At 50.6% G+C, this 70,294-nt stretch overlaps 2 protein-coding genes and 1 long non-coding RNA gene across 4 annotated transcripts in view; all 3 read right to left on the reverse strand.

Annotated features, from left to right (window-relative positions):
* Positions 1-14,450: 14,450 nt before the first annotated feature.
* On the reverse strand, positions 14,451-17,535 carry ACKR1 (atypical chemokine receptor 1 (Duffy blood group)). The gene is made up of 2 exons (XM_032397173.1): positions 15,897-17,535; positions 14,451-15,491 (listed from the first exon to the last, which is right to left on the reverse strand). Exons 1-2 carry the CDS (start codon positions 15,918-15,920, stop codon positions 14,520-14,522), a joined length of 996 nt encoding a protein of 331 aa, XP_032253064.1. The 5' UTR covers positions 15,921-17,535; the 3' UTR covers positions 14,451-14,519.
* Positions 17,536-17,625: 90 nt separating this feature from the next.
* Positions 17,626-48,888, reverse strand: CADM3 (cell adhesion molecule 3). Of its 2 annotated transcripts, XM_032397171.1 has the most exons (10): positions 48,660-48,888; positions 31,402-31,503; positions 29,205-29,345; positions 28,550-28,702; positions 27,749-27,886; positions 27,260-27,430; positions 25,026-25,116; positions 24,437-24,606; positions 21,803-21,928; positions 17,626-19,728 (listed from the first exon to the last, which is right to left on the reverse strand). In XM_032397171.1, exons 1-10 carry the CDS (start codon positions 48,739-48,741, stop codon positions 19,610-19,612), a joined length of 1,293 nt encoding a protein of 430 aa, XP_032253062.1. In that variant the 5' UTR covers positions 48,742-48,888; the 3' UTR covers positions 17,626-19,609. The 2 variants fall into 2 exon arrangements, with proteins under 2 accessions (XP_032253062.1, XP_032253063.1); XM_032397172.1 differs by lacking the exon at positions 31,402-31,503 and having other exon boundaries at positions 48,660-48,886.
* A 15,942-nt stretch (positions 48,889-64,830) lies between these two features.
* The window catches only part of LOC116627502, a 7,527-nt gene continuing 2,063 nt past the window's right edge, over positions 64,831-70,294 (reverse strand). Inside the window, exons 2-3 of the long non-coding RNA XR_004298490.1 lie at positions 68,686-68,767; positions 64,831-66,673 (exon numbers count right to left, since the gene is read on the reverse strand). This is a non-coding gene — a long non-coding RNA (uncharacterized LOC116627502). The remainder of the gene's footprint in view (positions 66,674-68,685; positions 68,768-70,294) is intronic.

Raw genomic sequence — 70,294 nt, forward strand, 5'->3', positions numbered from 1 at the left:
TGCTCTGCCTCCAGCTTGCTTCAGTCCATCCCCTGAGTGTGGGTTCCTGAGCCCCTTACCCCCGGGGTGGTGATAGAAGAAAATTCAAAGCAATCCCTCCATCACCTTATTAGGTGACCAGGAGCATTTGCTGGGTGAGTTGAATTAGGGAATCTGCCATGTTGCTGGATCCATTGCACTGACTGAAAAATTGCGGGTGGTGTCTCTGAGGCAGTGGCCAGATTGCACACAGTGACTCTGAGTCCCCAGATAACAAGAATGGTCAGGGTTGCAGGTGTGGTCTGGCTCACTGGCCTTTGGGAGGATTGTCCCAAGCAGGTGCTGCTGGAATGACCCTCCTGCACAGGTCCTACTTGCAGGCAGCCTGCGCTCTTGTTCCTCAGCCCTGGCCTCTCCCAGCCCCGTACCCTGGCTCTGCTTTCCCAGGAACTCAGGTCCTGACACTTTTCCCTCTCTCTCGTGTCTCTCTTGGGCCCTCGCCTTTCTCCACATCTCCTCCAGCAAGGACTGATTCCATCCTCCTTACACAGTAGGGGTGTTGGCCCCTCAGGGCCCATACATTCACCTAAAAGCCTATTAAGGAGGTTCTGGTCTGGGCCATCCGCAGCTACTGGGCAATTTCTCCTGTCCAGCCTTTAAACCCAAAGATTGATCATTTTCCCAGTGAGGGGAAGAAGTGGTTAGTTTTGTGCCACAATGGTATCTCTCTAATTAAAAAGGAGTTGATGACACTTATTTACGATAGGGCATTGTGCTGAGCTTGAGGACTCGGTTGGGCATCACCACTGACCAGAAGCCACTCTGACCAGCAGCATTGCCCTCCCCCTCCGGCCGGGCCGGGCGCCACTCCTCTGTGCCCTGTAACAAGTGGGGAGACCGCTCTGACCCTGCATTCACTGCACTGAACTGCAAGGTCTCTTCATAGGCCTATGTCCAACACGCCTGAGTCTTGGAGAGCAGGGGCTAGGCCTCATTCACCTTTGTGATCTTTATCCCAAGAACAGTGCCCGACACATAGTAGGTGCTCAAGAAATGATGGTTGTGGTTTTGCTGCATTTCACTGACCTCCTTTGATATCTGGAATTCGTGAGAGCGCTGACCCATGCCCTCAAGGATCTTACAACCAATTTAACATTAATTATTACTACTATAAATAATGATCCTTTCCTGATATGAGGGGTAGATGAGACACCAAGAATTACTATGCAGATGGGAGACACATAGAAATATATTTAGCTAACCAACAACTAATAGCTCAGATCAGCTGAATGGCCAGCTGTGATGATTCAGCATCAGTCGGGGTTTATAATAAGTCCAGCAGGAGCCCAGGTGATCTCCCTTCTCTCCAGGGTTCTGGATGAGGTCCACACTTTGTGGAGGGGTGGTGAGTACTCCGACCCACAGAGCAGAGTCAGATACCAAAGTGATATCTAACAGATGCTCCTTTCAAATCAGCTCCGCGTCAAGGAAAAATCCTCAAGTCTAGATGAGAATTGATTTAAAAAACAAAATAAATCTAGCAGAGTCTAAGGGATGCACAAAAGTTGGTTAGAAAAGGGAGTCTTTTGGGAACTTTCATTCTTACGGAGGAGATGAGGCAGGCGTATGTGCAACTGGCATATAGATATCGCTCTAATCTCTTTTCTCCGAATTGCAAAAATTGGCAGAGAGGCAAGATCTAGTGGTGATGAGGGACTTCAACTAGCAGGACATCTGCTGGAAGTCTCATGCAGAACATCTGATGAATTCTTGCTTTGCCCTGCTGACAGCTTAATCTCTCTGTAGGTAGAAAAAGCAATGATGGGGAAACTGGTACTCAGGACTTAATTATGACCAGTAAAGAAGACCTGGGTCATGATGTGCCTATTGTAGGAAAGTGACTGGCATTTCCAAAAACTAATAATAAAGGGTAGGGTGGCCTCTTATAACAAAATATGACAACCACCTCAATTCCTTTTGGGAAACAGGCAATGTATGAATAAATTAATTAAAATATTCAGATCAGTGTACCCCAGACACCAGGAGAGCAGATTTCTAAAAGTTCAGAGCAAAGGATTGTGATGTTGTGACCCACGATGCAAAAGAGTAATGGAACTCTGTTCTTTAATGGGATGGGCACTTCTGAGACATGAAATCCAAATAAAATAATCATGAGTCATCCTGATAAAAAGAGAAGGCAGCTAACAAAACCCACGTGGCTTCATAAAGAGCTCTTTGATGAGCTCAGGTTGAATAAAGACCTGCACAAAAGATGTAAGGAGGAAAGCGTAACTCATAGCAAATCCGCAAGTTCAGATGGTCCTATAAGCACAGGAAGAACATTAATGCCCAATATTTACTGAGGATTTACTGGGTGCCTGGTACCGTTCTCAGCACTTTACGTATATTAACTCATGGATTCCTCAGAAGAACGTGATGAAGTAGGTGTACATTTTATCTTGTTTTCGCAGATGAAGAATCTAAAAAACAAAGTGGTTAAGTCACTGGCCCAAGGTCAAAAACCAACACAGAGCAGAGTGAACCCTAGCAAGCTGGCTCCAGGGCCCACACTCTTGACGGCACTTCTCAGGACACTATGAGCAGGTGAAAGGGCAGAATACGTCGGTCTTTGGCAAAATAGTCGCTTCATATGGCAGGGTCAGTACGTTTTTTATTTCTGAGTTCCATGCTTGTAGTCAATGTACCGCCTCTATCGCACTCAAAAAAGTCAGCCAGCATTTACTGAATGCCCGCTATGGGTCGGCCAGGACTTACGGAAGATACCCAGCAGATACTTGTTGATGGGGTGATCAGCAAATCTGTGTAGGAGAATGATGCATCTCTGCAATCGGTACAACTGTACTCTTGTTTAATTTATATGCTGAATCTTGAAACTCACAGGAATCATCAGCAGAGACCGTCTTTTCTCCGACTTCACAACCCGAAGAAGGGAAGTCCTGACGTTTTATTGCTTCTCAGACTCCTCTCGGTGCCAGGGAGAACAGCAAGGACCCAGCCTGCCCTCTCTTTCTTGCATTCTCCAACCACCCAGCCAGGCCTGCCGACTGTTTTACAACCTGGAAGACCAAACGGGCTCCCCTCGGGGTCTTGCCGGGCCTTGGCACCATTAAAACTAGTTGGGAATTAACGCCGTGTGAGCCAAACGGTATGAAAGGTGGTTCTGAGAAGGGTGAGAATGTAAGATTCGGGGGATGGACAGCCTGCTGCCTGACTTCCCAGCTTCGGTGCACACAGTGCGCATCCCGGGCCACTGTCCCACATGCCGGGGGGGCCGAGGTACTGCACGGGGGAAGAGAGAGCCACTCGCCCAGGGTCCAAGCAGCGAGGCTGTCCCCTTCATGTGAGCACAGCAGATGTGACTGAGCGGCGTGTTCCGAGGCTCGTGAGCTGCCCTGGCCGCCTCGCCTGCCACTCACCCCTGTGCCCTGCTGCACCCCTTCAGCCCCGTCCTTCCCACCACACTACGCGCATCCAGTGCCGGGGCTCGGCGCCTGTGGGCGGCGGGCGAGAAGGAAAGTGAGAAGAGCAAAATCTATCCCTGACAACCTGAAGGTGGCAATAATCACATCTACTTGAAAACTGCCTGAGAGTGAACTGCATGTTCTTGTGTGGATATGCAAACACATGCAAATATATGTAAATGCGCGACCCTCTTAACTATTTTCTCCATCTGGTTGTGGCCCCTTGTGGTGAGGCCAGAAGGAAGGGGCCTCCAAGGGATGGATTCTGTCCAGTTCTCCCCCTGGGCCGTGGGCGTGGTTGGAGAAACAGATCCTCTGTTCTGCAGGCTGCCTTTGCCCCCTCCCGGCGTTTTGGGGAGGGGGTGGCCTGGGGAGGCTCCTGTCCAAGAAATATCTCTTTCTCTTGATTCAGCTTGATCTGGGCCTGGAGAAGCGGGCCTTCTGTCCTCTGGCCCCTTCCTCATCCCCAGCCCCTCCATCCCAGCTGGCCCAGTCTGTGATGGCGCTATGGCCTTGCTGGGAGTGTCACCAGGATGGGGGAAGCCCCCACATCCCTGAGGCTCAGCCACCAGCTGGAGAACAAGAGGGCTGAGCTCGATTCACTTCTAGGTCCCTCCTAGAAGCTCAGATCTGAATGTCTGGGATCTGTGATGGAAAATATAGCAACAGGGCTGCGCTGATATGACTCACCACCAGCTGGATGCGAGAGAGGAAGGAACACACTTGAAAGTCATCCTGGAACACAGGCCTGGGTTCAAATCTTCGATTTTTCTGGTTCCTAACAATTCATACGTGACAAATCGCATAATTTCTGATTTAAGGGCCCCATTTTTCCCCTTCACTACTTAACCTCTGTCCTGCATCAGTATATACAACAGACTTTTAAAATGTATACTTTGTGTCCAGCCCTGGGCAAGGTTCTAGCAAGGTTGAAAGATAAGGAAACCATAGATTCTGTCCTTCAGACATCTAACCTAGGGGGGCCAACACCCAAGGACAGAGGTAAAATAACACCGGGTGCTAACTATGATCCCAAGATGCTTTGGGAGCACAGAGCAGGTACATCTAACTCCCCACCCCAGTCTGCAGGGACAGAGGATGGCTGCAGGTAAGGGGACACCTGAGGCAGGTCTTGGAGGACAAGTAGTCATTGGCCAGACAAAGGGGGGGTGTAGAGAGGTTTCCAGTCCAATGGAACAGCCCCACGCAGGGACACAAAGTAAGACAGAAGGCCTTACTTTGGGGAGCAGCTTGTCACACATCATGTCTGGAACTTGGCGTGATTGGCAAGCCCGGGGAGGCAGGTTCCGGGGAAGGTAGGGAGGGCCGCACGTGCCATGCCTAGGCCTGGATTTCCTCTAGGATGACGGGAAGCCAGTGACTCCCAGAGGACTGGTTGGTGTGTTTTTAGACTTTTTCTTGCAGCAGGTGGAGTGGTCTCGGGATGAGCCAGGCTGGAGCCTGAGAGGCCCATCAGGAGGCTGGAAAGCCTAGTTCCCCCGCTTGCCCTGCAGAAGGTGGATCTGTGCCAGCATCTTGCCCTGTGAACCAGACCTGCTCCTTGGCACGACCGTGAGGCAGGGAAAGATGAGCTTGGGGCCCCCATCTCTGCTCCTTCTTCCCTTTGGTTCCCGATCCACCTCAGCTGCCTGATTGTCTCCTATCAGCAACTTGACCTTTGACCTCCTTGCAGCAACGTTTCTGATAAGTGAACTTGCACTTATGGTCTATTATTTAATTCATGGACCGTCTTAGAGGAATTCTGTGTTGAAAGGGAACCCTGGGGCAAGGGGTGGTGTGTGCCAATGAGAGGCAGAGGTCCAACAGCAGGCCTTTCAGGAATCTGCGAGGACTTCCCACCACCCCCACCCACGCTCCCATCACAGGCTGCCTCCTGCTGCCCGGGGACAGCCTGCTGGGGTCAGGTCTATGCCACCAAATGCAGACGAAGCTTGGCCTCTGCGTAAAGGACATGGTGTCGAGACTCAGGGTCTAGAAGCTGAAGACCGTGTGGGGCTGCCTGCCTGCCCCAGGTCTGTGGTGCGTGGTGTGAGACCCTGGGTCCCACATGATGCTCTGTGGTCCCTTTGCTACCTAGAGGGAGTGATGCTTTTCCTTCCTGCGTCTCACGGCCAGCTCCTTGGCAACCCCTAGATGCTCAGTCATGCCTGATCTTGCACTCACCTCACCGCTGATCTACTGACAGTTTCCCACAATCACCCTTCCTGGGGACCCCCCCCAGCCTGAGCACGGGAAGGACAGAAAGGCAAGAAGGTTGCATTCTCCATCAACCTGCCCTCCGACTGGTGCCCCATGGGGGAAGATGTGAGGAACGTCTCTACTTTTGGGGCGGAGGGGGCCGGGGAAGGAACGGGAATGTGGTGGTTTTTTTTTTTCTCACTTTATGTAAAGCATGGGAACTAAGCATGTGCAGGGCCTGCCCCCAGTGCATGGTAATGCCTGAATTTTGAAGTCAAGTCTGGAAGGCAAGGAGACCAGAGAAGGGAAAAGTTCCAGGAACCAGGCCTTCACCTGCTAGGGGAGGGGTGCGGGCAGGGGCTCTGGATGAAGACAGCCTGGGTGAATAATCACCGAAGTGTGCGGTGTCCCTCACACTCCAGCTTTCAAATGAATTGACCAGGATCCTGTTAAAGTGCAGATTCTGATTCAGCTCCGGGTCTGGGGCAGGGCCTGAGAGTCCGTATTTCCTCCAAGCTCCCAGGTCATGCCAATACTGTGATCCATAGCCCATATTTTGAATGGCAAGAGTGTAGAATATGTGCCATTAATCTATGCCAGAGAGCTGGGGGCATCTCAGCATCTGCTGAGCAGACAGGTTCTCCCCACTGCACCACCTCCCACAGCAAGGAGCCTCCGAAGGACCCCATGTGCCAAGGGACAGAAACCACAGGCGACCATGTAGGAAGAGCTGGAATGTGGTCATTTTGGGGTCCCTGGGGCAAGGTTCAGTATCATAAACAGCAGAGGGTAGGGATTGCTGCTTTTTGGCAGTTGAAGAACATTTTATGCTGTGCCCTAAATAATACTGTAATGCAGCCAAAGCCAGCCCAAATGCCAGGAAAATGCCTGCCACAGCCCCATTATCGCCCTCGCCGGGCCAGCCTCTCTTTTAAAGGAACGCTTCCTTGGCGCTTCTTGTTAAGCTGTCTCGGGCACATTGTGTTAGCCTTTTGGTCCCTGGGCCAAGTGGAGACACAGGAACGGAGGTAAGCAGGGGACACCCAGCATTCCTGCTCCTTCTGGCGGAGTTTACGTGCAGGTGCAGTGAACGGCCCAGAAGGCAATGGATGCTTCCCCAGTTGCCTGCAAGGCAGACTCTTCTTTAATACTAATTGTGGTGTATGTCCTCCTAGCTGTAACTCATTTGACAGCTTCCACATCTGTCAGTTCATTTAATCTTCAGGTCAGATCTGTGAGGGAGGTGGGACTGGCATCATTACCTGCTCTTTCTCAAGTGGGAAAACTGAAGCCCGGAGAGCTAAGTCACAGAGCTCAGAACGCCTCGACCCAGCCGTCCAAACACCCTGCCTTCACACACTGTGTTCTTTCCCAGGGAACAGAGACGATCTTGGAATCCCTGGCTGGTGGCTGCGCATCCTGAAGAGCTGTCTATTCTGGTTAGGGGAAGGTATCTAAATTAACATCATCCAAGGCTTGGCAACGAGGGGCAGCGCAGGTGTAATTGGTAAGCAGGTCCTTAGTTCTACCACCTCTATTTCTTAACGCTGATTCTAGTGAAGAGCTTTCTAAAATACGTATTTCGGCTTCTCTGCGTTCCCTTCATAGTGCCCCTTCGTCCTCTTAGAGCCAATATCCGCTAATAATTTCGGCCAAACCTGGGTCTGGAGAGAAGGGGAGCCGAAGTGACCACTTTTGGCCACTAGAGGGACCCCAGGCACCAGCTACAGTTTTTTTTGCAGCAATTGGTGCTTGGTATGGTAGCCACCTCTTGGAAAGATTCAGGTCAGGGGCGTATCTGGCTAGGAATCCCTTCATTGTTCTACAGACCAGGTTTGGAAGAGACCAGAGTATCCTAGCTCTGAACCAGAGGACTTTAATTCAAGGATCCAAGCAAAGAGACTAAAATCATCACAAGTGGGACCCAGACACCAGAATCAAGGAATTACGCATTTTGGTCTAGCTCTTTCATTTAACATATCATCACAGGGGTTTCAGAGTCTTCTGGCCCCAAATATTCTGATTCAGAATATCTTGAATGGAGTCAAGGACTATTGAAAGCCTCTCCCCAGGCGATTCTGATGCACTGCCAACTCAGGGAAAAGCTGCTGGACTAGTCCTGGCTCTCCCAGTGCATGGGACATCCCTCCACTGTGTCTGATGATTCGCTACCGTTTAGCCTCTGCTTGAGTCCTTCCTGTAACTGTGAGCTCATAACTCAAATCAGATCTGCCCTCTTATTCTCTCGCAAGACGCCAGTTCTGTTCTCCTGTAAGAGCATTTAAAAAGCACGTGCAAGTTATCTGTGTGCTTAGTGTCTAATCTCTGCCTCTCACATTTGTCTCTAAACTCCCCAAGAGCGAGGCCATCCTCGGATGTGTTCACCGCAGTAAAACAAGAGCACAGAGCAGCGAAGAGCTCGGTGTGCGTGCGTGCGCATGCACGTGCGGGTGCGTGTCTGTGAGCATGTGTCTATTTTTTATAGTAACAAGAATGCCATAGCCCATCCCTGTCATCTGTAATCCAATTGTGGAAAGACTTTCTTAACATTCAGCCAAAATCAATCTGTTACTTCTCCGCCATCCATGTCCCTAGTTCTAAGGCTACAGCCGACATTTCTCTAATGCTCCCTTCACAGGACAGCCATTCAGCGACCTGAAGATGGCTGTGTGTTTTCTACATTTTCCTAGAATTGGGGTCCCACCTGCCTCCCCTGCTCCTTCAGCCCCTCTGTCGGGGGTGGGGGACTGTCATTTCGGCCACTCGCCTTTAAAGAGCTCTAATTTGTTAGTGTGGTCCCCAGAGCTGAGTCCTTGGTTCCCAGACTGGCCTGTGCAGGGCGGGAAGGAGTGGTGGGGCGTCCTGCCTTGTCTCTTACTGCAGCTTGAGTCTGCATTTGCTTCTTGGCCACCACACACACTGCGGAGTCATCTGTAGCCTGTGGCCGAGTGAAACCTCTAAGTTGTTTGTTTGTTTGTTTTTTGGTAAGAACTTCTGTCGAGCCGGGTCTCTTCCATCTTGTTTTTGTGCAATTGATTTTTTAAAACACAGGTTTTGCCTTAATTTCTATTAAATTGTATTTAATTTCTGCAATTCTTGCTATCCCAGTGGACTTCCCTCCAACTCTGTGCTCCCAGAGATTTCCATGGGTTGCTCTCTTGTCACCCAAGAACATGGCGGGAGCAGCCCCATCCTGGAGACTGAAGGAGTGGCCGTAGAGGAGAGACATGGCATGCTTTTGGAGCTTCCAGGTTGCTAGCAGAGACGGTCCACTTCTTCCTCACCTCTTCCTTGGGGGTCACAGACAGACAGGGCCCAACTGATTTGTAAAGCGCTTTCTTCCCCGAAGCTCCACACCCTTTCCCTCTTCTCTGGGTAATTGCCCTCATTGTACTGACTTTCATAATCCACCACACCCACCTTGGAAGAGTGTGGAGGGGAAAATGCCCTCCATTCTTCTATCTTCTCTGCATCTGTACATAAAGAACATTCCTGGCCACCACGGGGAGGCAGGACCACCTGCTGATGAGGGGCTTTGTGATTTGCTAATGGTCTTTGGGTGTGAAATAGAAGCCTGGACTGAAGCATCAAGGTGACCAAGGACCTTGTGGGGTTTCTGTATGTCCTGGGACCCAAACATGTGTAAGGTTATTAAGGAGAAAGCTGGGAAGTCCTGAGAACCTAGGAAGGAAGGGGACAGGAAGGGACCAAGTGGGTCCAGGGAGATGCTGATGTCTAGAATTGTGTCTGAGTCCTTTCTGTGTCTTCTGGGACCTCTCCCAATGTCCTGAACTTAGGAGGCACCCAATACATCCTTTAAGTGAAATGAGTTACACACCCTTAAGTGCCTTCAAGGGTTAACCTGACCAAGTGCCCAGAACTGCGTAAAGAATGGACTGCTGCGGTGGGTGGGGGTGGGCTCCAGAAGGCTAGAAAAGGAGCCAGAGGTCCAAGGTCTCAAAGGGGTGGTGGCAACGGGCAGTGGGGGCGCTGAGCTGAGCTGGCACTGAAGGAAGGAGAAGAAACAAGCAGCAGGGAGGCCAAAACGTCTCTTAGGTCCACAAAGAGTGTGGGCTCCCTCCCCGAGTGTGATCAAATCTGAGGAAGTGGCTGGACTCCAAATTTGATTCTGAGCCAGTGGAAGACCGTCTCCTTGAACTCGGGGGCATCCCCGGGGACTCACTTTTCCTCAAGTAAAGATGAAGGATGGCAGGCCTTCCAGCTCTCCCCCGATGCCCGGAGCTGTACCGTTCCGAAGGAGAGCGTGCATCACTCCTCCCACCTGTGACTCGGGGACTGTGGTGAGTCCCCCCGGCAGCAGCTGCCCAAGAGTGGACACAGAAAACAGGTTCCCCGGCCAGAAATCTTTTATTTTTTTTTCTTCTGAGACATCATTTAAATTCAAGTTAGTTAACACGGAGTGTAGTACTGGTTTCAGGAGTAGAATTCAGTGATTCATCGCTTCCGTACAACACCGAGTGCTCATCGCAACAAGTGCCCGTTTAATGCCCATCCCCCAGTTAGCCCATCCCCCCACCTCCCTCCACCCAGGCCAGAAATCTTGTGCTGACAGTCCTCCAGTCTTTTCAGCCCCCAAACGACTGAATAGCTGGGAGAGATGCCCTGGAGGACTTTGGGAGGAGGAGCTCTGGGCCCTGACATTTGTTCTGGGGGAATTCTGTGTTTACTTGTCCCAGGGGCCTGCAAACCCTCCAGGTTGGGACACCACACTTTATTCATAGGAAATTAATTAATTCACATATTTAGCACCTATTTCCTGAGCTCTATGTTCCAGTCACAACAGAGTAAAAGCTCCTGCATTCTTGACACTTGCTTTGTTGTGGTGGGGGAGGGGCAGATGAACAGGAAACTGGTCAGCAAACCAATGAAGAAAGGAGACAAATGATACACACCACACTGGAAACATCTCAGGTGAATTGGCGGAGAATAACTGGGTGCATGGAATGGCCGGGGGCCCCATCTCATTTGATGTCAGGAAAGGTGAGTCTTGGAAGAGGCGATATTTGTATTGAGACCCCGAGGATGAGAAGGAGCCAGGCATGGAAACTACACAGGGAAGAGTGTTCCAGGCAGAAGAGATGTCAAGTGCAAAGCCCAGAGTACAAATGGGGTTTTCCCATTCAGAGAACAGAAAGTTCTTTAGGTCCCTGGGCCTCAAGCTTCCTGAGCAAGGAGGAGACAAAGCCACCGTCCGATCACAGAAATTCCTGCGTTGAATTTAACTCCAAGGGCGGTGGGGAAGAACTCAATGCCAAATTGTGGGTGTAATATTCTATTTTCCTAAAGAGAGATTTCATCACTTTCACTGGATTTTCCAAGAGACCTAGGACTCCCCCTTCCCCAAGCATTAGTAATACCCGACTTCAAGGGAGAAGAGCAGGCTCAGGTCCTTCAGAAAGAGGCAGTTTGCAGCTGTAGACAGTGTATTATTCTTTCAGGATAGAGGGAAAGACTCAGGAAAAAAGTTCAAACCATAAGCCTTGAGCAGGACAAGGCTGGGACTTGGAACATTATCTGGGAATCTTAGGGAGTAGGCAACTTTAAGTGCCCCCAAAACATGGTACAAGGAAAGGCGGAGAGACATAGCAGTGTTGGGGCAGTTGGGGTTCTCATGCTGGAAACCCAGTTCCCAAACACATGGACGGGGAATTAAACACGTTTGAAAAATTGCAAAGACTTCTTCCTCTCGTTTATACAACTGCGTCGGAAAGATTTCCTAAATGTAAGTGTGACATAGAGATGGCTGAAATCCCCTACAGCTATGCCCCCCTCCCAGTTCCCCTAAACCAGTTTTTCAAGGGGGTCTTTGGAGATCCTGCCGCAGGTAGTCATGGGAGAGATGAAAGCTGACGCCCACTTTGGCTGAACTCATTTCTCAGCTGGCCCCACCCCCTGCGTGCCCCACATCCCTCCTGCCCAAATCACCCAGAAGATGTGCGGATTCGATTTGGAAGGACTTGGACTTGTTAATTAACCTAAACAGTCACATTCGTCTGCAAGGTGCATTATTGTTAATTAAAGCTGCGATTCTCCTTGTGCCCAGACGGCGGGCTGCTCTTGTCAGAATAATTAGATAGCATACGACGGTTTTCAGGCAAATCCCTGGCAATTAGAGCTGGCGAAGAATTGGGTTTGAAATCCCAGTGACGTTTTCAATCAGAATTCCTCAGAGGGCCACCTCTGGGGGAAGGTGATGATGGGGCTGTGGGGTTCAGACATGGGGGTGGGAAAAAGGGTGTGAGGACAGGTATCTGTTTCCTGCAACCTCTGGGAAGGGACCCCTGCCTGGAATAAATGAACTGTGGGCATCACTGTGATCATCAGTCTTCCCCGAAGAAATAAGTCTCCCCCCCTGGAAGCAGTGTGGATGGACCTTCCCCAGGGCAAGGTGAGCTCCCCACGCTTGCTTGCTCCCTGCTCTCATCTTTCGGAGAGGATTGTTCCTCTAGCCGGGAGGCCCACTAACTCAGACACAGCGAATGTCCCTGCCAACCCTAAGATGAAATTCTGAAGGGTTCTAAGGAAACAGGAGCTGGGTTCCTGAGGGGTTGCTGAAAAGATGCCAGGTTCAGACCAGTTTGGGGGAGGCCGGTGGCATGCGGTGGGTGGGTTAGATGGCTTGGGGTGACAACTTGGGGTGGGAGGACCCCAGGAAAGTCTTGAAGAAACGTCCAAAGTCAGGTTGAGGCTCACAGAAGAAGCATCCCTGTGCAGTAGACAGTGCAGGAAAGGGTCGCGGGGAAGGACTGGGGCAAAACAGCAGGGCAGGGGTGGGATGGGCAGGAGATAAGCCTGGAGAGGCCGCCCGAACCTCCCGGACCTCTTATCAGCCACCAGCTTCTGCCTCGGCCTTGGCTTCGTGAGAGATGTGATAGGGGCTGTCTGGGCTTCTCTCCAGCGAGACCCTGCAGACGCGGTTTGTGTCTAGGGGCTGGGGCCCCGGCTCGGGCCGGGGCTGGGGCCGGGGTGCAGAGCCCCGGGGGCTTGCCTACAGCCTCCCTAGTATCAGGCTGACCCTGGAGGTTTCAGGACGGAGAGCACCCTCCACTTCCCGTGGACTAGGTCAGCCTCGCTGCCCCGAGAGGGGGTCGGGGGATGTCAGGTAGGATGGAGAGGGGGCGGGGCTGGCGGGTTCCGAGGAGGAGTCTCTGGAAAGAGGATGAGAGAGAAATCCCTGTGCCGCCTTTGCGAACTGTGGTTGGAGGCCTTAGCATAAATTAGGTTTGTAAATTCTCTCTTTTTTCATTTTCCCTTCTCTTCTTTCTGTCTCAGAATGCCTCCCGCGGCTCCATGGGCCCTAAGTCCCGCCTTTCAATTTAGGATGAACCAATCAGCAGCTCCCCCGATGGTTGCTAAGAGACAGGAGGTGGGGGGGGGGGATTTGGAGGCTTTGTCACGCACCCACCCAGGAAAATTCCTGAGCCTCTCCGCCGCCTGCCCAGGATGTTCTAGCTCGTGCCTGCTCCTCTCCTGCACTCTCCTAGCTGTCTCCAAGCCCAGAGGCGAGCAGGAACGGTGTAGGGGAAAGCCAGGTTAGATCACGTCTTTACAAAACAGGACAGGCTGTGTCCCGATTCAGACAATGCAAGGTATCCTTCAAGTTTCCCCAGCTTTCAACTGGGTTGGAGGGAGAAACTCATTTCTGGGTGTGTGGCATCTTGGGTCGAGGGTGAATTTGCTGGTGGCAGTAGAAGTTGCGACCCCTACAGAGAGGGCTTATCCACTGTCCTTCCAACCATTACCCAAACTTGGAGAAAAAGCCTCCAGGACCATGACTATGCAACCAGAGCATCAGGGGGATAGCTGGGTTCAAAGGGGAAATTTGGGGGATTCTAAGCAGAAGATGAGTCAGGTCAGGCCCCTCCCCTTGAAGTGCCTCAACCTTCTCGACTTCTTGATTTTTGGTCCCCTGTATGCATCTCACACAGACACACAGAGAAAACCTGGCATAGATGCCAGGGGAAAGAAAACACATTTGGGTAGGGAGTGAGTCGTTAATCCTGATTCCACATTCTGAAAACAAGGATGGAGAGTGGAGCAAAGTGGAGGGAGGGTCTGAGAGAGCGCAGGGCGGGCACACAGGTGTGTGTGGTCGGACACTGAGGGAGAGGCACCCACACGCGGACTGGTGGTATTACATGCATGCACCCAGCATGGACGTAGGTGCCAACAGATGGAGACAGATGCACGCACACACACACACACACACACACACACACACAAGTGTGCACGCTCATACACACACGGGGATTAAGGTCCTGCCGAAGAATGAACCTCGGGGAGATGACTCCTAAGAAGTGGCTTTTCGAATTATCTTGATATGTTCCCTGGACTAAAGGAGCCCCCCGGGATGCTTCTCTCCCTGCTCTCTAAACAAAGCCAACAGGTGTCAGGGACATAGAAGGCAGAGAGGAAGGCTGGACAAGACAGACAGGGTGGGGAGACATGCTCTGAGTCCTTCTCTTTTTTCTGTTTTCTCTCTCCGGTTTCTATTCCTGTTTCATTTGCTTTCCGGAGCAGCTTCTCTTCCTCCTTCATGTCTTCTAGTTTTTCAAGTGTCCTGCTCCCCTCATACTCTGGCATCTCTTCTCCAACCCCCTTTGAGACGGCAGTAACCCCACACCTCTAGAGAACATCTGTGCGCCCTGAGGAAGTTTGTACATCATTCACTCTCTCCCCAGGCCGGCTAGAGAAACAGACACTGGCAGGAAGGTCTGGCATGAAATGCCTCTCTCTCCATGCTCCTTCCTCTCCTCTATGTCCCTGGATAAAATAAGAAACCATCAGCTTCATAAAAGCAGCGCAGACTTTAATTCAGGCAGACAGGTGGGAAGAGAGCTAAGACTTTGCTCCCGCGGTGTCCAGATGAGAAGGCTGTCTGAGCGGGAGGGGCAGGGAGGACCGGGAGGTGCGCGCCGTCTGGTGGTAGGACAGGGCCAGGAGCAGGGGTGTGGCCACGCAGTGCAGAATGGCCACGGCCTCTGCCAGGTGCTGTAGCAAGTCCAGGGCCTGCTGGGCCAGACATGTCGACAGGACCAAGGTCTTGGACCTCACGAGAAAGTCGAAGCCCACAGCCACCCCATAGGGCCACCAGAACACAAACCAGGCCCACAGGACGTTGACCCAGGGACACGGCCACCTGCCCAGTATTTTCATCAGTGCCTTGGCTCCTAGCAAACCCAGTGGCAACAAGGTGAAGATGGTGAAGCAGGCCATGACGTGTGACAGCTTCAGAAACCAGTGGCTCTTGCTGAATGTCACGGAGCAGAATCCACGGGAAGTGTCAGTGGCCAGGGTGACTGGCAGCCCCAGTAGGATAGCCATTCCCCAGAGTCCCACACTGAGCCCCAGGGTGATGCTGGGGACCTGACCTGTGCTCATTTTGGGGCCCAGGCAGGCATGGCAGCCTATCAGCATAGCCTGGGCAAAGGCTGAGCCATACCAGACCATGTGGGCCAGATGGCACAGCGCTGTGCCCTGGACACCGTTCAGCCCCGGTGCCAGGATGGGCACCGCAGTACTGAAGAGGGTGCTGCCCACGGCCAGCTGTACCAGGAAAGGCCGTTCGGGGCACACCTGCCAGTGGGAGAGAGGTCTGAGGAGCGCGAAGAGGACCGCCCCGCCGGCAAGGATGCCCAGGACGCTGGTGAGGATGAAGAAGGGCAACGAGGAGCCGTCCAGCAGGCTGCACGAGCGGCAGGGGGCAGCTGCGTCCACATTGCTGTAGTTATAGTTCAGGTCATAGGAATCATTAAACTCGTCCCAAATATCGTCTCCAAAGGGGAACTTAGTAGAGTCCTCATCCGCCACCTGGAGGACAGCCCCAGAGGGGACAGGCAGTCAGATCATCTGTTTACCCCACTGAAGAGTCCCTGGGAATGAGGGGGCGGGAGGGGGAGGCGGAGGGGAGGCTAGCCTGGAGGAGGGGACACAGGGGGACAGTGGGAGAGGATGGAACAGGGAGCCTGGGAACCTGGGCAGAAGAGCAGGGGAGGGGACCGGACAGGCAGCAAGAGCCGGACAAGGTCAGGGCCAGGGCGCTAGGGACCCGGATGGATGGGGGACCCAGGAGACCAGAGTAAGAAGGAGAAAAAGGAAACAGAGGGAAGGGTAAGAGAGGAGCGGAGAAGAGAAGAGGTGCAAAGGCCCCCGGGCAGACCGAAAGAGGTGGTGAGGCAAAGACATGGGGGACTATGGGCCTGGCCCCACACTCACCTGGTGCTGCAGACAGTTCCCCATGGCGCTGCTGGACTCGGGGCAGGCAGAGAGAAGGGCTGGGAACGTCCTATGGGCAGCTGCGGCTCCAAGATAAGTGCCAGGGGCTAATGAAGGCCATCAGTTCTGGGCAGGGCCATGGGATAGGCGGTGGGGGGAGCTGGGCATTCAGGAAGACTCCGTCCCACGCCCATGGCCTGCCTAAGCCTCAGGAGCAGAAGGGGCACTAGCCCGGGGCTTCCTGTTTTGAGGTTGGATTCCATTGGTGGGGACCTGTGCTCGGGAAAGGAAAAAGGCGGCCAGCAGATAGTGGGTATTTTCCCAAAGGTGGAAAGGGGGGCTGAGAAGCCAGGGGGTTTTCCAGCAAGGACGGAGTCTTCGAGCACCAGGAAGGAAGAGGGGCCAGGGGTGACTTGTGAGACAGAGATAAGAGACCTGCTGGGAAGGCGGAGGGAAGGGGCAGTTGATGACTCTCACTGAGTCTCCACCCCCTTGAACTGGATCCAGGGAAAGCTGGCTCCAGGGCGACATTTGTGGGAGGGGGTGTGAGTGGTGCCTGGGCTTGATCCGCGGGTGGCTGATGGCCCCAGCGCCCCGCCCGTGTGCGCCCCAGTCTATGTGTGTGGCTGTGTGTTGTACGTTGCATGCACATATCTGAGCGCTAGGTGGTAGGCAGGTGTCTGGGTGTTTCCGTGCGAGGACGGGAGGGGCTGGGGGGCAGCTTTCAAGGCTGCATAATGAAGCTCCTTCGGGGAGCGATTGGGTGTTCGTCTAGCCACCTATGGGCGCAATGAATGCATTTTCCATACCCAGCACAGTACCGGCCTGACGAGTTAAAGCAGGCTCTGGGGGACAATGGGGCAACATGTTTTAAAATGGGACGGTTGCCTATGGGGTAATCTCTATTCATATTTCTGTTGGGGGACATAAAGGTTCTGGAACGGCTGCACTGGCTGGCATCTCAGCGACATGCACAGTCCCTTACTGGGGTGGGGTCCTCTACTTCTCTCTGGCTGGCGAGCGAAAGCATGGACTCTGCAGACGCAGGGCCCTGAGCCAACACCTCTGCTCTTCTGCCGCACCCCCCACCCGGCTTCTGCACCATCTCCGATGTTTCCCTGCATTTTACTCTCTCGGGTGGGGAAACAGCCGGGACTTTGGGAGGGGTGAGTCATGGAGTCTCAGGAGCTGGTTAGGTGACACTATTTCACTCCAAGAGAGCATGGCATGTTTCAACTCCAATCTCACCAAGAAGCTCTTTTGCATTTAGGTAGGGGTGCATGGAGCCAGAATAGGGAAGCCAAGACACAAAAGGTGGGCGCCTTACGCAGATCTTCACCCCCTTTCTTCCCAGGATGCCAACTCCAGTTTCAGGTTCAACGTGAGCGGCTTAGACAGTGGTCCCTGGGGAGGGTCTGTCCTGCACTGGGGCTGGTGGAGCCTCTGCCTTCATTTTAACCTTCTCCAGCACTGCCTGGCGATGGGCCACGGGGAGCAGTCAGACTACCCCTCCCCAAACACACTGGAAAGCAAGCACCCGGCCAGGACCCCAAAGGGGGCTAAACACCCTTCTCTCCCTTGGAGAGTTCTGTGGTCTCCATACAGGGATGCCCTTGGGAGGGGGCATGGCAAGGCACACGGCCACCCCCAGAGGCGCCGGACGCAGGGGACACCAGCAGGACCACCCTCACACGCACACGTCCCAACTGGAGCAAGAAGGAGGCAGCCGGACGACACGGATAATCCAGATATATTGAGGGTGGCCCCTCTGAGATTAGCACAGGAGAGTTAGAAAGATTATAAAGATACACGATCCCCTCCCTGCTCCCCTCCCCCCCCCCACAGACAGACACACACAGCACAACGGCCCCTCCCCCCCGCCCCCCGTACAAATATGGCTTCTGTGTAATATGGACAGAGTGGTTCAGCTCAAAGAGGAAAGGTGCTGGGAGACAGGGAGCCGACAGGCCTGGGGCCCTAGGCTGCCTTGCTGCTGTGGGGGGGGGCCCTGGCTGAGGTGGGGGGTGCCTGCAGTGCCCAAGGGCCCTAACCAGTGGCTGGAAGATTCACGAGGCTATGACCTGAACGGAGGGGGTGGGCGAGCCTGGCGGACGCAGCAGGGAGGATGTGCCGGAGGGGTGAGCGGCGCCGAGGGGCACCCTGGCTCAGGGAGTGTGGGCAACCTCATCTCCACGGCAATGAAGGAAGACAGAAAATCAAAAGCAGGAGTGGAAATGGGAAGGAGACCGAGGTCTCACCCCCAGCCCTCGCCGCGCAGGGGACAGACTGTAGGGGAAAGAAGTGACAGCGGTCCTCCCAGGGTCGGTGCCAGGGAGCGGCCTGAGGGGTGCATAGCAAAGCTGTGGCACGGGCTCCGTGGCTCTGAGAAGGGAAACTGAGGCAGGGCTTGAATGCTCTGTGTTTTAGGGAGAGACGAGATGGACAACTGAGCAAAACACATCCTGGGACTGTTTTCTCCATGACCAATGGGCACTGAGGGTGGCCTGGGACACACGGGGACGGAGCCACAGCCCAGGTGAGGTCCACAGCCTGATTAGGAGCCCGGCCCGCCCGAAGCCCTCCTTGCAGCGTCCCAGCCCCCCCCCCGCCCGGGCGCCCCCTCCGGCTCTGTCTCACACACATGTGCATGTACACACGGACACAAGCACGGACACCGTAACCACACACTCACAGAGTTCACATTACGCCCCTCGTCTGGGCAGGACACAGCTCAGTGCAGCGAAGCGCCTTTTAGTATTTTTGTTGTTATGTCTGCCTGGCTGCTGTGGGAACGGGAAGGGGCACAGGCGGCACAAGACGGGAGGAGTGGTTGCCGAGCGATGCCGGAGAGAAGCGGTGGCCGAGCGACAGCGGGGCTCGGGTCAGAGCCAGGGGCCGGGAGCAGCGCCTCTCCCACAGCTGCTGGAGCTTCCCTCCCCCCCCCCCCCCCCCGGGGGCCTGGCTTCCTTCGCCCTAGGGGTGAGGGGTAAAACGGCCCTCTCCGCCATCCTCCCCCTGCAGATCTACCCCCTCCGGGCAGGGACCTGCGTCCTCCCCATGCGGAAGCCCTGGGTCCCTGCGTGGCTGCCTTCCACCTGCGGGTCACACCTCCTCGGGGCCCCCACTCACCCCTTTCCCGTTGTGCTGGAGGAGGGGTGACCGGGTGGTACCTGCTTCCCTGTCCGTAGCTTGAGGTGCGTGACTAGCAGAGGAAAAGCCCCCTCCAGCTTCTGCTTACCACCTCCCCATTGCCCCCCCGGAGGCCAGGAAGCTGCTCCATGGTAGAGGACGGAGGGCGGAGGGCCGGGGAGGGCCCCCCACACCAGCCCGGCTTGGCTCCCTGTCCTCACCCCTCCGCCTTCACTCTCCTCCTAACACTCCAGGGTTGTTGTTTTCCTCACCCAGGGCCCCTGCCCCTCCAGCCTGGAGACGGATTTGATTTGGGATTGTTATAAAAATAATAATAACCCAAACGCAGAGAAGCCACGGAAAGGGCTGAGGGCAACCCTCCCTCCCCCCCGCCCTCCTCCCTCCCCATTCCAAACCGAGTACAAAACCGCACCCAAAGCAGACATTCTGTACAGGGGGGTGGGGAGGGCTGGGGAGCAAGCGGGAGGGGCGGCCCTGGGGTCGCTCTGTACAAGTCCAGGTTGGTGATGGTCCCAGCAGTCCCCGTGGGGCCCCTGGGGGGCGCAGGAGGTGGCTGGGCGCCTCTAGATGAAATACTCCTTCTTGTCGTCCCCGCCCGACTGCCCGCCTTCTGCATTGATGATGGCCGTGTCTGCGTCCGGGGCGTCGTCCGAGCCTTTGGCCTCATGTGTCAGGTAGGTTCCTGCAGAGAGGGAGAAGCTCCTCCTGTCAGTTTCAGGAGCAGTTTCCACACCTCTGAAGCCCACCCCCCACCCCTGCCCTGCCCTGCCCGCCCACCACAGCCGTTCCTGCAATGTTTCTCCTGCTTAGAGCTTTCTACCTCCCCACCTGACCCAATTTGCATCTTGCTGCCAACATCCATCACCTGACCACACCTCATGAATTAATGAATGAATGCAGTCCTTAATTAGAATCTTATTTATAAAACAGGAAAAAAAGCCCATGTGTGCGTGTGTATAGGTGCATGGGTGTGTATATGTGTGTATACATACACAGGTACGTGTGTATGGGTGTATGCATGGGTATGCGTGCCTACACGTGTGTAAGTGTGTGTGTGTGAACACACACATGTACATGTGTGCTCCAATGGGTGTGTATGTGTCTCTGTGTACCTGTAGGTGTGCACGTATGCATGTGCATGTGTGTCTGCACATGTGTGTGCATGTCAGTACACACATGTACATGTGTGCTCCTATAGGTGTGTATGTGTCTCTGTGTACATGTATGTGTGCACGTATGCATGTGCACGTGTGTCTGCACATGTGTAAGTGTGTGCGTGTGAGTACACGCATGTACATGTGTGCTCCTATAGGTGTGTCTCTGTGTACCTGTATGAGTGCATGTATGCATGTGCATGTGTGTCTGCACATGTGTAAGTGTGTGTGCGTGTGAGTACATGCATGTACATGTGTGCTCCTATAGGTGTGTATGTGTCTGTGTGTACCTGTATGTGTGCACGTATGCATGTGCATGTGTCTGCACATGTGTGTGCATGTGAGTACACGCATGTACATGTGTGCTCCTATAGGTGTGTATGTGTCTCTGTGTGTACATGTATGTGTGCACGTATGCATGTGCATGTGTCTGCACATGTGTAAGTGTGTGCATGCGTGTGAGTACACGCATGTACATGTGTGCTCCTATAGGTGTGTATGTGTCTCTGTGTATCTGTATGTGTGCACGTATGCATGTGCATGTGTCTGCACATGTGTGCATAAGCATGTGTGCGCCTCTATGTTTATGCATACATGTGAGTATGTACATGTACATGTGTGTACCTGTGTGTGCAGGTATGCGTGTATGTGTGCATCTGCACATGTGTGCATAAGCATGTATGTGCGCCTGTGTGTATATGTGTACATGTGAATGTGTGCATGTACATGTGCACACCTCTAGGTGTGTGTGTGTCTACGTGTACACCCGTGGGTATGTGTGCACGTATGTGTATGTGTGAGTATATGCGTGTACCTGCGTGCACATGTGTGTATAAGCATGTATGTGCGCCCGTGTGTATATGTGTACATGTGAATGTGCGCATGTATATGTGCGCACCTCTAGGTGTGTGTGGGTCTACGTGTACACCCGTGGGTATGTGTGCACGTATGTGTATGTGTGAGTATATGCGTGTACCTGCGTGCACATGTGTGTATGCATACATGTGTGCCTCCATATGTGCATATGTGTGCACCTGTGTGCACATGCATGTGTGTACACGTGAGCAGGTGTGTAGCGAGCATGCATGCCCACCCTAGGTTGGGGACAGGGAAACTGCAGGTCAGCCACGAGCAGGTAGCTGAGATCCGGGTCAGCCCATGCAGTTGGACTGCTGGCTAAAGTAGGTACAGAGGGAAAGTCTGTGAGGAGTCAGCAGGCTTGGATACAGGAGAGGAGAGGAGAGATGGTGTGGGGACAAGGCGCCGGGGGACCAAAGGACAAAGAGATGAGAAAGGAAGCCAGCGCAGGAAGAGATGGGACGGAGTGGCAGAGTCGGCAGGTCTCTGCCTGAAAGCACGAGACCCTGGGGGCAGAGCGGTGTGGGAGCAGCCGCGGACTGAGTGGGAAGGCTCCATTTTACTTGGGTGATCACCGAGGGATCAGGCTCTACTGCGGGTTGGTGGTGCTCAGTCATCACAGGGCTGGCTGTCTTCTTTCTTCCTCTCACACTCCAAGGGGCCAGCTGAGTCCCCAAAGGCCCGTCCTGCAGCCGGCTCCTGGCTGCCTCCCTACCTGCCCTCAGGCTCCCCGCTGCCTCTGACCTTTGTGCCGGATCAAGTAGTGGCCGAGGAAGATGAGCAGGATGAGCAGCAGGAAGACGATGAATGCCACGATCCCACCAATGACGGCGTGGTAAGTGCTGGAGGACGAGGGTACCGGGCTGGGGTCTGCGGGGAGGGATGCACACAGTCAGACCTGGGGAGAGCCCTGGTCTTAGAGTGTCTCTGGTCTGGCCGTGGGCAATCGGACTCAGCACAGAACACGGGCTGACGCCAGCAGAACGGACTGGATCATACGGCAGGAGGGATATGCCTTGTTTTGTACCCTTTTTTCTTACACAGTGTCTGGAACACAGTAATTGTTTAAAACAATTATGTATTCCTGAATAAATGGACAAATCTGCTCACACTCAACCCTTTAAATTGGTTCTGGCATGGAAGCTTTGGTCAAAGTTCACTGCTTTAATGCCTACATCGTCTCTTGTTCTCGCTCTTGCTTTTACTTTCGGGGTATCAGACTATTCCTTCTATCTCCTCCAGGCCCTCTTACTTCCTGTCTGTTTGCCATTCAGAGCTGGCCTCTCTAGCGGGGCCCTCAACCTATTCCCCGTCCCCCGGAGACCAGACAGAGGAGGGGCAGTGGAACACCGACGAAGCTGTGAATGGGGACTCTGACAGCACCTCCCAGAGTGCCACGGACTACGGCTGCTGTGTAAAGAGCAGTTCTGAGATGCAACAACATCCCAGTCCTCCAGCACGCCTCCTCCGGGAGGTCTGGGACTCCAGCATCACATCCCACCATCCAGAGGTCTGTGGGAAAGGCAAAGACTTCCTTCATGGATGCAACCCCCCCTGCCCCCACCCCAAGCTTCCTCCCATGGTGGCTAATGTCTCTGCCCTCCACTGCAGCATCTACGGGGTGGGGGGGTGTGTAGATCCTCAGAGCACACACTGGGCCAGGCATGCCACGGACAGCACCAGCCTAGTCTGGGTCCCAAATATCCAAGACAGTGCCCAGGCCCAGGACACAGTTCTGATGTGTCCAAAACTACATTAGCCGTAGATACAACTCTCCCACCCATGGGAGTGCTGCTGTTTTCCCACAGACTCAGCTTGAGTCTTGATGCCCCACGGACTCCTTGTATATTTTGTCTTTCCTATCTTACGTCTCCTCAAGCTCGACTGGGCCAGCTTCTTGGTTCCTTGACTGTTGCTATGGCTAATTTGACAAGAAAACATTTATGTTTTGTTTTTTTATGCTCTGCTTGGGGATGGGTGGAGGATTGGCCTGGGGGCTCCATGATATGATGAGGTGGGTGTGAGGGTGTTGAATGGGAAGAAGCAGAGGGACGTCGCCCCTGTCTTTCTCCCGGGCAGCAGGTGACACACAGTCCACACTAAAAAAAAAAAAAAAAAATTAATGCTGCATAATTGTTCCGAGGCTATGGAAATGGAAATGCCTTAGAAAAACAGAGCTTTCCATGGCCAAAATGACGTGTGGGGTCATCAGTTACAGATCCCTGTCTCTGCTGGAACTCCTTTATTCCTTCCAGGCTGGGGGGGCCAGGACTGCTCAGGAGACGCCTGGAAGGAGATGCAGAACCTCCTCCTACCGCCGGGTGTCAGCACTGGAAGTGGACGCGGTGAGACAGGACTGGGTGGGGGAGGGCGGGCCCGCAGGAGACCAACCACCAACCACAGGGGCCAAGAACTTTCAGCGCCCTGCCGGTCACCCTCGGAATTGGCGGGGGGAGATCTGGGGGCTGACACTGGTCCTTGATGTTGGCATCCTACACTAGCTTTGCTTGTGGTGCTGAGGCAGTTCCCACATACCCAGGCCTGTCCTGGAGTCAGATTCACCCCATCTACACAAACACCACGCTGCCACGGGTCTCAGGTCTCTTACCCATGGGAGGCCCGACTGCCATCACCTCACTGACTGAACGGGCATTTCCAGCAAGGGAGCCTCTGGTGTTCCCCCGACAATGCATTTCCCCTATTTTGAGCTTATAAGGTTTTCTGGCAGGACCCCACTGCCACTGGGATCTTCAAAAATTCTGCCCACTCTCCAAAAGGGGGACCTCTGTGCCAGCCTGTCACGGCTCCTGGGTTTTGTGGTCACACTTTTGGGAAGAGCTTCAGAGAAGAAGCATCACTAGTGTCTCTGGGAGATAAGGCATCGGAGAAAATGCCCTGTGTCTCAGCGTCGTACCAGCAGACCTCTGTGTTCTGCCTGGACCCACCCTGCCCTGTCCAAGGTCTGCAGCAAGGAGGAGGTGGTGGTGGCACCACGCGTCCCCTGTGGGTCACAGAGTGGCAGCCCTGAGACAGCCCACTGGAAAGGGGAACTCTCACACTGGCCCCGGTGAGACTCTGGGGCCTCTCCACACAGAACTGTAGTTGTTGCTGCCTGGGGAGCGCAGAGGGGGGAGGACGGTGTCCGGTGGGCCACCAGTGCTAACCAGGCAGACGAGAGCCTGCCATCCTGCTGATTGCTTCCGTATTACACATTCCAGAGCGGACCTAGAGCCCAAGTCCCAGGCCCTTCCGCGGTGGGCTCTTGTCCCCTCCCTTTCCCCAAGGGCACAGCAAGGGCTGCTCTCAGGAGCCGAGACACAGGGCGTGGGCTGGGCGGACAGGGCGAGGGGGATGCGGGGGAGGGCTGGGACGGCTCACCGTTCACGTTGAGCGTGTAGTAGGCCTTGTAGCTGCCCATGTTGCTGGTGGCTGTGCAACCGTACGTCCCACTGTCGCTCTTGTTGAGGAAGGGGAAGATCAGGGCACTCTCCTGGGTCATCTTTAGCGGGGGCACACTGCCCTCCTTCTCCCACAGGTACTGCTGGGGTCTGTGGAGGCAGAGAAATCTCACGTGTTTGGGAGAGAGCAGGCCAGGGGGCTGAAGGGAGACAGAAAAACACCTGGGTGGAGGAAGTCAAGGACGGTTTGACGCAGCCTGAAGGACTTACAGGGGCCACGGGCACGAGGTGCTGAAGGGGGGGTGACCCCTTGGGGTTCGACCTGAGGATGAGGGTGATTTCCTGACTCGTATCTGACTGTGACTTGGTGGATCCTACGGGGACCATGGGGGCAGCCAGAGAGTGCCCCCCTTCTGCTGCTTTGCAGGAGAAACAGGTGGGGGACGGACGGCGCAGGGCAGGGACAGGGAAGGCAAGAGGCTGACAGGAGGGGGCGACGGGGAGACTCTAAGGGAAGATCACAGTCTGAGGTGCAGAGGTGCGCTGGGGCGGGAAGCGGATCCTCTTACACGGGATTGCCACGGCCCTCACAGTGCAGTAGCAGTTTCTGGCCCTCGCGGGGGTGTGGGGGGTCTGGCCTAATCTTCGCCGTCGGTGTGTCTGTGGAGAAGGAAAGGGCATCAGCGCACAATGGCCACACCGTCCGTCATCCAGGAGGACCGCCATCCCGCCATCATCCAGTTGCGCATTACGGCTTCCATCCCGAGAAGTCTCAAGCGCTGGCGGGGCCGGGGACGGAGGCCTCCACCCCCCGCCTGCCGCGAGCCCAGTCCACGGTTGCTACTGAACGCGCGTGGGATTCGCACTGCAACCCCGTAGAGGTAGGATTTCTGAAGATCTGTCGTGGTGGGGACCGAAAGGACGTCCTAACAGAGAGCTGAGAAAGGGTCGACTTAATACACATTTTTGGTAACCAGTGAACTTGAACTGGATCGTTTATTGAGCTCACACTCTCTCCATCCTCTCTGTTCTGCTGGGAGTTTAAACTGAAAGCAACAAGGGAACATAAGATATCATTTTCCACCGTCAGTCCAACAGTGAAGTAAGAGCTCCCCAACAACAAGAGGTGGGGGTCGTATCTGGGCGGCAGACACTGACAGGGTATAGATGAGCTCTGTGAAGGAGTGATGGCGTCTGCCCCGGCGCCAAAGGGCTGCTGGGAGGCTGGGTCCAGATGGCCGCACGCACAACACAGCCAGATGCTGGTTTAGAACAACAGATAAAGAGGCCGAGCTTCCCCTAAGGACAGAGCCAACCTTAACAACCAGTTAATGAACGTGTTTCTGTCAGATCAAACAGGACAAAGAGCATCAGGCCAGGTGAGAAGATGGGTGCTCCAGGGCCCCACAGCCATAGAAATCTCTAGCACAGTGCCTGGAGTCCAGCACTTGTTGACTGACTGCTGATCACAGTTGGGCCTAGAGAGTCAGCGCCAGATGGCCTGGTACCTGACAGAGAAGTCTGCGGGGTTCGGACATGGGAGGGCCTTCCTGAGCCCTAGACAGGGACCCGGGCCTGGGGCCCCACACTTCTAACTAATCAGCAGAGAAACACCTTACAGCAATAGACAACTCTGAAGTCTGCACAGTTCTTTCACAGATATTTTCCCCTTGACCTTCACGCTACCTCCGGGAAGTAAGCAGCCCCTGGGAGATGGCAAGTTTGGTGAAAGGGGCACAGCGAGTTGGTGGTGGCCCCGCAGCTGGAATCGGGGCCGTCTGCCGCCAGCTGGAGAGTTTGCCAAATGGGAAGCGACACTGCCCCAAACCTGCCTCACATTCAGGTTTCAGCAATGGGTCTAGCAATTTTGAAGAGTGCCAAGTTCAGTCCTGGGTCTTCCATAAGAAAGAAGATGAAGCAGCTGAGTTATTTTAGGAAAATGCCCGCCTCTAGATAAATTAGGATAAGAAATGCATTATTTTATAACTCTCTGTCTTCTGCCTCGGTACTTTCTTTTCTTTTTTCTTGGTTCCCTGACTCAGAAAACTTAACAAATTTCCTCAGGTGAGGGTGGAAGTTTCCTGTCCACACCCAAGGCAGATTCCACAGAGAAACGAAGACCCTTGGAAAGGTTCCAAGTAGGGACTACGACAGTGGCCATTGTAGGTCAGAGAGCCAAGAACACTTGCAGAGCTGGGGCAGACGAGGAGGACCACAGGGAAAATCTGGGATCCTGAAATCACAGTATGTTGGTCTAGGAAAAAGCCTTAGTGATCACCAGGTTCATCTTCTTATAGAGCAAATAAAGAGTCAAGCTCAGTGGGTAAAGCCATTTTCTTAACCTCACAGAGCCTGGAGAGGGGGGGGCGGGGGGCAGACTAGCACCTGCATCTTCTGACCCCTGGCTTGCTATAGTTACCACTAGAGCTTACAATCTAGCTGCATAACCCTGGCCTAGCTCAGGCCTTAGTAAACTTGCTCTGGGGCCAAATCCTGCCAGCTCTGTGTTTTTGTGAATAAAGTTTTATTGGAATGCGGCCACACTAATGTGTTGACATACTGTTTATGGCTATTTTCCGGCAGCAACAGCAGAGTTAAGTAGTTGAGACAGAGACCATGTGACCCCCAAAGCCTCAAATACTTGCTATGGAGCCCTTTACTGAAAAGCTTGCTGACTCCTGGCCTGGCGCTGTCACCCCTCATCACTTATCTGTGCACGGTGCTTCGCATAGAGCCACGAGCGCTTTCTCCCCCCCCACCATCTCATACCTGATCCTTCTTCACCCAGAAGCCCACCACATACATAGAACTTCGATGCGTTGAGAGGTGGATCTGTCGGCCCCCTTTAGGGACTCGTGGTTCACAGAGCATACGATGTCAGCCCCATCATCCTCACGGGAAACCTGGAACGTCACTGAGCTGCTCACGGTGAAGGTTTTACCATTGGGATCTTCCTGAACGCGGGTTGGTTCTCCTGGAGTACAGAACAGACACACACACACGCACACACACAGAGTGAGCCCGAACATACAGATACAGTGTGGGCCCCACGGCAGACATACAGATGGCGAGTCTCAACTTAGACAAACTTAGAAAGTTGTGAAATGGTTATGTACACACAGGGAGAATGTAGGCCCTAGCACACACACACACACACACACACACGAGTGTGCACAGAATATCTGTCCTTCTCCTTCTGCACCACGCTAATGTGCACATACACAGACATGTACCCCTCTCTTCCTCACCCACCCCACCACCTCCTTCTGAACCCCAAAGCAGGGGGACGTACCATGGAGCTCTTGGTCGCCCTTCCGCCAGGTGAGCTGGGCTGCAGGTTTGCTTCCAGAAGACTGACAGTTTAGGGTGGTTGTCTCCTTTTCCCGTAATGAGGACTTGTAGCCAGTAATTATGGGCTTCTGTGGGATTCCTGCCATGGACGGGGGATGGCCAAGATAGGAAGGAGAGGCACCATGAGGTGACCTCAGCTCTCCCTGCAGAGATGGCCCCTCAGTGGCGGGGGGGAGGGGGAGAGGAGTCAGGATGCATGAGTCCTACTTTGGTTTAGAATGGGTAGAAGACTAGAGAAATCATCTTTCCCTTCAATCTCTTCTGTAAGGACACACAGGGAAGATCTGATACATGACCTGACACCCCACAGCAAAACTGGCTGGCTAAAGAAATGGTGTGAAGCTCAGGGGAGCAAGGAAGAAAACTGAAATGTAGGACCCAGGTAAGAGCATGTAAGCGGCTGGGGTACTTGGACAATAGAATCATACACTACAAGTACTTCTCGTTTTCCTCATATAATCTTGGGAGGTTCATGGAATAGACGTTAGCATCTTTCTATCACAGGTTAGGAAATTCAGGCTCAGAGAGAATAAGAGATTCCTCCCAGAGCACACAGTAAGTAGAGGAGAAAAGATCAGAACCCAGTGCTATTTGCACTTGGTTCCATTGTGAAGGAAGCACAGACTGAAGTTTTCCCAAATGCTTGGAGACTTGCCTGGCCTCTGGCTGCCTCGGGGGCTCACCTAGGAGCTGTGTTTGCAAGGAAGCCCACTGTGGAGCCCCTGGGGTTGGGGAGCCTCACCGAGCACAGTGACGAGGGACTTGGCGGTCCTCACGGGCATGGTGAAGATGGAGCACGTGTACTCGCCCTCATCCGCCAGGGCCACGTTGCTGATGCTGATGCTGAGCTCATGTGGTGTGGATCTAACCAGCTGGATCCGATTATCACGAAGGGCTGGGGACATCGGGAGAATGGGAAGCAGGGCTTTTACTGGCACTGTTCATCTTCCAGGCCCAGGCCAGAGTCTTTGGGAGAAGGGGTCTAGCATGGTTCGGGGCAGGGAAAACTGCTTCTGAGTTTGAGCAGTCTTTATGCGGTCAGTCACTTTCCTGAGCCACTGGGCAGGCACAGCAGCCTCAGGGACGCTCAGAGCAGTAGGCTTGAATCTCGTGGGCTGCCGTGTGAAGTACACGGGGCAACACTGACACCAGCTAAATCCTAGGGCTGCTTTGGGGTGTCGCCAGGGAGGACCCCGTGGGACCGTGCATGGTTCAGGTCAGAGCTGTGACACTAGTTTTTCTGGAGCCAGGGGAGGAGCCCCTGGCGTAGCTGCCTCCTCCAACAGCATGTCTTCCCAGTGCCCAGCCTCCGCACCCCAGGCACATATAGCCCCGGGCTCCGCAGACCCCTGCCCCAGCCCACAGTGCCCCCGGAGAGAGGACACCTGGGACAGTACCTCTCTTCTCGCCAAAGTAGAGAGTCTGCTGGGCAGGGTTAGACCACTGCAGAGACGAGTCCTCATGATCTTTCACTTGGCACTTGAGCACCACGGTGCCACCAGCCACCACTGTCTCATCCGATGTCCAGGGCTGGCTATCTGCAGGAGTACAAGGGGGTCAGCTTCCTGAGGAAGCCCCGGCCCCTCCACCCACTTCTGGGCCAAAGCGTGCCTCATCTAACCCCGGCGGTCCGAGGCCCGGGTGTCTGTGTTCTCGTAAGGCATCGTGAGAGAAGGAAGAGAGGTGGTGGGGAAGGGGAGACAGACCTTATTTCCTCTTGCTCGGAATACACAGAAAAACAGTCACTTGTTGAATGTTTGCTGAGTGAACTGACAGGGCCACAAACATTTAGGGGAATAAAGGCGCCCAAATCTACACAGAGCACCGCACATGCATCTTTCCTGAGAGGCTCTGCCGTTCACTTTGAAAGCACGCACACGCATCTGTCATTCTACACTCTGCCTTCCTGCCTGTGCCTGCCTATTCGAGCAAGGACAGGAAAGGCGGTTGAGACCAATAATCCCAAAACTAAAAGCGAGGAGAAGGCCGAGCCAGCTTTGGGTCCCACATTCGTTTACATAAGAGGTAGCTGATAAAACTGTGGAATAAGCAACCAAAAAGATTAAAAAAAAAAAAAAAAGAAAGAAAGAAAAGAAAAGCTGAAACATATTGGCACAGACTTTTGAATTCCTCCCACAATAACTTCCCTTCATCATCAGCTCACACTCTTTCAGTACCCGGACAACCGGCCTCTCCACACACCAACCCAAATCACCCCCCTCCTGTTATTTTAGAGTAAAGGATTAAAGTTTTCCCTGCCATGTGATGGAAATACTTTCTCACCCCTCTCTCCTTAGTCAAATTAATTAAAAAAAAAAAAAAAAAGGACGAATAAGGTATCATATGGATGAGCCATTTGACTCCCAAATGGGCCCTCAAGATGGCCTAGCCGGGAGCCCTCAGGGCATGACCCTCGCTTCTGCCTCCACCCAACATTGTTCCGTGTTCCCCACCGCTTGGCTTCTGCTCCCCATGCTGACTCCCTCATCTCCAGGACTGACTTTCTGTGACCCCAGAGCAGCGACTTCCACAGGACGAAAATGCACAACACCTTCCAGCTCTGATTCTGAAGCATCCGCACCATCCCTTCGGTGGCACGAAACCAGTTAAGCAGCATTATTCTTCTCTGAATAGGAAGCCAAGGAACTTACTTCCTGCGTTTCCTAATTGAGTAATTTTAAACAATCCCCATCCTCCCCCTGGCACTGACCTTACCCCTGCCCTGTCTGTTATTCCTTTCCTCCTTGGTCACCAGAGCTCCATTTCCAAGAAATACATAATGGATGCTCCTAGCAGAGAAGGGGCCCTGAGGAGAGAAGGTGGCGTGTGCTGGACTTGATAACGAGCACGCGCGCTTCGGGGTGTCCGTCTTCACGTTGGTGCACAAAGTCTGGCCACTGGTTTTAGTGTTTAGAATCATAACAGAACTGAGGGGGATCTTAGGGATCACGGAATCCAATTCCCTCATTTTACAGATGTAGACAATGAGGCCATGGAGGTGGAGTGATTGCCTATGATCATTCTACTAACCAGGGACTCCAGTGGGGACTACGATTCTGTTCTTCGACTCTCAATGCAGGGGCCTTTTCATGGGAATGCTCCTCAAGTAACCGTCTAACTTGAACATTTAAACGATGATTTTAAGATTAGTGAGCCAGAGACGGAGCTGGCTGAGTACACTGGGACATGATTTATCCCTTAAGCATCTGAACTAAAGGTTTGGGAAACCTGTCATTTACTGCTCGCCATATACCAAGTTTTGACCAGTAATCCTGTTATCCCTGGGTCCCTTTGAAGAATTCTACCTCGATTGTGTCTTTCAGAACCTCTTTATTCTGAGTAATACCCTCCTCCTGGAATCATTTTATTTTGGGGAAAAGGTGTAGGGGACACAGAGGTCTCTGCACTGGAGTAAGGGAAGAGGCGTAGGTGCAAGAGAAGTTGGTGGTGTGGAACTAAGAACTAAAATGTCGGATGGAGCTGTGTGGTAATGAAGGGGGTGAGAACACAGGGCAGAGGCAACATGAGTGGGAGATGATGTGAGGATGGCTGAAGGAACTGAGGGACATTGAGATGAGGGTCCTGGATTCTCACCTTGACTGGCCAGCATGTCAGAGCTGCTCCAGACTGTGGAGCTGATGGCCTCGCCGAGTGGAGCCAGAGTTCCCAGCTCCAAATCCTGCTCCTGCCAGTAGCCTGGGGAGAGAATCTCCATCAAGGATGAGCCCTACGTATTTGCGGCTACCATTTGGGATACGTTGGTTGTTGAGGGTGGGGAGAGGGCAGGCCCTTAATGAAAAGCAGGTTCTCCAGGATCCCTAAGAGAAGGTGGGTTTCTCACAAAGGGGAGAGATTAACTAGAGTCCTGAAAAGGGAAGTGAGCTCTTCCTCTGAAGGAGAGATAAAAGGAGGATGCTCAGTTTTACCAGTCAGAGCCAGAAGAGACCTTAAAGATCCTCTGGTCCAGTTCTCCCACTTTACAGATAAGGACAATGGAGCTTACAAAGGTTACAAGTCACTTGGTGAAGGTCATCCCAGAAAATGAAAGATAAGCGAAGATTTTTCATTCCTTATCCAGGATTCTTTCTGCTACACCATATTATCTACTAAAATAACAACAGATTTAGTAATTACAAAATACGTTTACTCTTAATCCTTTTAGTAGACCTGTGAAATAAACACGCTGGTTCCTGTTTTGCAGCGTGGAAACAGGCTGAAGTGACTTGCCCAAGGTCATACAAACAGAAGAACAAAGATCGGAAAGTCAATCCTGATCCCAAGTCCAGAGCTGTTACTTTCCAGCTGAGGCCCCTACCACTGCAGACAGACCGCGGCGGGCCGGCGACGGCCACCTGCTAGGGGACGCGCAGTCTGGGCTGTTCCTCCTGCGCCCGGCCCGCTGCCCACTTGATTCCCCTGGCTCTGCCCCCTGCCGGCCACAACTAACCCCAGGGCCTGAGTCACCGCCTGTCTTCCCGGCCGGTGGCTCCTGCACCTGCCGGAGAAGCACGGCACGGAGCCCAGGGCCTGGGTCCCCAGCTCCACCTGAAGAGGCGGAGGGACAAAGAAAGCCGCCACGCGAATCTGCCGAGTCTCCCGCCGCAAACCCAGAAGTAGCCAATCACTGGCGCAAAGCTCAGTGACGTCATCGGCTGCTGAGCAGAGTCCGGAGCGGCCGCGCGTCCCGGGCCGGGAGTCGCGGGAACTTGGCGGGCGGGGCGGGGCGGGGCGGGGCGGGCGCGCGGGACCCTGACGGGCCAACGCTGCCCCCGCGGTGCTAGGGCGGTCGGGGGTGCGGGTCGGGGGTGCGAGACCAGACTGAGACGGGGGCCTGAAGAAAGGGGACGGGACGAGGGGGGCAATTGCGGAATCTGAAGGAAAGGGGAGAAGGGACAGGTTGCGGGGGAGAGCAAGGGAGGAGAGGGGAGGGAGGGGGTGGCCGGGGTGGCGGGGTGGGCGAGGCGGAGGAAGAGGGCTCGGGCCCCGAGAGAGCGCCTCAGGGGGTCACCGGCCTCCACTGGTCCTCACACACATCCTCCAGGAAATTCGAGAAAACGTTCTTCTCCGGGAGTGTTAGCACCAATGTCCAAATGGGGAGGGAAAGTAGAGACAGCAGAAAACCTGGAGCCCGCGGAGAGAAGTAGGCAGCAAAGGGGACAGGGAAAGTGTTGGTGAAGGGAGGCAAGAAGACTGAGGCCGCCAGGAGAGGTGGCCAGTGCTAACACAGGGGCTCTCCGACCCAGCAGTGCCCGCCCCCCTTCCCCCCACCGGGGGCCAGGCCCTGGCCCTGCTGCCTTCTGCGGACTTCAAGCCTGGAGGCAACCTGACGCTGGTGAGTGTTTCATCTTCTTTTCCAGGTTTTGTATTTGTGGGTGCTTGGACACACGGTGGAAAGCCAGATTGGGGCGGTAGAGGGTCAGAGAGAAGCCAGAGAGGGGTCCATGCTTAACCCCCAACTCCCAGTCCTGGTACTATGTGCCCTACGTGAGCACCAAATAGGAGCGGAGGGAATAGCGCTCTCAGACTTTGGCACAGGACTTCTCAGTTTGCAGGGTGGATCTTCAGCCACCAGTTCATTTAAAGACAAAACAACCTTGAGAGATAGGCAGCCAACAGAATCGCTTTTTAGAGATGAGGTTGAGAGAGGTCCAGTGACTTACCTAAAGGCACACAAATAGCACACCTCTCAAGAATCCTCTTTCTCTCTCCCTTGGGGCTCTCAAAGCTTTTTCAACAGCTCTTTTTTCGTGTGGCATTTCTGCCCATTGTATTGCAGTACACTTGTTTACTTATCAGTTTCCCCATCTAAACTTTGAGCTGGTTAAGAACCCGGCCCTGACCTTGTTCATTTTGTATCTTCAGCTCTCAGTGCAGAGCAGGTTCTTGGTGCATTAAATTGGCTCTGGTCATTCATTCAGACACACCTGGCCCTCTGCTCTGTTCACAGTCAGGCAGAGGATATATCTGCCCAACAGTGTGGATTTCGTCCCACTCTCCTGCGCCTTCTTTCCTCTGTGCTTTTTTGCTGCATTCCCTCAGTTGTTTTTCCCTCCTGTTTCTATTTCTTTCATCTCTCCCCTCCTGCATTTTGCTGGCATTTTCTCCCCCTGTATAGGATGAATATGTGAAATGGTAAGGTAGGGCATTCAAACCACACTGAATTGTTCAGATGAGGGGACAGATAATTAAAATGAATAGCCTCCAATAAATGACATATATTGTGTTTGTAGATTTCCAGGGAACTCACTCTGGTTTGTAGCGTTTTAAGAAGCTGGTGAACAGATAACTGTGTGTGTGTGTTTCTTTCCCTGCTGCGGTGATATTTCTCCCTCTAGTTCTGAAGAGTACTTATGATCGCATGTCTTCTCTTGAGAACTGTCTGTTAGTATGCCTGAAAGTTTTCTCGCTGTTCTTATAACACTGTGCACCTGTAATGATAAATGCAGAATGGCCATTCCCCCAGCAGCAGATGAGTGATTATAATGCTATTAACAGAAACATGGATAAGTAGCAGAAATTATGACCGGGGCAGCAAAAGCCTTGTGCCTTTGGGTTCAGATTGTGCTCATCATTTATGACATCAGCATAAATTCCTTCTGTGGACTCCAGTTGGAAAAGAAAACTCAGGAGCGCTCTGAAAGGGCGGCATGGACTTTGCAGTGGACACAGTGGACCTTCTGCTCAGGCAGGACACTGGAGGGAAATGCAGACTTTGGACCACAGAGCCACTTGTTGGGGGGGGCAGGCTACTCATAGGGAAAAGCAATGAAGAGATTCTATTCAAATAGGCCTTACTGTCTTCCTGCTTGTGAGCCTTCACTGACTTCCCATGGTCTGCAGATAATATCCAGATGTGTTAGGCTGGCCTTCAAGATCCTGGGCAGTCTGACGCCACTGTGCCTTCCAGCTTTGTCTTTCCTTTATCCTACCCATATCCCAGACATGATGCCAGTCTGAGTTTTCTATAAACCCTTGGCTTTCCTGCCTACATTCCCTTTCCTACCATAACCCTGCTGATAATGCCCTCTACCCATCTTCATACATCTAAGCCCTACCAGTGCTTAAAGCCTACTTTCTGTGGCATTTGCTCTGGTAAGTCTTCCTTAATTGTCTCGGATGGAAATGGCTTCTGGTTTCTCTGAGTTGCAACACTTGATCTACTTTTCTTAAGTTGTGCATCACTCTGTGTTGTACTGCAAGTTTGGCTTCCCTCCTAAATTATAAAGATTCCACAGGTGGGGATATCTGATTCATCTCTGTATCCAGCACGGGCTCTAATGCAGCATACTGCACATGGAAGGGGCTTAATAAACAAATATTTAATAAATGATTCCAAGATGCTGGGCATCTTCTGTTGTGAGAACCAGGCTCAGCATCTGCCAGGGAAGAGGAAAAAGCAAACCAAAGAGGAGGAGGAAGAAACAGGACAAAGGAGAAGGTAGACCATCGCGAGGCTGAAGCTCTAGAACCTACAATATGGTGGGAATTGATATTTATTGATCACCTTGTATGTGTCAAAGCCCAAGTTAGGTGCTCTATGATCATTATCCAGAACAGCCCTTTTTGACAGGTGCTAGTATGCACATGTTAAGGATGAGTTGGCTGCGACTCAGAAAAGTTAAGTAACTCATCTACACGATGGAGCCAGTAAGTGTTGGGACGGGACAGCCGTCAAACTTAGACCCCTCTGACCGCAGAGCCCAGACTTTGTGCACTTCTCCGCTGCACTGCCTCCCTCTGCAGAAGTATGCGTTTTGTGTGTGTGGTGGGGGGGGGTGGGGGCAGGAGTTCTAGGGGTCAAGGTTCCTTCCTGGATCGCTGGCCGGGGCCAGCTCACTAAACAACATTCACACTGCTCATCTGTAAGATGATGAAGATAACAGTGTAGCAAGTTGGGAATGGCGGCTTGTGGTGGTAATGGGATGGCTTATACCCACTGAATTTCCTTGTTAATTGGATTTCTTCATGTGGCTTCATCTATACCTCTGGGGGATACTTCATTTACCCCCAAAAGCCTTACAATGCGGGACTTTTCAGTTAACCAAGCAGCAGATGTGTCTAGTTAAAACTAACAGAATCCCCTCACGTTTTCACAAGACTCTAGTGTCTGGGCTGAAAACAAAAAGAGTGTCTTGTTTGCCCTCAGTTGCCTTGGGGGTTTCTTAATTCTTGGTTTATTTACCTGTGGGTTCCAGTATCTTAAGGACTCCCGGCATTTTAAAGGACAAAGTAGCCCTTTCACCCACCAATGTCCTCCTGATTGATTGTTCACATTGAGAGTAGCAGAAGTGGGAATTGGAGACTTACCGTGTGCCCTTGAAAGCGCAGTGGCACCTGTGACTCAGTTTTCCACTCATAACACATGTCCTCACATATAGTACGTGCTCAATAAATATTTATTGAATAAATAAATGAGCGACTCAAATGAATGAAAATGTAGGATGTCTGAGTGAGGCTAGGAGGGAAGTCTAAGAGAATGTGCCAGTATAAGCTCCAATTGCTTGGTTCATGCCTCCCCTGCCCTGTCTGTTCTGGGAATCTACAGTGCATTCCCCCGGGCCTATGAACACAGTCACAGGTGCATAGGTGGGATGGTGGGACAGGGACGGAGAGCTCCCATGTTACCATTGCTGGCCTTGCCAGCGCCTGGGTCCAGAGCTTTACTTCCCTGACTAGAGAAAACCAGCTCCCTGAGTAGGAGTTGATGATGATGGTGATGGTGATGATGATGATGAGTCAGCATTTCTAACTCCAGAGTTAAAAATATTCTTCATCCCAGCCTACTTGTTATTCCTCACGACTACCATGACAGGTGGGTGGAGGAGTGTTATCTCCAAGGGAAAAACACACTGGGGGCTGTGGCCCAAAATACTGAAGGGACCCACTTTTAGGATCGTTTACCCACACCCTCTGCTAGGCTCCCCGGCCAGGGGATCTCGCTCGGATTCTTCCCTGACCTGAGCTACTAGTGAATTCTTGTGTATGTTTGGATCACACACAGAAGAGAATGGGCCTGGCAAAATCAGATTTAGAACTCAGCCCCTGGAGCTTTGCTGTGTGCCCAGAGCCACACGTTTCTTTATCAGTGAATGTCTGATTCTGCGTCTGGAGGAAGGTAGGCCTTGTAGTCCCATGTAGTCCTGATTTAGATGATAACTCCGAGATCTGGGGAGAGTCACTTTGACCTGAGAGACTTTAGAGCTCAACACCCTGATCAAAAAAGGACTCCTTTCATACTTTTATACTTGCTTGCGTGCTGCCAGGAATTACTCTACTTCTGCTGAGGTCACCGTGTTGCTCCCTCATCTAAGGCATGGAGGGCCTGAGTGTCGAAAAACTCTTACTTCCACCTTCTGTCCCTTTCTAACTCTGTCCTCCCCTGGGTTCTCAATCCCTCCTTCTCTCTGTACTAGAGTACAGTCAGACAAAAGCTGGGGCTGTGAGAGGTGGGCGTTGTTCCGACATTTGGGATTTTCTGTCTTTCCAGGTGTATTTCCTGCTTTCTCTGTTGCTCCTCAGGGATGGGCCTCTGTCCCCTCACAGGCTGCAGGATCACCTAAAGGATGCCCTGGCTCGGTTCAGATATGCTCCAGCTCACAGTTCCTGCGGGACTTCTGAGCTCAGTCTCGCCCCAGCGGCCTGCCTCCCTCACCCAGGCCTCCCCTCCACCCTCTCTGTTGCAGGGCCCCTGGGACCTCACTCCTTGTTCCCTCGCTCCGTTCTTTCTGTTGCTGTCTGGCTTTTCCTCCTGGAGTCTTGTTTATCTCCTTTCCCTCTGGCTCCCAGCAGCCACTTGGGCCCAGAAGGCACTACTCTCTGAGCTTTGCTGTACTATCCCAGGAGGCACACAGGATATAAGTGAAAATAGACGGTAAATAGGGTGGGAAACAGAACCTTCACTAGAAGAAGTGCCTGTTGTGTTGATTTGTCCCATGGCTTGGTGAAGCATGGCCAAGAGGTTCAGATTTGCAGAACCAGGGATCCTACACTATTAGATAATCCAAGAGATTTAGGTTTGGAAGGGGCTGATCCAGGCTCCAACAGGTTTATTACTGAACATTGGCAGATGCCTTTTGGTTCCATCCTAAGCAGGTCATTGAAAATGAAAGGCTTTTGTTTCCTGGGCTTGGAATGGTGTGTGGCTAAGCTTTTCCAGGCTGAATGAGGAGGAGGGAATCTTTGGGTTAGTTGGCTAGCTCGCCTGTGGTGGGCGTGAGGGTGGGGTTAAAACAAAAAGCTTATCTGTGTGTTAACCCTCTTTTCACTAAAAAACAACAACAAAAAAAAACCAACAAAAACCCAAAACCAAAAAACCCCCCAAAACACCAAAAGCAAACTTCGTTATCCCAAATGTTTTGAATTACCCAAATATTAGAAAAAAGTACCAAACTACAATATATCATGAATAAATATATTTTGTATATTTCCTAAAACCCAGCCATCGATTTGCATGTCTGGTCATTTTCTACTGACCCCTAATGGCCAGAGGTGGTTAATCCTAAGATCTTTTTGATTCTACCACACAGAGGATGGAATTGATGTCCTTTCTGACCCCCTCTTACCTAAGTTCAGTAATTCCTCTCTTCCTTCTGTTATGCCTAATCCTCCCCAAAATATTTTCCCCTCTATCATTCTTAGAAGCATAGACTTTGAGACTTGACAAGAATCTGAAGTAGCACCTAGTGCAAATCTCATTTTAAAGAACAAAAACCAGGGCTCAGAGAGGTTGAGACACTTGAGCAAGGTCACACAGGCAGTCTGTGGAACCCGTGGTTAGAAGCCCGTCTCCTGTGGTCACTGTCATTTGATAGCAGCCCTGGGGGCCAATGGATTCAGAGGTTAAGTTGCCAGCTGGTGTGATTTTACTTTCAGTGACATCTACCCTCCCTGCTCCCCATCTCTGTGGATGGTAGTGAGGCCCCCCAGGACCCCGGACCTCAAAGGAGGTAAGGCTCCTAAATGCCAGGCAGGTTAGAGGTGGTGTGAGGTGAGCTGTGAGCTCCTGCAGCCATGAAGAATGGCCTCTTCACAGACTCAGGGCCTTACTGGCCTCTTCCAGGTCTCCCCAGAGAGGACACCAAGGGGCAGAGGCGCTTCCATGCCCGTAGATGTGAAAAGGCTGACTGAGGACAGGCTGTGTGCGCGCACCCGTGTGCTGGCCTCTGGTGGTGGAGAGCCTCGGGATGCAGGGCTGACCGTGAGGAGGGGGACGGCTACAAGAGAGGAGGGAGCAGAGGAGCATGTCCTATTCTCGAGCTCCGAAGAGAGAAGAATCTGGAGGCAGTAGTGGGCTTGTGGTAGGCTGAGGGGGCCCCTCAGAGACTTAGTTAAGATTCCGAGGAGCGGAGACTGGGAAGTGGGTGGCGGAGAAGGAGGTGGGGACAGCTGTTGCTTTGATTTGCTATTGAGTCAGTGTTCTCAGTGCATTGGCACTGGGAGGGAGCCCTGGGCTGGCCCCCAACAGAAGCAAGCCCCTCTGTAGCCAATACTGCCTTGTAGCAAGAACTGCAGTTGGGAGACAAAGAGGAAGGGGGTCTGATCCCAAAAGAGCCCCTTCCCAGGCTTAGCTCTTTCCTCGCAGCACCGGGCTGTGTTCTGTGGACAAGCATCTAGTGTTCTGGACTAAGAGGCTGGGAGGGGATGAGGCAGAGCAAAGAGGATGGCTCAGGAGGGGCTGCTGGGAGAGTGGCCCGGGGTCTATGCAGGGGGCTGTCTCATCCGCTGTTGCTCAGGTAAGCCCACAAGGCTAGGCATGACATCACTCCCTTGATGGTAGCTCTGAGCCACCTCCTCATTCCCTTCCCACACACGCTCACACATGCAGAAATCAGGACAGGTGGGACCCGGGGTCTGCGTGCTGATGCGGGAGTCAGGAAGCCAGACTTCGTCTGAACCCTGAGATGCTCCCCTGAACCAGGTGCAGGCACTTCATACCCCTCCCCTAAATTTTTGCCTTGCTGCTTTCACACGTGTGGAATAGAACTGGGGGAAAATCTCCCATCTTAGAAAATACTTGGGAAAGGAAACATAACAGAGGCAGTGTGGAGTAAGTGAACAGAGAATTCTACCCAGCTCATTGGACAGTATGTTTGTGGTAAAGGAGGGACTGGGAATGGGCAAGGCAGCCCAGGGGCATGGAGGAGAAATGAAGAGTGGGTTCCCCAAGGCTGAGAAACCCCAGTCCAGTTTGCACAGCCTCAGCGCCTGCCTGAGTGCACGGATGGCCTCCCTTTCTCAACAGGCTCTGTCTTACTCTCCTTGGCTCTTAAGTCCTACTTTAGATATCTCAGCCCGATGGCTTGGTGTGGGGGGATAACAATGCTCGGAAAAAAGTTTAATTTGTTAGAAGCCAGGCAAGAAAGCATTCATCTCTGCTGGTTCTGATTTCACTGACTTGTTTTTACTGTTTCCCTTCACTGGGTGATGAGAGTCAAGGTGTGGATGGCAGGTTCAGGGCAGTGCTGAGGAGCATTACATGAAGACAAATGTGTTCCGCTCTGCACACCTCCACTGCTCCAGGCCCCCTCCCTCAGTCGTAACAGTCTCTTCCTTTCACTTTTTTCACTTAAAAATGTATTTTCCAGAGGGTGGCACATTGTTCAATTAGCCTTACTTTGTGCCTTCCAGGGGGACTTGAGTGCTTTGGTGAAACAGACACATTCTTCCAAGCCTACAGACTTCATGGTCCCCACAATGGGGACCCACAGATCTCCTGTTCTTTTCTTAAACCTTCATTGAGTACCTTCTCTGAGGAGGGTATATACTCAATTTTTGTTCTCCACGATACATATATATTCCAACCTAGTCACCCTCTTTCTCTCATTTAGCATGTGTCCCTCAACACACATGACACACTACAGTTTTCACTATTCATATCTCTGTTTTTATTTTTTTCTGACACAAACACACAGCTTTTCTTATGACCCAGATACAGAGCCCTTTTCCCCAGCCCATTATTAGTCAGAACGCCTTACTTCCAGAAAACCATATGGCTTAAACTCAGAGATTCTCCCCAAAGCAGAATTTAGGTTCTCTCTTCTGCTCAGACTCCCCAGGAGAGGGACAGAATCCTCTCCCCTCCCAAGGGCTGAGGCTCAGGCCATCTGTCACTGACACTGGACTCCAGGGCTTGGAAACCAGGAGAGAGTTGGCATGAAGCAGCAGTTGAGGATAAATGAGAATATGTGAGGCCCAGGGGCTTAGTGGTGGTAGTTTTTATATTTGTTTGAGATGATAGGATAGAGATTAGAGGAGAAAACACATAATACGTGTTTAGAAAGATTTCATCCTTAGTAATTAGAGTAAGAGTTAGTAAGAATGAGTACAATTGTCCTACTGTCATTTTTGCATTTGCTGAGGGACAAATGATTAGGAGCAGATGGCAAAACTGGCCCTTCGTTTCATAATAAGGAAAGAACTTGGCTCTAGGCTCTTCAGAGGTTGACCTAAGCCATGCTAAGTCTCAAGTTACTTGTCATCAATGTATTTATTAGAGTCTTGCTGGGTTTCTAAGAAGTATCAGGTATTTAAGTCAAAGACTCCAGAAACCAGTTCACCCTCTGGAGCTTTTTACCCCAAGGTTTTGGCTGGAATTCTAGAATCAGGATTGGAAGCAAAGAATTGGGGCAACAGAAGAAGACAAATAAACGTAGGAAGCCAGGATTTGCATAATCACAATGAAATCTGGTATTGGAAGTACTGGTTCCCCACTCTGCCTGGCTAATATCTGGGATTATATGAAGGAAGTGCAGAGCTAAGTAGTGGTTAGGTTAGAGATGAATGGCTGAGATAGCAGCCTTCATTTCTTGTTCTTTTTTTTCCCTAGGGCAAGGTGATGCATCTGACCTTCCTGACCCTGAACTGGAAGTAAATGAGCCAAAGGTGCTTATAATTAGCAATCAATACACAATTAGTGCAGGTCTATCTGGGGTAAGGAAAAATAAATCCTTAGAGAAGACTACATTTTAGTTCTTTATATTATTTAGCTTTCTTATCATTCTCCTGGAGATCTCTAGGAGACAGAGAGAGAGAGAGGTTTAAGGAATCCCAGAGGGAAGAACTCAACGCAGAATAATGATACAATTTTGAAAAAAAAAAAAAATGTTGGAAGCTCTGCATTAGAATCCTTTCTGAAACATGTCTGCTGTCCGTGAGAACAGGGGGCTCAAGGAGATGAGTAGATAGGAGATACTCCAGCTGTTACTGTAACCTAAATTCTGTCTTCCTGAAGGCTCACTCATGGAGATAAATCACTTCCATTATCTGTCCTTGAGGAATGAAGTTTCTCCTTGTTTCACATGAGGAGATGGAAGAGGGGCCCTGAAAATTCATCCTGGAAGCTCGCCTCCCCAACTAGATTCTGCTGTAGGTCATTCACCAGTGTAAACTATTATAAGAATGATTACTAAGAAATTGATACGAAATCAGCACTTAGGGGAAATCAGGATTTAGGGGAAGATAAGCTTGTGTGGTTTTGATTTGATGGGAGGAACAGGCTGTCTAGTCTCAGACTGGCAGGGGCTGAGCATTCTCGGCTCCTTGCTGCATTTGACGTCATCAGTATTGGCAGATACCCCAAAAGAGTAGCAGAGTCCAGTTTAAAGATGCGCCTCTTGAGATTTGGCCAAGGACTTGGACTCTGGGATAAGATGGTTGTATTTAGTTCTGTACAAGATGGTTGTAAAGATGGGGGACGTGAGTCAGGGTTTTGGTATTTGTTTTTGGTGTCTCTCATATATATTAAATTCCTCCCTTACCTATTCGGATAACCCATCTGTATATATTCTCTTTGTATTTACTTCTAAGGTTGAGGGAAAAGAGAAAATAAGCACCATGACAGGACAGTTTGAGTTGGTTGTCAGGCTCAGAGTGGTGTTAAGAGGGGGGTACTTAGCAAACTGAGGAGGGCACATTTTTGTATTCCGCACTTACAGGGCAGATGTGGTACTACTGTATATGAGCAATACTGTCTTAATCGAAAACAGGACTATTTGTAGTTCTGTTTATCGTTTATGACTCCACATATGGCAAAACATCCAGTTCTTCTGAGGCCATCTGAGGTCACTGAGCATTTCAAACAGCTCATCTTCTCAACCTCAGTTTCACCTGCTCGTTCTGTCCCCTTCCTACAGTTGTTTAGATGGTCGTGACGACCTTTCGTATCTATATCTCAAGGTTTGTTCCCCTCTTCCTGGTGGAAGAGGTCAGGGATCATAGCCAAGATCCTGCGTGTTTGTGGTGAGGGGAAGGAGATGCACCTTAGGAGAGGTGGAGACTTGGAAGTTTGGAGGGAGAGCAGGACCACGGAGAGCAGCAAAGAGAGCCTGGAGTGGCACGTGGGGGCTAGCACCATGGAGAGCTCAGAGCTTCAGTTCCTTCCTCAAAAAGCAGAGGGGAACAGGGATGATGGGTTAAGGCATCCAGCTCTCCAGAAGTCATACTGAAAGCAGACATCGGGACTTCTGTTAAGATCATGCTATACCCATCACTTGCTCTAAAAGGCCTCCTGAAGTCCTTTGTTTGAACCTGCCATATATACACCCGAGATCATATAAAAAGTGAGGACCACCACCAGACTGAGTTTGTCAACGTGAGCCTTAGTAGTTACGACAGTTACCTAGGTATTAGGGGTGGTGGAGGGGGTTTTAATTTGCCACAATCAATTATGAATAAAAGTATCTTCTAATGAGGGAAATAGTGCCTGTGTCCCCTCAGAGACACTAGGGCATGAGAAAGCCAAAGTGTCTTACCATCAGATAGGGTATGAGATGTATCAGAGTCAGGGTGCCCAGAGGCATCCCAAATTGCCATGAACAGTCCAGTCTTCATCATGTATGGGAAAGAGGAATGGATCATGCCTCTTAAGAAGGCATTTGTCTTCAGGACATTAGTTGGGACATTTGGTCGGTCTCTTTACACTTAGAGAAATTTTGGTAAAGGGACAAATCTAGTTCTCTCTCCAGTACTTGTTGCTTCAGTGAAGAATATGTAGCTTTGCTAAGCCTCTATTTTGCAAAAGTCTCAACAACTTCATGTGTTCAAGACTCTTGAAAGCTAGGCTTCTCAGTGTTAGAAGGGATGGATCTCTTTGTTATAACAGGGTTGGATTGGGTTTTTACTTGGGTTATAGGAACCCTGAGCACCAGCTGCTTCTGACCTTGTAAAGAATCATCACTACTGCTGATCCTAGAGGAAGAGGCAGGTCTTTGGCCCCAGAGACTTATTCTTCTCCATTTTATAGTTGCATGGAGTGTTTGTTCTTAATTTGACTGAGTTTTTAGGGACCTGAATCTTTATCAGATGGCTTGTTTCTCCGGGCTCTTTTTCTAATGGTTTGTTTCTCTCTATCTCTTATAAGCATTCCCGTGGGGATTGCTGTTCTCAGAGTTTATGGATAGACCTCTAGGACATGACCTCATCCAGGAAACAGAATGTTCCAGTATATGGGCCTATAGCCAATGGTTAAACAGGAAATGTTAAATTTTAACATGAAAAATGAGAGGAGGAGATATAATTACCAAAACTTTCTAATGCCTTGGGGATGTTTCATTCAGTGGTCAGTAAGGAGGTAGTCCAGGCCACCAGTTGCTTTCATGGAAAATCTGGAACCTAGGTTACCAGCCTTAGGTGACATTCTGTCACTGAGAAGCAGATGACAAAGGGATCACAGAGCCAGTGTGCAGTTACTGGAGTAGGAAATAACAAAGACTGTGACGCCCCACAGCCACCCCCCCCCCCCGGGGTTTTATCTCTCTGGTGATAACTGTGAAGATATCAGTCCTAGCATGTGACTTAAGGACAAGCAGCTTTTGATCCCCTTCTGCATATTATGTGGACCTCAAGGGAGTAGTATCAGCGAGGAGTACCGACATCAAATCTCAGGATTCACAGACCAATGGCACAACTCCCCGATCTGCTGTTTCAAAGTGACCAGCGCACCAAAAAAGATGCCATCTGTGGAATTTTATGGCTGCAGAACTGTGAGTCACTCTCCAAGTGAAGAGGGAATGTCTCCAACAAGGCACTCTTGAAATTAGACTTGGGCCTCCAGTCTTCCTCAGTTGGAAGAGGAAGGAGAGAGAGCATCTGAGGGCAGCGGCCTAGCTCCCTTGCTGTCGGGGGAGACCAGAGGACCTCAAGCTGCATGTAGCAGAGGGCCCAGGCATCAAGATTGTTTGGGGGGGGCAGGAAGAAGGGTGAAAGAGCCACAGGTCTGTCTTCTCTCTTTCAAGCGGTAATTCTCCTTTGATCTGTTTTACTTATGTGATAAAGGAATTTCACATTTTCAACACTAAAAGTGAGAAAACCACCGTCCTGGTCCTGAAAGAAACTCCTTCGCCCAGCAGTGCTGCCTAGCCCCGGGGAGAGCTTGGGGCAGAGGCTGCAGTGGGACTCTGGATGGCCAGGGGCCGTGCCACAGCTCGGGCCCCTCGTCCGACAGACTGGTTCTGCATGGAGTTCACGAAGCTCTGCCATACCAGCATCTCTCTGAAGGCCTCAAGTTCTCGGTGCCAGGAAACACACGTCTATCCTTCCCAAGGGCTACAGCTGCACTGGGGAGAGCACGGTTACAGGGACAGAACGGTTACAGCTGCAGGGAGGAAGAAACGGGATGGAGGAGGCCTGCCAAGCAGACCCGTGGGCAGCTCTGGAGTGAATGCTTTCTGGACTTCTCCGGCACATTGGGCATGAGCTCTACACCGGGCACCTGGCCAAGGGGCTGAAGAATGGACGACAGTGGACAGAAGGTCATTGGAAAGGGAAAGATATTCATGTGTCGGGCAGGGCGGTACAAGGTTAAATTGCTACAGGCTGAAGCAAAGTCAGGCTGTCCACCCATCCTCTACACGTGGTCAGCTCACAGGGTGCGGGAAACAACTTGAGAAGCAGAAGGAAGAGCCCAAGGAAGGCTGGTCACAGTGCTGAATGCCGAGCTGCTTACCAGAGATTACCAGAGAACACATTAAGTTCATAGGCTTGTGTCCGCCAAACCTGGAGTTGCCAGCTTCTGCCAGGATCAGTGGAGAAATGTGAGAGGGAAGGAGCAGGTGGCAAACTGAATGTGCAGACGGGTCCTGGGCCTCCAGCCACAGCATGAACGGTCGGTTCTCATAGCATTTCCCGCGCTTCTCCAGCCTCTCAGTCCCTCTTCAGCCTTATGAACCCTCCAAACGTGCTCTACTCCAGGGAGCTCTATGTCCCAGCAGCACATGCTGTTTGTTTCCCTCCCTCTGCCTGGAAGTAGCCACTCTACCACACACCGTAGACCACTCAGGCATCCCTGTATTAGGGAATGTTGTCCTCACGCTTTCACACCACATCTCCTTGTTTTGGGCAAACATCACCAGGTAGGCTCTGCACTGCCTCGCTCCCTGCTGGGGGACCCAGGCCACATCAGGGGCACCAGACCCACCTTCTGCATGATCCTGGTCAGAATGGTCATCAAGACCACCATCCATGAGCCTCAGATCTATGCGACTACCTCCCGCATCAGAGCTGGCCCTCTTAGGTCCAGAAACTAAGAGATGGAATTAATTTAGAGAAAGACTGTGTGGGGCTGTATGTCTTGTACATCAGTAAGTCCCAGGACATTGCACATCAGACGTATGTCTACTATCTAGACAGATAATACTCTACAAGGAAAATGAGGCTTCATTTGACTCTTCCTTGGGAACAGACCTCCCTCCCCATCCCTGACTTCCTGACCTCTCCTCTGGAAATTCTCCATTCTGAAGTTAGTGCCTTGTAGTCTTTCCCCCCAGCACTGCTGGGATGTGTTTATAAATGTGAGGGCAGAGGGTTTCTCTTCCTCTCAACCTGACACCCGAGGAAGGGCTGGGACCCCAGATTGAGGGCCAAGACAAAATACTGTGTTTGGTGAAGAAAGACTTGTCTAGTATACAGATTTACTCTGTTCTCCAATGTTTATGTCCTAGGGCTGAAGAGCTCCCAGCTTTCTGGGGTGACTTCCCTCTGTGTAGGTCCCAGACTGGGGCTGTCCGTCCCCACTCCTGAACAGGTGCAGTTTGGGTCACACCGTCTATGCTGAATACAGCTAGTGGGATGAGAAAGCCAGGGGCTGCGGATGAAAGTCAAGGCCTGGTAGAGGGTCATTACTGAGACACATAGAGCCAGCAGTCTCTCCTTGCCACATACCTAGCTGGCCCTCGGGACTCTCCTCACCTCCTCAGTGAGCAGGGTCATGAGTGTAATCCTCTGGGGAAGGGGGATTCCCTGGAGGGGAGGGGCTGCTGTCTCTGTGGTGACTCGGGCGGGGACTCCCTTTGGGGTGCTGATGGGTACAGCGTGGAAGGAGTCAGCCAGCCAGCTATAGGGAGGGGATCCCCAGTGTCCTCATACCAACTGAAGCTCCTTTATCATGATGGAAACAGGGCTGGGGGGGAGGAGGTCAGGGGAGATGGAGCAGTGATTCCTCCAGCACCCTGACTCTTCGCCTGTTTTCTTCCGATGAAATTCTTTACATCATCCTCCCCAGTTTCAACCCCTCCCCTCTCCACCCCCGCCCCGCCCTGGCCCTGTGCCCATCCCTGCTGGCCACTGGGTCCATAGCCCAGGAGCCGCCTCCCCTTTCTCCTCCCCTGCGGTTCTTTCTGTTTTTCGTTGGCATCTGTCCGGGCATAGCCACCACCCTCCCTCTCACTCTCCCCACATCCCTTTGCTCTGCAGAGGTCCTGTCCCCTCTCCCCCTAACGCAGCCCAGCCCTCCTCTGACTGGGCGGAGAAGGAGAAGACTGAGGATGCATTCCGTTAGTCCCTCCACTGCCTGCCCTCCCGCCTCAGGGGACCTGAGGCTCTGAGCCGTGGCTCTCTTCCTGGGCTCCCTACAAACTGTCCCCCGCCACCCCATGAACCGTCAGCAGCCTTTAAGAAAACCGAGGGGCCCCCACAGCGCTGACCTACATAGCTGGGTCCAGGGCGGGAGGGGCTCTTCCCCAAGTCCCCTCGCCCTGGCCCCGCCTCCCTGCTCCCCCCACTCTCTTCCTTGTCTCTTCGCTTACAAACGCAAGAAGGCTTGAGTTCCCACCTGGAGCAAAGGGGACCAGGCGAGCTACCCCACCCCTAATCTGGCAAAATCAGTGCTTAGCCCAAGACAGCTTTGGGTTTTCTCGGCATCCTCCTTCCCAAATATCTTGATCCTTCCTTTTGCCCAACCTTCCCCCACCTCCTCCGCTCCTGTCTGGGTTTCTTTTCCCAGCTGCTGCCACCGCTAGGGATACTGCCATCCTGGGGCCCCCCGCCCTGTGTTGTTGTTTTGCTCCAAGGAGAAGCCCCCCCCTTCCTTGCCCACGCCCCCCTCGGCAGCCTCACCCAGGCCCCCTTCCCTGCCCACTCGGAGCTGCGCCGCGGGTGGGGGCGGGCGGGGGGTGGGCAGCGGTGTTTGCATACAGCAGTTTGGGGGTTTGCACTGGCTATCCAACCCCTCCAGACACATACACAAACCCCCGACACACGCCCTTACTGAAACGGCGACAGATCTCACTCCGCCCCCAACACACACTGACACAGACATACACACAGATCCTGACACAGAAACACCAACACAGACGCGCACACCCAGACACACGCACACGGACAGCGGCACGGCCAAGCCGGGCTGCGCCGAGCCGAGCGAGCCCGGCGCACACGCACACAGCGAGGCGTACAGCAGGTGCACAGCCCGCACACCCCAGCCCCGCACCGACACGGACGCCCGGGCAGACCCACCCGGTACAGCGGCGGCGGCGACTCGAGCCCCCGCTCCCAGACAAAGCCCACAGGCTCCCCCGCCCCGCTGCGATCGGAGCCCCCGCCCCGGTCCCCCACCTCCCAGCGCCGCCCCCCCCCAAACTCACCGTCCTGGGAGAGGTTGGCCCCGCCGGGCGCCCCGCAGCAGGCCAGGAGCAGCAGCAGGGGCAGGGCGGAGGGGCCCCCCATGGCGCGTCCCGGCCGGCTCCCCGCTGCGCGCTGGCGAGCCTGGGTCCCCGGGGGCGGGGGCTGGGCAGGGGGTGGGCGACGACGCTGACCGACAGGGCGCCCCCGAGCCGCTTCGGAGCCCGGGGCCGAGGCGGGGACCGGGAGGGAGCCGGCGCTGCTGCAGTCGCGGGGATTAAATAGGGCGCTCGGAGCAAACCATTCGGTTGGAGGTGGAGGGGGGCGACGGGGGGTTGGGCTGGTCGCGGGGGGGCCAAGCTGCCGCATTCCCCACGCCCCCCGCCTCCCACACCCCCTCCGCGCCCTCGTGGTGCCTTCCACCTTCTCCCCCGGGAGCTCCGCCAGCCGGGCGCGGGTGTGGAGCCGAGGGAGGGAGCTGGCTCAGCAGTGGGACCCGGCGCGCACCCCTCTTAGGCTTGGGTGGAGGGAGGGGACCCGGGCAGGGCCTTGGGCCAGCTGGCGGGAGCGGCCACTGCAGGCCTGGGCAAGGGCGTGCCCACTAGCCCGAGGTCCTCCAGCCCCGCCCTCCCTCCTTTGGCAACTGGGGAACCCCATGAGCCCCGGGGCCCCCTATCAAGAGTGTTGCCCAGCGACATCTCCCCATGGGTAGCCAGTTACCCTGACCGGTTCTCCTAAACACACACATCCCTAGCTCCTCTGACCCAAGAGCCCCGGGTTATCTGTCCAGCAACAATGTGTGGCCCCAGGCAATTTCCCTTGAAAGCCTTCTTTCAGCAAACCCCCAGGCCGTGGGAATCAATGTTTTCCTCAATCCCTTGTTTAAGAAATGACTCCCCTTCTAAAACCTGATTCCACTTCAGACTCTTGCCCAACCAAAGAGCCTACAAAGCAACTCTGTAGTTTTCCCCCTTAATCCTCCTTATCCTCCCTTTACTCACAGCCCTTCCCCCCAGTATTTTTTCTTCTTTCTTAATCTTCCAGAGGAACTTGTTCTTTCTTCTCAAGTTCTAGTAAGTAAGATTCTTGGGTGAATGGTCTGATCTGCAGACCCTCGAGAAGATGCCTTCTTTAAGGAGCCATGCCTCTGTGGCTAAAGCAGCTCTTGTCCCTGAGGCCGGATATAAGATGAATGAGAGAGGCAGGGCCTTTGCACTTGCTTTTAGATCAAGAGTCCCAAGTCCCTGGGGTTTGCTGTTCTGTGTGATCTGTGTATTTCTGGAAGACTCTTGGTACATCTCAGAAAGGGAGCCCTTGAAGTCAGTTTTGCTCAACCTTAGCTTTTGGGTATACATTCCTAAATCTTAGACTCTCTGAATCAAAGAATTTTAGGTATATAAGGATTCTTTAAAAACATTTGGTATAACCCCTTATTATACAGGTGGCGGCTGAGGTGATAGGGGCTTAACTGCCCATCCAGGTTACACTGACAGTCAATAGTAGAAACCGCAAGTGGTGGTTAGGACATGGGGCAATATGATCCCTGAAGTGTCTTCCAGTCCTGTGAGCCCATGCCTTGTCCCTGAATGATGGATTTGGGTGCATGTCTTCTAACCTCTACACCAGCCCCCTTTCTGCAGTGAGACTGTGCCTCACCATGAGAATCCTTCCTGTTTGGTTCATCTCTCCCCTTCTCTGACAGGCTTTCTCGGCCATCTGTGACGGACTGAACTGTCTGCCACCTAGTAGTTCAAGGACAAGGGTGTGGGAAGTACTCTGTAGTCGGGAAAGCTGTATCAGTGTTAATCACTGATGGGGAGGCCAACGAATATTCTCTGGGAAGTTCCTTCAGGATGGTCAGAATGCTGCCTCACTGTTTTCTCTGTTTCTAGAATCTGTCTGTGGTCTCTGGGGGAAGAGCTCTGCCTGCCTCTCGCGTGTTTTCTGAGCGTCTGGGTAGTTATTTAGAATTACTTGCAGAAGTTTTTGGCCACCTTGGGCTGTCTGACTTGCTTGCTTTCCTATATTTCAGTGACTCCAAAACATTCTCTTCCCTGGGGCTCCCTGATGTCTTAAAATCTCTGAGAGATTAAAATGGAGGGGGGAGTGTGGTTGAACGCGGTACAGACCAGATTGCAAGAGAGAGGAGAGGCCAGAGAGGAAGATCAGGCTTTCTGACAGTGGTGGGACCAGGTGGTATGAATTTAGTCCTATAGAGAGAAAGAAGGAGTGGGTGTGTCTTCAGAGAGAATGGGGCTTCAGAAGGGAAGGATCAGGCTCTCCTAGCTAAAGGGTCTTGATGGCTAAAGAGGATTACCTTAGGAGGTAGAAGAAGCCTTAGAGATCATCGGAGCAGGCTTAAGAGAGGACAGGTTACTGTCGCAGGAGTGAGAGGAGCTGGGCGGGATGGGACAGCAGGATAGGGGATTAGGTCCCGAGCTCCTCTAACTAATCATCTTTTCTGTCTGCTGCTCTGCCGTGATCCCCTTCTGCCTGTCCTCACGTAATGCTCTAAGGCCTGCTGGTCGCGCCCCACCCTCTACTGTAACCACACAGGAGGAGGATCAAGGGTGGGAGGAGAGGGAGAGCTGTTTTGGAGAGACTATTAAGAGCTAGCAAATGAGACTCTGGAATGCTCTTTTCCTACTGGCTCCTTTTCCCTTTTCTGCATCATCAGCATCAGTTTGACAGCACTTTAGGCCCTGGGAATAGGAAGCAGACATTGGCTTTTAGAATTATAGAATGAAAGAGTATTAGAGTCGTAAGCAACCTTCAAGATTACCTAATCAATGCCCCTTGTTGAATGGATGAAGAAGATGAGGCTCGGAGAAGTTGAGTGACTTCCTACGATCACACAGGTGCACAGTAAAGGGGTTACCCACGTTGGATATGGAGGCAGATAGTCCCCTCGGGGGCAGGAGGAATAAGGAGAATCATTGTCAGTACTTCTGAGCAGTGTACAGATTGAGGAACTGCTCACTCCTGCGTGTCTCTGAGTGAAAGGGTAGCTTCTCCTGCAGATGTGGATGTCTCCATTGGGAATAACTCCTTGCCTATAATCATTCTAATGCCCTTTGTACATGCATGAACACCCGGCATCTCACTCCTATTCACTACGAGTAGAGTATTTGCAAAGCAAGACTGACCTACAAGGATTATCCCCATCATGTAAATAGGTAAAATAAAAGTATCCATGTTGGATTGTGATCTCTATGGTTACTTTCCACTCTAAAATGCTGTGATACACAATATGCATTTCCAAGAGACTTGCACAAAGTGTGGAGTAGGTTGTCTGTGGGATTAAAGAGCTGGTAGCTACAGTGGAGGCTGGGTGTCGGGGGGAAGCCGAGAAGGAGATTGGAGAGAAGGCGGGTTTTGGCTCCTGGATGCTCCTGTCCACTCAGCAACAGCCTAGGGAGCTGGGGGTGTGGAATGCGGTGCTGGCACCGGTGCTGGGCTAGATGCAGCTGTGTGGGCCCTGGGCATTCCTTTCCCCATGCTGGTCCTGCTCCTGCTCAGGATGGGAGGGGGCCTCAGCCGAGCCCCGTGAATACTAGGTATTATTCATCCAGGAGGGGGATGACTGCACCTGTAGGAAACAGCTCGGAAGACTGGGCTCAGTTCTGCTCTGGACTCTAATCCTTCTCATCTCTATGAGAAGGATAAAGGAAAAGGACTTTTCCTTTATCAGTGAATTCTACGTGGGTTTCCACATTGCTTTTCTCTTTAATTTTCCACCCAACTAAACCAGTACTCCTCATACTGCTTCCTTCTTCCATTATCCAGTTTTAATTAACCCCATCCTTAATAATCACCTCTGTGTGCATTTTAATTCTAACCTTAATTGAATTCTAATTTCAATCCTAACCCTAATCTATTACAGACTCTAACTATTAATCCTAATACCAACCCCAATTTAATTGTCAATTTGAGCCAGCATCTTCATTCTAACCTGCTATGAGCCAGCAACTAGGACAGCAACATACATATGATAAAAATGATCACAGGTACCATTTGAGAAGCCGACGTTTGCCACATTTGGCACTGGGTACTTTACGTGCAGAGCATCTCATTGAGGGACTGGAAAGTACCTGAAGGTGGTTGGAATTATTAGCTGCCTTACAAATATGAGGAAACAAAGGCTTAACGAGATTATGTCATTTGTCAATAGTGGGTCTGAATCTACTAGTTAAGGCCCCCTTGAGCTTAAAGCCTGTGCTCATTCCTCTTTCTGCCAACAAATACTTTCTGATCAACACTTTCCTAAAATCCTAACTAAATCTGACTGGAATGACTTCTAAAATACTGAGTTTCCCGAGAGTGTATTATTAGTTTAGGGTTTTTGTTTGTTTGTTTACTAAATAGTGGTACAAAATAGAAACCAAACAAATACACCAACAAAAAAGCCCAAATCTCCCCGCCCAGAAACCCCATTGACACTTTAAAAACATGAATGTATTTATAAGTTAAAATAATCAAACTATAGAAAGAAACAAACTGAAAAGCCTCCTTTTCCTTCCCAGACTTGCTGAATTCCAACCCCCCCACCTCGGGCAGGGGGGACATTGTTGGCATTAAATTTGCCCAGCAACCCTGTCTCCCACAACATATCAGAACAGCAGATAAAGTCAAGGTCAGTACCTGTCCATGAAATCACCCTAGGTATATATATGACTTAGGCATGAAAATCGCTAGACAATTTGAATTTATGATTAACAGTAACTGTTAAAGGCCAACGATATGCTAGGTGTTACACAAAGTTCTTTCCAGTTAGTATTCCTTGTGGTGCTCCCACGCTTTCTGGACAGCGTGCATTACACCTGCTGTACAAAGTGTGATCGTGTCTGAGCCTCAGGTGGAGAAAAAGCCTGGAGATGCCAAATGACTGGCCCAAGAGCACAGAGCTGTGGCAGAGAGATCCAGGTTTCAGATACACCAGATCTGTCTTAGCCCAGAGCCTAAGTGTTCAGCGCCTGGGTTGAGCCAGGAGACTTGTTAGATAGAAGAGGTCATTTGAGCTTTGTTCTGCAGGAGGGAAGAGGCATTGCTTGACATTAGAGAGGAGGATGACCTGAGAGACTGTGGGAGGATGCAGATCAATCTGGGAGGAGGCAGTGCAAGGGGAAATGGAGCAGGACAACCCGAGCACAGAGGGGAATGAGCGCAAGGTGCAAGTCATCGGGGATGGAACAAATATGAGCTGAGACGGGATAGTTTTTGTGATAAATTCAGGCAAATATAAAATCATGCAATAAGTGTGTGTGCCACTTTGTTTCAGCGACAGGCTGATTGATGTATTTCGAAAAGACAGTAGACACACATAATCATCTGCGAACAAAAATATCCATTTTCGGTTACATGGGTATTTACAGCCTCTCCAACGAATATCCCAGCTTCCTTCTCCTTGCACTCTATGCTCCACAATATTAAATGGCTTGTAATTTCCCAAACACACTGTGTTGTTTCATGCCTCAGTGTCTTTGCACATACTATTTCCTATACCTGGATTGCCCATCTCATTAAGTCTGATGAAACTGGCGCTTGTGTTTATCTATCCAAACTTTGATTAGGTGCCGCTGACTCTGTGAAGTTTTCTAGTCAGAGATAATCACTCCTTGCTAGGAGCTACCACTATAGGAAATAGAACCTCCCCCTGTTATCCTTCTTTCGTGGTGGTGCAAGGGTTTGTCTGTGTTTTTCTTCGCTAACTGTGAGCTCTTTGAGGGCAGCAGTGATATTTCACGAATCTTGTTATTCCCAGTGCTTAGTGTAGAAACAGAAAAATAGTAGATTCTCAGTTAATTCTACTGCATTTAGCTGAAATAGCATATTTATAAACACAGAGGCTTGATGAACCATTTTTCTTCAGAAGTACATACATGTATATAACCAACCACATTTCACTGGCATATTCCCTGCAGTTATGTATGCGTTCAAGTAGATACAATGTGTCCAAAATAAGTTGAATGATTCTAATACACGTGTACACGTATTTCCAACCACTTATTCAAGATACATTTTTGTCATTCTTGGAATTGACTTGAGAGCTTGCCACATCCTTTTGCATATCTTCAGTTGTGGAAATTTTCATCCTTTGAGGATGGCTTTTAATTTTGAAAATAGCCGAATGCCCTTAGGATCCAAGCCTTATGGATAAGTGGTGGTTCGTGTTGGGTAATACAAAAACAGGATTTGGCTGTGGGGTAATAGTAGATGACTTACAGTTTGACAAATATGGTGGTTCTTAAGGCAGTTCCCGAAGAGGAGTTCTAGAAAATTTCTGAGCAACGGCATTCTGGTCTATTTGTTAATACAAACAAAATTAAGATAGCGTGCTGTCATTTTGTACTCACACCTGGTGGACATGCTTGCGTGGATATAAGAACACAAGAGATCGTATGTCCAAGAATAGAACTCTCTGATCATTCTTTCATTCATTCATTTGTAGCTATGGAGTTTTTATGTGCCATGCACAATGCTAGTTGAAATTGGGTGTTTTGACCCAGCTGTTTTGTTGCAATCTATAAAAAAAAAAAAAAATCTGTAAACCCCCAGGTTTTATTTTTTTCAATTACAAAATAAAATGATCAGTGGATGTTCTTAACCCCATCTCCAATTTCCACCCCAGTTTTGAGCCTTATTTTATCCGTAAGGAAATATACAAAAGTCAGGGATAGAATAATATTCAGGGATGTGAAATACTTGGTAATTAAGACTAGCCTGGCAGTAATGGTTTGCTTTTTAGAATCATAAGATAGGAGTGAATGTTAAAAAATGCTACAACAAAATGTCAGTGTCTGGTGCTGGGCTCTTGAGATGAGCAAGTCTGAAACTAACCTTTAAGGAGCTCAGAGTCCAGTAGGGAAAATAGGCATGTAAGCACATAATTGCTACACCGTGTGATAAATACTGTGGTGCAATTCCAAATATGGCCTGTAGAATCATGGAAGAGGCAGAGATTACATTTGTGGGAAACGTTAAGGAATAACTGGGAGTCAACCAGGTATAAAAAGGATGAAGGCATTAACAAAAGAGGGGAGAGTGTATGCAAAAGCAGGAAAGCTAGAAGCAGCCCCGTCAGTTGTCGCTAGATTGTGAAAGGAATTTATGCCAGAGATAGCTCCTAATTCTGCAGACCAGGAGCCAATGGAGGGTTTTAAGCAGGGAAATGTCAGTGCTGGATTTGCATTTTAGAGCGATAACTGTGGCAGTAGTGGATGGATGGACTGGCGGATACACGTCATTTGATTCAGAAGGCTGACCCTTCTGGAGACCACAGATCCAGTACCGTGACATTGAGTAGGACCCACTGAGTGTGGGCTTGTCTGATCCTGTGGGCAGAGTAGAGATAACACCCAGAACAAAGCTTTAGGACCCAGCCAGCCGTCAGTACCCACCCCCCCCCCCCCCCACCCCAGCAGACAGTGCTTCGGAGACAGGAACTTGTGTAGAGGAAGGGGGTAGGTACCATGACCAGCTGTCCTGGGTCTGGTACCCAGGGACTGAGGCACTTTCGAGAACTTTCAGTGCTAAGATTGGGAAAGTCCTGGATACACTGGGATGGTTGGTCAACAGATAGTTGCCTCCTGGCACCTGTTACTCAGAGCATCTCCCTGGCAACCAGCTGGGGGTCATCTCCAGGGCAGACTGGAGGGGAAGGAAAGCGGAGTTATTTTATGGTTTAGGGGGAGGGGAGAGGTGGAAGGGGTGGGGGGTCGTGGTGATTCAGAAGAGCTAGGCCAGATGAACAGAAAAGACAGAAGAAAGGCTAAGTAGGAGACAGTGTGGAGGTTGGTTTCTGCCCAGGACCCCACCTCCGCTCTCTGAGATGCTGGGCTCTCTGCTGGTGGTAGGGAACATTGCAGACTCAAAAGAGCAGGCTTGCCAAGAGTGAACGTGTTTATTTAGCTTTTCCTTCATGCATAGGGTTCATATATTCATGCATACATTTATTCATTCAACATTCATAGAGGGCTTACTGTGCAGATGCTCTATCATTTAGTCTTCGCATATGACTTGTAGGTAGACTTATTCCCATATTTCAGATGAGAAAAATGAGTCTCAGGAAATGTGGTAACTTCCTTTGAGTCACACATTACCTGGCAGAGCTGAGATCTTAATTTAGCTGTGTTTCCAAAGTGCCCAGTCATTCCAGCAAACCAGCATATCCACCTGTTACAAATAATACAGATACTCAGGAGATTCTGGTTCTGTAAACTCATAATAAAGATTCCCAGCCTCACTGTTAGCAAGTGCCCCCAGATGATGCCCAGACCCCGACAGTCCTGAGAAACAACACGCCGCAGTCCGTGTCTCCTCACAGAGACCCCGCTGACTCGTTAGAGAACCCCATGTGTAAGTAGCTCAGTAGAATACTGTTGGGTTAAGTTTTAAAAGCAAAATACAACCGAATCCTTCAGTAAGTAGTTTTCTTGACTTTTTCTCTGCAATGATTGCTAAATGTTTATTATTTATAAAGCCCTGTGTAGTCTGGCCCTTTCTTAGCTCTGACACCCTGTACCCTGATGGCCACAGGATTCCCCCTTGAGTATCTGTCCCTAACACACCCAAGCCTTCTAGCTAGCTGGCTGGCCCTCCTGAGCCAGAACTTCCCCCTCTGCTCTGTAGGAAGCTGCTCTTGCATGCACATCTTTGCTTCAGTGTCGCCTCTCCTGGGAGGCCTTCCCACTGCCTTGCAAACACCTCTCATTTTCGGCTACAATCTTAATCATGTGTCTTTGGCTTGTGTATTCGTTATTTGTGCCGCTTCTCCCGGTAGACAGAAGCTCCACAAGATAGGGAAGACCTGTCAACTTGGATCAAAGCTGTTGCCAGTAGCCTAAGGATATCGTGCATAATAACGTCTGGCACGCAGTAGGTGCTTATTAAATGTTTGCATAAATGCATGAAAGAGAACACTCTCTAGGGGCGCCTGGGTGGCTCAGTCGGTTAAGTGGCTACCTTGGCTCAGGTCATGATCCCAGAGTCCTGGGATCTAGGGGTCCTGGGATGGAGCCCCTTGGCAGGACCCCACTCAGCAGGGAGTCTGCTTCTCCCTCCCCCTCTGCCCCTCTCCCCTACTTGTGCTCCCGTGCTCTTTCTCTCTCTCTCTCAAATGAATAAAATTTTTTAAAAATCTTAAAAAAAAAAAAAAAAGAACATTCTCACTCATCACATGAGAGAGAGTGTCCACATTCTTTTGACTTTACAATCAAGAACTTTTTTCTTGGGCCCCAAGCAAATCTCCCTCTGTCATTTAACCTGTTTCCCACTGGTTCATGAAAGAAAACGTCTCCTTCTCTTCACCAGCCTCGATGTAGTATCTTCTGGAGGCTCTGAGACTGTTAGTAACTTGCCCCTCAACCTCCCAGGTGTCAGGTGAATGTGTCCTAACTCCTAACTTCCTGCCCATTCTTTTCTCAATGGAACCTCTTCTCTGATCCTCTTTACTTAGATAGTCAGGTTCAGAAGAGGTGCTGATAGGTGAGTAAGGCCGTCTGATGGTTACGAGCATCTCATGTTCCTGCTGGCTCTCTTGTATGTTTTCCTGCTGTTCTTTTTTTTTTTTTCAAGAGGTTTGACCATTTTTATTTTATTTTATTATTTTTTTAAGATTTTATTTATTAGAGAGAGCGAGCAGAGCACAAGCAGGGGCAATGGCAGGCAGAGGGAGAGGGAGAAGCAGGCTCCCCACTGAGCAGGGAGCCTGATACGGGGCTCGATCCCAGGACCCTGGGATCATGACCTGAGCTGAAGGTGGACGCTTCACCGACTGAGCCACCCAGGCGCCCTGTTTTTCTGCTGTTCTTGATTTAAACTGTCTTGGTCTTGTCATGGTCACTTGTGGTCCATTTTGGTTCTAATACCTTCGTAAGCCCTAAAATTCCAGAGCTTGCTACCATTAAGAGTAGTATTCCCTCGCCGGGTGGCACCTGCTGAGATTTGCCACCAGATCCCACCCCAGGGCTTCCTCGTGTTCCCGTGGCTGAGCCAGAAACGGAGGCAGACGCACTTGGGTGTTTTCACCCCACTCATGTGAGCCCTGGCTAGCACTGGGCAGAGTGCCTGTGTGTCCTGCTCTAAGAAGGTTAAGCAAGTTTCAGGAACCATTCCTGACTCACTGAAGACACAGTGTGGGAGGGAGAAAGTGTGGATTTTGAAGTTGGGCTCCCCTGTGCTTGAAGATGGACCAGCTGGGCCACTGCCTTTGAGATCAGTCTTTTCACTTGTTAAAGGTTAGACATTACCACGGACTGTCTCCGTTGGCTTGTGGTGAAGAGTGAGGATGTTCATATTCATGTGAAACACCGATCGGATCTAAGAACTCAGCACGTGTTAGTTCTCTCTCTCTGTGCCCCCTTCACCTGGAGCAGAGGTGTGGGGGATTGTCTCTGGCTGCCTGGGTGGACCGTAGACTCTTGCTTGGTGCCCATTGTCTGAATAGAAAGTGCTACCTGGGTCTAGAGTTTCAGTTCCAACTCCTTGACCACTCCTACCCGGAGCGCCGCGTTCAGCCTGCTCTCTGCTACCCTCGTGCGGCCACCCCGACCCCGCACCATTCCCGGTCCTCTGCTTCCTCGGTGTGGTGGCTTTGCTGTAATGCAGCCCCTCGCAGCTTCTTGGCCAAAGTGGCTCCTAACTCCTCTGTGTCTCAAACACACACATAAAACAGAGTTCAGTTTAATTTCAGTCTTGCGTCGTCAGGTAATATTATACAGGTTCTTCTAACCGTTCCTCATCCCTTCTAAAATGCATCTCGTCTGTAAGAGACGCTGCAGGAAACAGTGGAGAGTTTGGGCGCCAGTAAGGTCCTTTCGGGTTTCAAATCCCGTGATCTGTTGCTTTGTTCGACACAAAGTTCTCTGACATATGAGTGCTGAGACAACAGTATGTTGCCATAGGTTATTTATTTTTTTAAGATTTTATTTATATATTTGGGAGAGAGAGAGCGCACACAAGCAGGGGGAGTGGCAGGGAGAGGGAGCAGCAGCTCCACACTGAGCAGGGAGCCCGATGCGGGACTCAATCCTAGGACCCTGGGATCATGACCTGAGCTGAAGGCAGACGCTTAACTGACTGAGCCACCCGGGTGCCCCGCCATAGGTTATTTAGTCATAGAAATCCTCTCTTTTTGCCCTTAAGTTCAGATCTCTGCTACCACTTCTCCTACTTGCATGGCTGTCTAGCAAGAGCGACAAAGGGTTATTTGGGATACAGTAAATACACTATTCTGTTTGAAAAACTTTAAGGATGAGAATAAAGGGAAATTCACTTGGTGAGGTGGTTTTAAACTAAATTTGAGAGGGTAGGACTTGAATACCAGACACTGAAGAGGTTTTGGTTTTGGTTTTTGTTTTTTTAAGAGAGAGAGAGAGTGGGGAGGGGCAGAGGGACAAAGGGAGAGGGGAGAGAGAATCTTAAGCAGGTTCCACACTCAGTACGGAGCCTGATGCCGGTCTCAATCTCACAACCCTGAGAGCATGTCTTGAGCCAAAATCAGGAGTCGCATGCTTAACTGACTGAGCCACCCAGAGTGGCTCAGCACCTCTGCAGAGTTTTATCTTTAACCCAGTGTCAGTGAGAAAAATTTTGTAGCAGGATGTTATGTGATTGAATTATTGTTTAAAGATTAACCATCAGATTCACAATGACAAAGATGTTAATTCTTTCTCCCACTTAATCTGTAAATTCAGTGCAATCCCATGCTAAATCCCAATATTTTATTTATTTTTGTTTTTGAAGATTTATTTATTTATTTATTTATTTATTTGAGAGAGAGAGAGAACAAGAGAAAGCACAAGCAGTGGGAGGAGCAGAAGCAGACTCCATGCTGAGTGGAGCCCACTGTGAGATCATGACCAGAGCTGAAGAGTCAAATGCCTAACTGACTGCACCACCCAGGTCCCCCCAATATTTTATTTTTATAGAACTTGATCCATTGATCCTAACATTCCCTTAGAAGAGAAAGTCAAGAATAGCCATATATATATATATATATATATATATATATTTTTTTTTTTTTTTCTTAACACACAGGGTTGGGGAGGTTGGGGAGATGGTATTCCAGCTATCCTAAGTTACTTTAAAATTACAGCAATGAAAACATTGAAGTATTGTCCAGGATTACACAAACAGTTCAATGGAACAGGAGAGAGACCATGGTCACAAACCGATGTGGAAATTTAGTGTATGAATTTGGTGTATGAATATAGTGTATGAAGAATCATACACTATATCATATACTATGTTTCTAATCACTGACTGAGGATTGGACTGTTTAATGCATGGTATTAGAATAATAGATTATCTATTTGCCAGTTGGCATGGGATAGGTTGAGCCCTCCCTCATACCATAGGCAAAAATAAATTTCAGCTGGACTGAAGTACTACATTTTATAAACAAAACAGAGCAAAAGAAATTGTTCAACATTATAGAAAAATAGTGTTTAATAATATTTACATTTAATACGTAAAAATACGTTTAACCTTCCTAAGCCAGACACAAAACCCAGAATCCATGAAAGAAAGGACTGACAAGTTTTACTGCTTGAATTTTTTTAAATGATATAAATGTAGATACCATAGACAAAATATAAAAGTAAGTTACAGTCTGGGGACAATTTATTTACAACACATATAGCTAAGTATTACATGGATAACATGCAAAATACCTAATAAATACACATAAAAAGCTAAACAATCCAAAAGAAAAGTAGACAAAGTATATAAGTAGGAATTCTCAGAAGAAACACAGTTATCTATTAAACATCCGAAAACATGGTCAATGGCATTTGGATTTGGAGAAATACAAGTTAAAGCAACAAAGAGACCTGAGATTGTTAAAAAGTATCAAAGACTAGGGGCCTCTGGGTGGCCCAGTTGGTTAAGCATCTGACTCTTTGCTTCAGCTCAGGTCATGATCTCAGGGTCCTGAGATCGAGCCCCGTGCCTGGCTCCGCGCTGAGCGTGGAGTCTGCTTGAGATTCTCTCTCCTTCTCCCTCTGCCCCTCCCGCTTGTATGCGTTCACACACACGCGTGCGCGCGCTCTCTTTCTCTCTCTCAAAATAAATAAATAGTTTTTAAAAAGTATCAAAGACCCATCAGATTGTTAAAAATTAAAATGATGGATCACATCCAGTGTTGGCAAGTGTTTGGGAAAATAGGCACCTTCATTTATTGCTAGTGAAAATGTAAATTGGGGCAGCCGTCTTGCAGATATTTTGGCAGAATGTATCAAAATTAAAAATTGAAACACCAGTGGTGCTATTTCCATAAACCCGTGCTATATGTCTAGTCACACATGAGCACCGTAATTTATGTGCATAGATGTGAATCAAGTCATTGTTTCCAGTAGAGAAAAATGGCAAGCAACCTAAATATCCATCAATAGGGAATTTGTTAAATAAATTATACTATATCTGTACTTTGTGATAACATGTAACAATTAAAAAGAATGAGGTAAATTTATATATACCAACTTGGAAAGATAACCAAGATGTATTGTTAAATGAAAATACAAAGAAAGTACACATGCTATTATCCTTTTTGTATAAAATAGGAAAGAAACCTAAAACAATATATGTGCCTAGGTTATGTTTCATCTACATGTAAATGTGTGTTTAAGTATATGAACTGCTACTTACTGGCCGTGTGACTTTGGACAAAGTGCTTAACCTCTCGGTATTTTATTCTCCCTGTGTGGAGAATAAAGATAATAATAATCATACATATCCCCTAGGGTTGTATAACATAAGGAAATAAATCAATCTATTTAAAGTTCTTTGAATAGTGCATGGCGCATGGTGGACACTTGATGAGTGCTCCTATTATTCAGATCCATGTTCAGCTTGGAAAATTACGAGTTCTGGGGTGGGAGTGAGAATTAAGTCATAAAGGAGGGGGACTCTAATTGTTTATATAATATACTTAATTTGTTTTTACAGTGATCATGTGCTTCTGTGCTGAGTAATTAAAAAATAATTTTAAAAGCTTATTCTAAGGAGATCTATTAAAGATAATTATAGAAATGCAGGAATGAAGTCAAGCAGTTCTGAGCTGGGGTGGCGGCACTGGGAACAGAAAGGGGGTGCTCTGGTTGGTGGTGGCTGTGGGAGGTGAAAGAGAGAAAGGGTAGACGTCGCTCTCAGTTTGAGAGATTGATCTGGAAAATGCTGAACCATGGAATCTTTTCGTGAGGTGTAGTATTTTGAGACAGAGGAAGATTAGTTTTGTTTAAACTGGGTTGAGGGTAAGCTTCTGGGACCCTTCTAACAGGACCCATTCAGTAGACAGCACGTAGAGACTGGAGCCCTGGACAAAGCTGACTGTTTCGATACCACTTTGAGGTAGAACAGCAGGAAAAGTCTCAAGTTCTCAGGTCTCATTTTAAGGGTTCCCGTGTAATATTTCCATTATAAAAATAAACAAGTGTGGCATTCTGGAACAGTCCCTAGGCTAGGGAGACAGAGACCTGTTCTAGCCCATTGTTTATCCATTTCCCCCCCAGCAAACATATATTGAGTAACTACCACCTGCCGGGTCCTGTACGGACTGACGAGATACAAGGGGCTCCCGGTGCTTGCGGTCCAGCAGGACACGGACGTGCACACAGTGAGGGCAGTGCCGTGTGCTCTGTGCTCTACAGGGGCATGCACAGGCGCAGTCACTGCCTGAGGCTGGTGGGCTCCAGTCTGCGGGGGTTGAGGTGGATGTTGGGGAAGATCTTACAGAAAAGGAGGTGAAGGGCCTAAGTCTTTAAGGAGGAGGAGCAGTTTCCAGGCAGATGTGGGAGCGGGAGAAGGGAAGGGCGTTCCAGAAAGATGGAACAGCGCACACCAAGGCATAACCAGAACAATTTTTGGGGGTGTGTGTGTGTGTGTGTGTTTAGGGAATTATAAGTATTTTGGCATTGTGCAACATAAGGCCGGAAGTGGGTGGGGAATGAGAGTAAATGAAGCTGAAAAGAGGGGAGGAATCACATTGTAGATGGCCTTTAGGCTCTTCTCTGGGCTATGGGTTTTCCTTCCAGAAAAATCACCACCACTCTGTCGGCCGGGTGGCAGATGGTGGAAGGGAAAGGGCCAGGTGCAGAAAGACAAGTGAGGGATTATGAAAATATTCCAAGAGGCCTGCCCACGAGCCAGGACTCACACAGCACAGCAGCTGATGGGACACCGAGCACACGTTGAGGGAAGGCATCACGGCAGAATCCAGGCTTCTAGCGCGGGTGACCCGATGGCCAGCCCTGTCTCCCTCGTGCTGTTTTCTATCAAATCAGTCTTGTCCTTTCAATTTACTGTGTGTAGCCAGTTCTATGACTGGGGTGCGGACCTCTGTTAGGACTTCCCTCGGCGAGGGCCTAAAGCCTCCGCACCGCGCCCTCTGGAAATGATCTACCGCACGGCAGCCGAACGATCTCTCTGAAATGCACATCAAATCACAGTTCTCCCTTACTTAAAACCCTTCCCTACCTCGGCATCTCCTGCGGGATTAACATCGAAGGCCTTGGACATGACAGAGGAAGGTCTCCCGGATCTGGTCTTCCAGCCACAGGCTGTCACCCCCTGCCGGGACTCTGGGCGTCAGCGACCCCTCATTTCTCGTAGTTTCTCACACACACGAGGGGTTTGGGTGTAACTTATGCTGGCCTCTCTTAGAGCACTGTTCTCCCCTACTTTCCCCAACACGCATGGGTGCACACATGCACACACGCATGCCCTTGCACGCACACACTCCCTTGCACGCACACACTCCCTTGCACGCACACACGCATGCCCTCGCACGCACACACTCCCTTGCACGCACACACTCCCTGACCCAACCTCTTCTTTCGCTCCGGTGAGCAACTGTTCCTCCTTTCTACAGCTTATTTCCGTGGCTCTAGCAAACCTCCTCAGACCCTCGGAGGGGGTTAGTCTGCCCACATTCTCTATTACTGTACATGCTGCGTGTTTCTCCCCATTTGGGCCACTTTGTTTTGTGATTCTGTTTGGTTTTTGTCTCTGACTGTGACTTTACTGAGGGCAGATATGGCATCTTCAGTACTTCTCTGTCCCCAGTGCCTAGCACATCTCATGACACGTGGTACCTGTTCATGGATTTGCAGCATAAATAAACTAATAAACGAGTGGGTGGGTGGTGCTACCATGAAGCAGATTAGTAGATCGTGAAGAGCAGAAAATTTAGGGGGAAATTTAAGTTCAGATTTGTACATTTTACCATTGAAATGCCTGTGAGTCCTGGAGGGGTGGTTATTTCAAGGTTGCTGAATATACCAGGCTGGCTGTCAGGTGCGGATAGGGAGTGTTCAGCTCATACTTGGTAATCTGTGCTACAGTGTCTTTTCAGATAATTTAGGGAGAAAATAGAAGAGAAGAGAAGCCATGCACACTTGAGGGCAGTGTGTTTGACCACAACCCACAGAGGAAATCAATTTATTTTTTCTTACAACGGAGAACACACATGTCTACACAAATACCTGTACGTTTAACTGGAACATTTCAGGAAATGATACAGGGTCTTATTAGAGGCTGATGCCTTCTGGTGTTTTCTGCTTTATTGTGTTCTGCCCCATCCTGTCTTACCCTATGCTACCATTTCTCTTCTCTTCTATTTAATGGTATGAAATGCTGCTGACATTTTGACTGGTGGTCTGATAACCACTGCTTTTTGGGACCCTGGTATGTGGGAAGGAGGCCCGGCAAAGGGGGCAGAGAAGGAGGGACGAGAAATAGGAGGAGAGACCCGTGCGCCATGGAAAGCAGGGGAGTGAACGTTCTAGAGAGCGAAGATGGGTTTGGTGTGAAATGCTGCAGAAAGGTGAAGTGAGCCTCTTGAATCTGATGATGAGGAAGCCGTTAGTGACTTGAGCAAGAACCTTCTGTAGAAACAGACGGTTTTCACCTCCTTTGTCTCATTTACTCCTTGTAATGGCCCCACAAGGCAGGCGTTCTTACTTGTGTGAATTCTGAAAGGAACAGGCAATCTGAGCCTCAGAGAGGTTCGTTTAGGTGCTCAGCATCACACAGTAAGTTGCAGAGCTGGGATTCAAACCTTGGTCAATCCTGACTTTAAAGTCTGTATTTTTCCAATTGGACCACAGCAGTTAGTCTATTTTTGTAATATTGGATAAGTAATTTAATTTCTATGGGCATGAGTTTACTAATCTATGTAATTACAGATGAGAGGGTTGACAAAAATTATAGACTACAGAAATATACAAAATAAAGAGCAAACATTCACCCACTTAGCATTATCAATTTAATCTTCAGACTAGTTTTTTTTTAATTTATAAAAGTAATAAGATTATATGGTAAAAATTCTACTAATGCAATAAGATTAAAAATGAAACTTAATTATTTTAAAATCTCTTTCCGTTTTGAGCATTCAGTGATTCCAGGACGAAGCTACTTGATCCTTTTGATTTTCTTATTTTCAGTGATGACTGAAGACTAAGCATACCGTCCCCTTCCCCACACTCTGCATGGAGACCCCACTGGGGTGACCCCATAGTCGCATAAAAAGAGCCCTCAAGTGGCCGTCAGAGAGCCCGGGACTGGGCGCAGCTCTGTGAATGACTGGCTGACTGACCTGGAGTGAAGCATCTTATTTATCTGGACATTGGTTTCCTCTGCTTTGACCTTTGGTGACTAAAGGGAGAATGAGCCACTGAGGGGAGACCACGGGGTGGGGGGCTCTCCCACCCTCACCAGGCGCCACTCTCCATCTTCTTAGCCTACAGCGCTGCCCTCCACCCGTGGCCATTCCACACCCTCCTGTCCTGCCCTTGGGGCACCACCCCTCGATCACAAGGGCAGGGAAGAGACTTGTGGGGAAGGTCTCAGACCAGTGTCATGGGATGCCCTGCTCTCAGCGCACGCCGTCTGTGGACGCCTGCCCACGGTGGCGGCAGAAGTCAAGCAGCCCGCTGCTTCCCGGCTGATGACTTTGGGCAAGCCATTGACTGTCCTTGATCAAGGTTTTCCTTTTGTAAAAGGCGGAGGATGATCATCACTCTTTCCACAATCTAGGAGAGTTCTGATGATAAAATGAGATAAAGAATTAAAAATATTTTTATCATCATGATGCCTCCTGTTAATGCTGTTTCTTAGACTCTTTGATGGATAGCATGAGGGAGGACTGTGGAAATCCAGCTACTTCCTGTTACTCAAAGTAAAATGCTTCCCCTGGAGCCTGTGTTCAGTGTGGGGACTGAATGCTAGCTAGGATGGCCTTGAGAAGGGCCAGTCCTATGTTGATAAGGACAACGGCGCACACTTTGTCAGACAGAGGCCCCCTGTCCCTGGGATGGAGATGCTCCTGGTCACAATTTCTGTGTAAACTGATGCCTTGTAAAAGATGAAGACTGTTCTTCTCTTGCTCTTACAGAGTCTACCTACGATGTTTACCTCTAGGCTTCTTTCAGGCTGAGTGGGAAGTGGAGCTGAGGTAGTTAGAGGACAAAGAAATCCCCTTTACTCCTAATATTAGGCACAATCGACGTTCTCGAGCCCTTGGACCTGTGACCAGAATCATTGATGCTTGAAGGGTCTGTCTTCTAACTCTTTGGCCTCTGGCCTAGAGTATCTGCCCTTTTATGGACCAGGTTCTCTGTGGTGTCTGTGAAGATTAGGGAGCCTGGTTGCCAGGCCATCCCCATGTCCCTCAGTGCCAGGGGATCAGCAGGGCCCAATCGGGGCCCCTCAGCTTTAAAGCCAGTGGTGCATGCATGGACCCCCAGGCCTGGAAGTGAAGCAGATATAGGTGTGTTGGAGAGCAGATGTCTGGAGGTGAACATGGCAAAGGGAAGGACCAGCAGGTCATTCCGGACAGGAATCTGGCTCTGCATGGATGGGGTGGGAGGAGATTCAGAAGAACAGGTCCTATGGACTGAAGATTTGGGAAGCAGGAGAGATCTGGGCTAAAGGGCTGGGGCGGGGGGAAGTAAAGAGATCTGGAGAATGAAATCTAGAGGAAGGGAAGAGAGGGCCTGATGGTGAAGGAGCGAACATACCAAGACTTTGGTATGAGCACAGAAATCACAGGCGAGGGAGGAGAAGCTGGGAGGCCTGGGAGATCAAAGAGCCTTACACCCCACAGTGCTGGGGGCCGAGACAGGTGCAGCGGGCTCAGTGTGCCCGAGACCAGGAACGGTGTGTGTGGATCGTAGTGTTTGGAATAGACAGACCCTAGATGAGAATAGATGGGAGTGTCGCCAAGAAATTGGGCATGTCAGAGGATAGACCTTGTGAGGAAGGATTAGGGAATGCCAACGACATGTGGAAAGTGAGGAGATGGACAGGAGTATGGAGAGGTGAGGATGGCGGGGTTGGGGGGGGCGTCCAAGTCAGGACGTGACCACAGGTGATGTGCCTGCTCTGTAGGAGAAGGAGAGATTGAGGGGGTGGTGAGAAGACACAGGAAGAAGATGGGACTGGGGAGTTAGTGCTGAACACACACGAGGATGGTGGCTTGGGGTCAGGACTACAGGCATAGAAACAGAGCCTGGATTCTAAAGAAGAAAAGTGGGGGTTGAGCTGGAGGGGTAGCACCAGGAATTAACTCACTTGTTGGGAAATTGGAGTGAAGCAGAGAGAACATCTCCCTCCAATTTCCCAGAAAGATCTGGTGGGACGTGCTAACCCACTGCTTGTCCTTTCATTAAACATTAAAGCAGTCTTCCTCACACTTCTTGACCAAAGAGAATTTACATCCTTGGAGCATACTCTCTAGAATTCTCTAGACAGTCTCCTAGAGGAGGCCAAGAGAGGAGGAACAGAGAGGCAAACAGGAAGATTCCATCCCCAGATTCTTCACCATTCCTCAGACTCCCTTGGGGGTGGACCTCTGCATGGAGTCTGCCCGTTGTGACCTTGGCGAGTGCCTGGAGGTGCAGCCCATTATCAGGACAGATTGGGTCCAGGTCTACCTTTGGGGAGACTTGTGAGTAACCCATGGCGCTGGGCTAGACCTGGGATGGAGGATGTGATGACTCAGGTAGACTTTGCCCTCCTTTGTCCTCCTTTGTCTTGACTCTGAGGCCCAATTACCTGGATCATCTCACTTCTTCCCTCTTAGAGGATAGGAAAAGGGATCAGGAAGGAATAAACAATCTTCAGCCAGGTTCTTCAGCTGAGGAAGGAAGGAAACAAAAGGCTTTAGGAATATTAATGCTTCGTTATGATGGGTTAGAAAAATGCATGAGAAGAAGAGACAAATGAGCACAGGGCAAGACCCCATGAGGACGAAAAGTCTGGAAAAGAACGGAGGGACCTTTGTTTTAGAGGGATGTCCATCCTGCCCTTCTTTAAGGGATGGGGAGTTATGAGCTGAACATCTGTTAGGTGTGCAGAGTGGGCCTTTCTCCATAGGCCTGACTTCACAGAGCTCCTTTTCAGCCTCCCTGAGAGGTGCTTAGTAGAGGGGTAAAGGGGTGCCGAAAAAGTGATAAGAAGCTGCTGGTGGTTGGGGACACAGAAAATGATGTATGGAAATCACTTCTAGAGGATGTGCCCACAGTGGATGTGAATGAATAAGGTTGGGACATGGCAGGCCCTGGAAGATGAGACTAGCATGTATTGTCCAAGGCTGTGTTGTCCAAATGTCTAGTTCATGGTCTTACTCCATCTAAATCCCTTAGCATTTACAATATATGTTAAGGAAAAAAAAAGAAGAAGATAGTAGGAGGGGAAGAATGAAGGGGGGGAAATCGGAGGAGGAGACGAACCATGAGAGACGATGGACTCTGAAAAACAAACTGAGGGTTTTAGAGGGGAGGGGGGTGGGGGGATGGGTTAGCCTGGTGATGGGTATTAAAGAGGGCACGTTCTGCATGGAGCACTGGGTGTTATGCACAAACAATGAATCACAGAACACTACATCAAAAACTAATGATGTAATGTGTGGTGATTAACATAACAATTAAAAAAGTAAAAAAAAAAAAATCCCTTAGCATTTAAAACACAGGCTGGTAGGGATAGGCCCCCTAGGGAAGCTGTGAATAGGATTTAACTGTATTTGTTCCTGGGCCAACGGGAGATTTTTTTTTGGCATTTATCATATGTATTCCAGCAACACTTTATGAATGAAATAATGTATGAGCATCACCAGTTTGTCTGTGGGGTCAAAGAATGGTATTCAGTTAGAGGCATGAGTAACGCTTGAGTCACAGATCTTTGGAGAATTAAATCAGTACAAAAAATTTTTGGAAGGGGAATATACTCATCTCCTTAGGGTTTGCATAAACAGAAATAGCATACCTAGTTTCAAAGAAGAAAAAGAGGTGCTGTTTTCAGTCATTTTGAATGGCTTACCCTCACTTTTCCTGCCTCGTTAAAGCTACGACTTTCTTTGATGATTTCCCTCCTTATTTTTAAATTAAAAACCAAGTTTAGAGACATTATTCACACCTATCAAGAAGCTTTAGCTGGTTCATGGATGATAAAGTGAAACAAGATACGTCAGAGACATCTCTTATTTGAAAAAATCCCTTGGGCAGTCCAGAGGATTTTTGTTGATATAGATTATGAGTATAAGGGGTCCCAGAAAGGGTTTTTTTGTTTTGTTTTGTTTTGTTTTGTTTGCTAAAATGGGGAGATTGCTGTGGGGATGAGGGAAAGATAAAGGGAGGTTATTCAAGAGGAAGGAGGTGACTCAGGC

Source organism: Phoca vitulina, unplaced genomic scaffold, assembly GCF_004348235.1.
Source record: "Phoca vitulina isolate PV1807 unplaced genomic scaffold, GSC_HSeal_1.0 scaffold97, whole genome shotgun sequence".
In the NCBI taxonomy this organism is placed as follows: Eukaryota; Metazoa; Chordata; class Mammalia; order Carnivora; family Phocidae; genus Phoca; species Phoca vitulina.

Coding starts and splice junctions, on each gene's coding strand:
- ACKR1 (XM_032397173.1), bottom strand. CDS start 15,920: ATGGGGAACTGTCTGCAGCACCAG. Junction 15,492..15,896: donor GGAACTGTCTGCAGCACCAG/GTGAGTGTGGGG, acceptor GCTGTCCTCCAG/GTGGCGGATGAGGACTCTAC.
- CADM3 (XM_032397171.1), bottom strand. CDS start 48,741: ATGGGGGGCCCCTCCGCCCTGCCCCTGCTGCTGCTCCTGGCCTGCTGC. Junction 28,703..29,204: donor CTACTTTGGCGAGAAGAGAG/GTACTGTCCCAG, acceptor CGATGTCCCCAG/CCCTTCGTGATAATCGGATC. Junction 19,729..21,802: donor CTACTTGATCCGGCACAAAG/GTCAGAGGCAGC, acceptor CCCTCTCTGCAG/GAACCTACCTGACACATGAG.